Source organism: Dermacentor variabilis, chromosome 2 (assembly GCF_050947875.1).
Source record: "Dermacentor variabilis isolate Ectoservices chromosome 2, ASM5094787v1, whole genome shotgun sequence".
Taxonomy (NCBI): domain Eukaryota; kingdom Metazoa; phylum Arthropoda; class Arachnida; order Ixodida; family Ixodidae; genus Dermacentor; species Dermacentor variabilis.
The window spans coordinates 65,896,334-65,968,422 of record NC_134569.1 but is presented as its reverse complement, the minus strand read 5'-3'; the positions used below and the strand labels follow the sequence as shown (position 1 = coordinate 65,968,422).

The 72,089-nt window shown below is 46.6% G+C and overlaps 1 protein-coding gene across 1 annotated transcript; it reads right to left on the bottom strand.

Annotated features, from left to right (window-relative positions):
- Positions 1-25,865: 25,865 nt before the first annotated feature.
- LOC142572019 (uncharacterized) lies at positions 25,866-57,842 on the bottom strand. Its single transcript, XM_075680812.1, has 2 exons — positions 55,446-57,842; positions 25,866-26,177 (listed from the first exon to the last, which is right to left on the bottom strand). The coding sequence occupies exon 1, from the start codon at positions 57,835-57,837 to the stop codon at positions 56,260-56,262; it is 1,578 nt and encodes a 525-aa protein (XP_075536927.1). The 5' UTR covers positions 57,838-57,842; the 3' UTR covers positions 25,866-26,177; positions 55,446-56,259.
- Between the last annotated feature and the right edge of the window lie 14,247 nt (positions 57,843-72,089).

The following is a 72,089-nucleotide window of genomic DNA, read 5'->3' as shown; positions in this document are numbered from 1 at the left end:
TTCTGTTTTTTATATAATCCTTGACTCACACACAAGGATACTTTTGCGATTATAACACACGGACACTATTTTTAGGGCTGAATATTATGCAGCTTTATATTAAATTGCATTGCAGATTTGGCCACTTCTTCAAGGAACATTAACGTTTGCTGGCGTCAATTACAATTAGCCGTCTTAGTCTAGATCACTAACGAGTGAAGGGAGCGGGGAACACCAGCTGTTGTCCTCCAGATGTTGTTGGACAAGTTGGAACGGCGCTTGTATGGCTCGATAGCGACGGCCGCATCAGTTTTCAATGCCAGTGAATCACCTATGGTTCATCTTATGTAAACGTAAGTAATAAAATGTTTACATTCTAACCAATGGGACAGCTAGAAGCAGCCTAGGCTATTGTACTTTAGTTGGTTCGTTTTCCGGGAAGGCATATTCAAGACATTTCCATCAGCATCATCCCTAGGGTTCTACATGAATGTAGAGAACTCACGCCGTGAAAAGTTTTCTTTTTTTCAGTGAAGCAATCGTTTTTTTCCGGCTTTTTCTTTTCTATAAGTTAGTAACAAGTTAGCTACATTCTAACTTTATTGATGTTAACACGTTCAAAAACAATATTCCTACGCGATAGGCAATGAACAATTTTTCCTCCCCAGAGATTACACTAATTATGGCCAAAGTACTTCATCATTCACAGCAGTAGAACAATGAAATAATTTGCCTAACTCTTTAAAACGAGTTTTATAATACATTATTTGTAGTAAGTGTACTGTTATAAGTGGCCTTTTTGTTGCTTGTGACTTTACCTACCAAATTACCATCTATGTTTGTTTGAATTCTTAATTCTATCTGGGTTGATTCTGTTGTACACTCATCGCGATCAATACCTGTTATGCTGCATATAATGTATTAATTCTTTGTGTTGCCGGTTGAAGGTCCCAATGCAATCTTTGATTTTGGGACCCTCTCTTGTATAGTGTACTGCCTGAATGTTCCGTTTTTCTAACTAACAAAAATTCTTTATAAAGAAATGCTGCTCACTGGCATCGAAAAGCACTTGCCTGAAATTCCTGGCTAAGGACAGGTTCAGCGTTGCTTTTTTAGAGAATTAAATTTCTCATCTCTGCTCATGTTTATTCAGTGTTTGACTGTGCTTCTAGATTGTGCTTTACCGCTTCCAAAAGAAATTTTCCCTCTCGAGAACATTAGGATATTACCATGTGCCAAATGACTTCATCAGTCAACCTGCCGATAGCTCGCACCTTGCCCTAATGCTAGAAAAAAAAACAGTTTGCTCATTTCGTCTTCTCTCTTCTTCAACGTCAGGTTAATGTAAACGCAGCCGTTTATTTTTCCCACCCAGATTAAGGAGGCTGTCGTGAGCGCTTTTGCGATGTTTTAATTCGGCTTTCTCTCTTCGTAAACATGTCCACGTTATCGCCGTTCGAGATCTAAACGGACTTCGTCACTTCACTTCCTGCTCCAGCAACCGGAGATCGAGCAGGGCCTCGTTAAAAGCAAAAAGTGAGCGCCCTCGTAATGCCCTCCATGCGCCGGCCTGCTGTTGAGCGCTAACAAATTTTGTAAATTGATGTATTAACTGGAATGTGAAAGCACTTTCTCCACTTTGAACCGGATTTGGACCAAGCCTCTAATGCTGTTTTCTTTTCGGTAATATTGAAACTCTGCAGAGGGAGCTGCTTGGTGGCTGGCACGGCTTGTCACCATATTAAATTAGTCTTCTTGGTGGAAAAGGGGCAGGGAAGTGAGGCAGAAAAGCATGATTCAAAATTAAAGTTAATAACAAAATAATATATAGCATCGTGTTTTGAGGAAAGCTGCTGACACTTGAGGACACGTCAGTGAAGTTACCTGCAGCAATCTGTGAGAGCAGTGTCTATGGGTAATTTTCTCCATCTTGCTGAGCCCAAGCCTTGCAACCCCTCCCCCCCCCCCCCCCCGTCCCCCTTCACAGAAGAAAACACGGCCCAGTTATTAACAATACGTGTCATTCTCGCATACTGAAGTAGGAAGCGCTAGGCAAGATGATGACGAGAAGGAGCTATAAAGAAAAGTACTTGTGCTGTGCTTCAGGTTGGTGTCACGCAACCTTTACCACGCTTGCACCAAATGACGGTACCGATATCCTTTCGTATTCCATGTGCAAGCGAACCTTCGGTGTACAAAGAAGCCTCAGAAAGCATGCGTTCAGTTGTACATAGTCACACGGGGGGACGTGACGCATTTATCCACGGTTACCCCACATCTCATTTTGCCGTTGAAGTTCCTCCTAAACACGGGCTTTAGCCGAGATCTCTGCTTTATTCATTTATTTTTATTTAGAAAGCACTGCAAGCCTTGTAGTGGCCCTTGCAGGAGGGGCAGAAGTGCAGGAAAAAGTAACAACAACAAGGAAATGCAAGAGTACGGGAGTAGCAAAACAAAAATAACAAGAATTAATTACAATAGAATGATTGCAGGTAAATAAAAAATTACAATTTCAGAAACACTGCACCAAAACAAGACAAAAAAGAAGCAAACAACGTTTTTGAACTGTCGCCTGTTCAGCTGTCAGTGCATTCAATGTTTTTACTGTTAATAGGAAGCGATATGGACAAGTTATTCCATTCGGTTATTGTGCGAGGAAACAAGGAATACTTAAAGGTGTTGGTCCTGGCAAAATACGGAGGTAATGACTTGGCATGACTTGTTAATCGCCCGGTTAGCGGTTGTATGTATTGCTGCGGATTAAGAGATAGCTGATTATTCTGAAGCAGATAGAGGAACTTAATCCTTCGAATTTTCCTTCACAATTTTAGTGTTTGTATATTATTCATTTTCATTAAGTTTGAGGCAGAGAGTCAGTTGGACGGTATTTAAAAAATATAAGGCGTACAGCTTTGCGCTGAATTTTTTCTAATGCATCGATGTTGCGTTTCGTGTACGGGTCCCAAAATATTGCCGCATATTCTAGTGTAGGCCTTAGAATACAGTTTTAAGCCAACAGCTTGGTTTCCGGAGGTGCCATGTTTAATTTATGCCTGGGCAGACCAAGTTTTCTTAAAGCAGACGCACATGTAGTAGAGATATGCTTGTTCCAGGAAAGATCATGCGTTATGATAACCCCCAGGTACCTATATTACTCGACTTCGGATAAGGGTTGAGATGCAAGATCATAAGGAAACGGTAAAGAGTGCTGTCCTTTAGTAATTATCATAGAAACTGTTTTATTAGTGTTGAGCTCCATGTTTCACTGCTGGCACCAGGAATGAATGTTCTGAAGGGTAAAATTTAGAAGGACTTGATCTTCGTGGCATTTAATTTCACCAAATAAAGCACAATCATCAGCAAACAATCTTATTTGAATGGAGTGAGCGATTACTGCTGTGGATGACTGAAGCCAACTGAGTGACGGTGGAAAACCCTTTTCTAAAGCCATGCTGTGCCGGTGTGAGGATGCTGTTGTCACTTAAGAATTCTTTTATCTGGTTAGCTATAATATGTTCCAATAGTTTGCAGCAAAATTAAGTAAGGGAAATCGGTCGATAGTTCGTTATTAATGTCACTTCACCATTCTTAAGCACTGGTACAACCCGAGCCGATCGCCAATCTTTGGGAATGGTGGCGTAAGATAAAAATACGCTAGGAATGCGCACTAGAAAACGTGCAATCATCTCTGCACAGCGGCGCAAAAAGGCATAGGGGATGTTATCGGGTCCTGGTGATGATTTCGTTTTTAAATTTAGCAGCATATAAATTACACCAGGCATCGATATAACAGCAGGGTCAACATAACAAGGGGTACGGCTGAAGGGTACATGGTTCGAGACACTTGCAGATACACTGTAAAAAAACTGATTAAAATGTTCCGCTATACATCGCTTCTCAGTAACAGTCACGCCGTTGTGCACGATGCAATCAATGGGTCTCTTTGTGCTAGCTAGATGGTTCCAGAATTTTTCTGGTGCACTGCGCATAAAGCTAGGCAGGGTATATTGAAAATACCGTTGCTTAGCCTTGAATACAGCCTGATTCAAGGCCTCTTTAATGTTCTGGAGTTCAGTGCATAGAGTGCATCCTTGCATCCTTCAGTGCATCCTTGGAGCCACGGTGCTCTTCTGAGACGACCTGCCGCAATTACGTAGGTGAACTAAAGCCTTTTCAATTTTTAATGGCTGGAGCAACGTTCTGAAGCCCTGCGAACATCTAGGGACTAACTCCCTGCAGAATTTCATGAACCTAGCTCATAACGTTTTACTACTTCAACTCTTCAATATTTCCGAGCGTGCTCTATATGGCACTATTGCTCTCTTCTCAATTTTAGGAGCTCTTCGGTACTTTTGAAGTTTACCAGGGCACTTTTACAATTTGCACAGAACCCTACGCATACTCTTCTTGTACTCCAACAAAGCTCACCTTCAAAAAATCTTCTTTTCCCCGCGTGTAATTACTGTTTGAAACGCCTTGAATCTTTCAATGATGGCTGACACGCGCACGTGCGTGACTTCGAATCGTCGATTTACACCTGTAACTACAAAGTCAAAACTCATTTCTTTACACTGTTCAAAAATCAGAGAGGGCACATGTGTTGGAAGAGGAGGCGATACGTAATAATTCCGACAGCAACGGCACACAGAAAGTAAACATTCCCAAGCCTACTTCGTCTACTACGCGAGTCAACTACATGCTGCTACATGCTCCCGACTAGCGTACAACCATAAAGCGTTACTTCCTACATCCCTTATTTTACTCTCCAGTCAGGTTCGCGCAGAGCCTGTCGCGATCTCGCCGCCTCCTCTCGCAAGTGTCAAGCGACGCCATGTAGCAGGCTGGCATTGTTCCAGAGGATACGAGCGGCAGAGAGAGGGAAGAGGAGGAAGAATGAGGTGCTACGTTAAACGTGCTCGCGTGCAGCTGTAGTGTCTTTAAAGCGCTCCAGAAAGGACCCAGAGCTCGAGAGAAAGAGAGAGAGAGAGAGCGAGAGACGTTGCAGAGACGTGGTGACGATGAAGGCGGACGAGGGCACGCCTTGGCGCGCCCAGCCCCCCGCCGTGTTTCACGTTTAATTAAACGGCCCTCGAGGTTTTTTTGGGGACGGCGATGGCCGAGGCAGATAAGAGGCGCGATTAATCACCGCTGGTCCCTGAGCCCACCACCGCGGGGGCCCCGTAATCAGAGCAGCCTTTGACTCGACGGCGACGACGCTGCCGCCACCTTCGCCAAGGGTTATTTATCCTCCGCAAAAAAGTCTAGTCAACTCGCACCGACCGTGCGAAGAGAAGTTCACCCGGCTTTCCGGGCGCTTGGCGCAAGTTTCCTATCACGCAAATCTGTGCAGTGCTACAAAGATAAAGGGCTTCGAAGAACAGTTCTACTAAAGCTTCTATTTAGTTTTTGTTGTGGAGAAAGTTTAGCAACTACGATCAGCAAACGATTTTTGAGCCTTGGTGCGAACCTCGCGTCTACTAAAGGGCTAAATTTACGAAAGTACGTTGTTTGGCAACAGAGAACGCGCCGAACGTGTGGACCTGCATGCGAACGGGAAGCGCAGCCGTTCGAGGGCTGCGCACCGTTCTTGAGTTTGTATTGTCTATACTTTAACGCTTAAAGAACACTTACAGGTAGTTCGTGGTGCTGCAACATACCTCCGCAGAAAGCTGCCTAACTTCTTTCATTTTTTTATATAAGCCCCAGTGTTAACTGCTAGCTGAGCTTTATAGTGACAGAGTGGCCGATTTACTCTTCGCGTGGGCCTGCTGCTAGAGGTAACGTTATCTCATAGCATTGGTTGCGTTTGCGATTAATAAGAAGGTGCAAGAAGTAAACGCATAAACTCTTTAGCACGCAAAATTTTGAGCATGTACGAAAACAAACCGTTTCAATGCGTGAATCCCAAACCCTACATTTAGTTGTTTCAAAGGCATTACGTGTACCTCGGAAACGAAAACTCCCCGGATGGTTTCTGTCTGGTCTGCTTTTCCCGGCTTGGATGTGGTGTACGACACAACTACACGTTGTGTCGTACACGACGCATTAACTTTTTAGCAACCTCTTCATAGCAACCTCTTCGCTGTTTAGCGCCATACACTGTGGGCAGGCTTGCTGTCATAGGCTCGCTCTTTAATCTCAGAGTGCAGTGTACATCGGAACAACCACTGCATGTGGCTATCGTCGCGTACGCACCCCTCGGTTCCCGCACGTGGAACACGCACAGCGTCCTCGTTTCGCGCAGAACGCGAGCTCGAGAAAGCGTGGCATTATTGTGCAGTCACTACTATTTCTCTCTCTCTCTCTCTCTCTCTCTCTCTCTCTCTCTCTCTCTCTCGCTCGCTCGCGCGCTCTTCAGCGGCTCGTCCCTACCGAAAAGAGTCCTAAGTACTGTCCAAACGCCTTCTCCCTCTCTTACTTCGCAGTTGCCCTTAGCGGGCGCAATAAATTCTGCTCCACCGCCCGCTCGCATCGAGGTGGTGAGCTGCTCGCTCTCTAGGAAGATGCACGATGCGCTACCAACCTCGCGAATTTGCGCGTGCCGGCGTGCGCCACTGTCGCCGGCAATTGCGAACGCCGCTGGAGTTCGTTCATTACGTCCGTTCGAAAAAGCACCGCTGTCGAGCGCGCAATACGTTTTCGCCTTTCGAGCAACTCTGCCGCACATTCGCTCCGCTGACTGTTCACGCGAGGAGATTCATAGCAGCGAATGCTTAGATTTCATTCGGTTTGTCGAGCATTCTTCGCAGTTGCATTAAACTCGGGCGCGGAGGAACAAATGACTCGTGTCGAATTTGTTTGCTTGATAATTGCGGGGTTGATCGCGCATCTAAGGTACTGTAGCGTTAAATAGATTGCTTGACATGCGCGCCGCGATAACTTAGTGTCTATGGCGTTGCGTTGCCGAGCCCGAAGGTGCGGGCTAAATCGCGGCCGCAGCGGTCACATTTCGATGGAAGCGAAATGCTAAAACACTCGAGTACGTACATACAGGTGCACGTTAAAGAACTCGAGATGGTCAAAATTAATTGGGATTCCGCACAACGGCGTGCACCAAAACGAGATCGATGTTTTAGGCACGTAATATGCCAGACTCTATTTATGAATAAAAATTTTAGGTTGCTTAACTTTTGACGGGCTGTTAAGTTGGCTCAACAAATTTAATACCAACGAGCCAACCAATTTCTCAAATCAGTTTTTTAATCGTAACACAGAGCCAACCATTAACTGAATTTGAAGCTTTAACCTCTATATTTTAGTGACAGTTGTCGCCTACAAGGTAGTCTACCCCTACCTCTAAGATAGGGTTACCGATGTCACTGCAGACTTTTTATGGTGAGTGACAAAATAGCTCTGAAATAATAGTACAGTGGTGGTTATATGATGTCGGTTAAGAACGAGCGTAGTTTGGCTACCAAGTTTTTAAAGTATGGTAGCTAGCTGGGCGTGTCAGTACAACTCCATCATTACTCACATCGCGAACGAACCAACGGGGCCAAAGGAGAAAGGCGTAACACGAGTGCTGACTCACGACTGAGAGTTTATTTTTTACAAACACCACATAAATAAGAAAACTGACCCATGCGTGCACCCACACACCAGCCACCAGCGTCAACCAAAGCGCGGAACATGATAGAAGTCAGGTATGCACAACATAGTGATGTTTAACGATTGCATACTTCCAGAAAGACGATTTCCTTTGGTGTGTAGCTCAAGTGACACCTGGCTGACCCACCTGACAGCACATTTACTGATGAGGCATGCCTCGGAAGTGAAGCAGGCCCTTTCATCTTTATTTCTCCAGAGCACCCGTGGACATTCATATGTGCGCATGCAGCCACAATCTCCGCAATGGGTTGCGAAATGAGACGGACGTGCGTTTTTCATTCTGGAATAACGTTCCTGCCACCTTCTGTTTATACATCGGCCCCTTTGGTGTGCTACACCGGCACGGGCCGGATGGCTGGTGTAACACAATCCGCACGACAAGGAAATTTCGTATACGACGCTGTCGCGGCACGGCACGAATTTAGACCTATGCTTTATCTTGCATGAATTGTGTGCAACAGAATCTCATTTTTGTATGCGTGACTGCACATTTGTCAAATTGGTGGTTTGATGATCCTTTCATATTTCCTAACACTGAATGCATAGGTCAGTTCCGGAGAGACCATAATCCTGCAGATAGGAAGGCCTTTGGCATAGATATTATGGGCTTCTACTACTCGCTGCCACGTAATGAATTGATAAAAAGCGTGTAAGCCTGTATTTGTTATTTGAATAATGAGATATGATTTATTCATCAGTGTAGCATTAGCGTGGAATCATTCCTTGCATTACTTTCTATGTACTTGAATTATACAGTGGTGTGGTCGGATAATGCCTTGTATTTACAATAATCTGGCGTTCGCATTGGGGCTAAAGTGGCCACTGCTTTTAGCAACCTATCTTTAAGCTTCTTGGACAGAAACATTCAAGAGTTGCTATGCAAATTCACCATTAATATTTCCGTTTTGGGGATTATTATTTAGTGTTGTGAATAATCTTGAGTTTAGCCAAGTGTGTATTAATATGCTGAAGATTTTTCGCGAAAGTAAAACTGGACTGAGCTTTACAATCGAATAACCACTAGATAACATGCTGAAATTTCTGGATCTGACGCTAAGTGTTCTGAAAAATCATTTTTATTGTGTATATAAGCCCTGTTCTGTGAAACCTAAGCTGCCGTACAATTCGGTACACAGCAAGTTCGTCAAAAATGTTATTGCTTTTTGTTGCCTCTATTCCTAGATAAAACTCTGGTCAGCACCACTTGGTGGAAGGGGCTAACGATCAGGTCAGCAGGCTAAGCATGGCTGATTACCCCGAGCACACAATCAGCGCGGCCGCCAAAAAATTGAGTCGGCAAATGGTTAAAAAAGCAGATAAAGGGCAGGTGGTAGAAACGAAAATAGTGGTCGCCAAAGGCCAGAATTTTTTCCATATGTGCATAAGCTTGCACATGCAATCAAAAATATGGCGAACCGATATGGGATTCCAGTTCTTTTTTATTATACGAAAAAGTTATCTAGTGTGTGCAAGACTGTGCGGTCACGCATACAAATGCCAGATTTTGTTCCGCACAATTTGGGCCAGATAAAGCATAGGCCCGTAGCGACACGCTGCGGGCTAACGCGTGCTCTAAAGGACCACAATAAAGTTCATCCATCCATCCATCCATCCATCCATCCATCCATCCATCCATCCATCCATCCATCCATCCATCCATCCATCCGTCCATCCATCCATCCATCCGTCCGTCCGTCCGTCCGTCCGTCCGTCCGTCCGTCCGTCCGTCCGTCCGTCCGTCCGTCCGTTCGTCCGTCCATCCATCCATCCATCCATCCGTCCATCCGTCCATCCGTCTGTCTGCATTGGTGCCCTGCCGCAACAATGCCGCATACTAAATTCCTCTGTCATGACGATCTTGTTATATCTGACAAACGGGCCAGTGTATGAAAAGAAGGTTGCAGGAACATTCTTCCAGATCAAACAACGCAGGTCTGTCTCATTTTCCAACCCATTGCACATCTTGTGGTTGCAAGCCCACATTTGATTTCGCCCGCGTACTCTGGAGAAATAAAGATGAAAGGCGCGCCTCATTTCAGAGCCCTACCAGATCAGTAAATGTGGTGGCAAGTGCGTCAGCCAGGCGTCACTTGCGCTACTCAGCGAAGAAAATAATATTTGTGGATGTATCCTGTTACCTTGTGTATACCAGTCTTCTGTCACGTTTCGCGCTTTGGTGGATGCTAATGGCTGGCGTGCGGCTGTACGCATGCGCGAATTTTGATATTTGTCTAGTGTTTGCAAGAAATAAACTTTCAGTCGTGTATCTGCGCTCGTGTTACGTCTTTGTTCTTTGTCCCTGTTGGTTTTTCGCGCTGTGAGTAAAGAGGCCAAGTGTTTTGCTGGCTAAATATCATCGCTATGTTAAAAATTGGTTTTTCATTCCTGTAAAGCGTGCTTTGCCTGTAGGACAGAAATGTAGCGCTAAAAAGCCTAACAAGGAGGGCAAAGCAGAAGTTTAAGTAGCTCAAACAACAGCTTTTATTTCATATTGTGATTGCAGTGACATGGACGCTCGAAACGCATTCCTGCCTTCGAGGCCGCCATCGCGCTATCCTGCTATCGACGGCGCATGCGCGTCCCGAACGTGGGCGTTGTGAGGGTGTCCAGAGACGAGGTGCACGTTTGGCTGCAAGAACCGTCGAAGCGAAGAGGACGCACTGTCAACGCCCGCTCAACGGGCTCAGTGTTTAAGCCCGGCCAGCATTCTACCTTCCGCTACCAACACGAACATATTGCGCACGTATACTGTAAGCACACTACCGTTCCTGCTGAGCCACTGTGTGTGCGAATTGGTCTGCGCGGAACACTTATCAAATGTATTTCACTGGGCGCCGATTGACGCCGGCGGCTTCCCGTCACTCTTACCTCGTGCACCACCGAGATGCGACGCCTACAGGGTCCCTGGCGGCGCTCCTCATCCCGCAAGCGTTGTGAGACATGGAGTTTCCTACTACAATAGTACACTAGAGGGAACTCTAGCGCTGCGATGGTTCAGCTATCATGGGAATGATGGTTAGTACACGGATTTGTCTTATCTTCGTGCTTGCAGCTTCAGGCGTCCTTGTGGCTTGGTTTATTGCCCTTTATATGCCTTTGCTGGCAGTAAATACATCTACTGACCATCATTCCCATGCCGGCTGAACCGCCCTGCTTGTCGCGCCCGTAGACGCTAGCGCCCACAGTTCCCTCTAGTAATTGCATGAAACTATACGTTGTAAGACGCCTGGTAGGCGGCCGTGGTGCTGTTCCTTCTCCCCAGAACCAGTTGCTTTGCATCCTGCGTTTGCGCCAACATGTCATGCCTGCGTTTACCTGGAACACTGTCCGATCAGTTCAACCTATTGCTTTTTTGGCGAACTTTTCTTCTTCTGCCACGTCTTCTGTTCTAGACATGAGCGAGCTGTGGGGTACGGCTTAGAAAACGAGGAATAGGAGCTAGAAGATTGAGTAGATTTAGTCGCGGGATCGAAAAATAAGAAACCCCTTTGATCTCAACTGTGCTTGGTGGTTCCAGAGTTACTGGTGCCCCGGACGTGATGACTGCGGAACTTGTTCTCAGCTTGTATGAACCATAACGTGTGATCGGAGAGCCATACTGTCAAGGTTTCGCCCTTCAGCCGAAACTGACAATTTTTTAAATTCGATTAAATAAGTCTTAACTTGACGTAAATTCACTAAGTCTAGGGTCTGCCGTATTTCCCTTGAAGCTGTTGTTCTTTATTGGTTCTGCTGAACAAACTGTAGCAGTTTTTAGGCAATATTAGTGGGAATCTCAATAAGATCGACAGAACGAGAAAAGTTAGAAGACATCAGCAGGAAGTGCTTGTGTTGGTTGCAATTCCTTTCATTGTTACCTCAATGTTTTTTGTCGTCAACGACTTAAAGAAAAGAACAGCTTGTTGCGACGTATAGCAAAGAAAGAGCGATATAATTATTCCACAGGAACGTATTTACCTATAAAATACAACTAAAATTAGGGGACTCTTCCAAGTCTACTATTTTCGTCTCGTGTGTTGCGACACCACGTACCCGAGCACACGAGGGGTGGACCTTCCCGCGTGTAACCATGCGCGGCTTAGCTGTGTCCGCGGAAAAGGGGATCCTGGATGTTGAGCCAATGCCGGGTGTTTGGGCCTTGACGGGCCCTTGGTGGCGGCAACACACCTCTTTGGCCTCCGCTTCACGTAGACGGCACCCCCGGACTGACCCATCCGGGGGAAATCAGTAATTGCCTCTTCCTATCCCCCTCTCCACTCTTCGTCTTTCTCTCTCACTTTGAATCTTTCCTGTCTTCTACTCACTTCATTTTACTTCTCATTTTCCAGGCAGGAAGGGTTAACCGTGTGTATCTACCCAGCCTTGGGTACATATATTAGGTTATAGCAGCGTTGTATAGCTGACGTCTACAGGTATGTTCCTAACCTCGTAGCGTACCCTTGTTGGGCTCGGTGGTAGGTGGCTACCATCGCCGCTCAATATTCTAGGAATTACATGGCAAATGCATTCCCCCCCTTCCAGATCGTCCTAACAAAAGAGGGCGCACCGAAACAATTTTCGATTGCACTCTAAAAAGCAACGTAGAAACATTCCCATGCTACCATGTGATGTACAGTGAAGGATCTATGCCAATGAGAAAATTATCCCCATTCCTAATAGCAAAATGCCTAGTAGAAAAAATCGGAAAACAATATAAGGATTCAAAGATGCCAAGTGGGGACCTCCTCCTTGAACTCAAAACCAAAGACCAAGTAGAAAAGCTCACTGATCTCGCCAGTGTCGGTGACATCAAAGTCACAATCTCAGCACACCGTTCTCTCAACACAAGCAGGGGCGTAATATCAGAAGAAGATTTCTTAAATCTGAGCGATGAAGAACTCCTGGAAGGTTTCCAAGAACACAATGTAATCAAAGTTCAAAGAATAACTCTCCGAAGAAATGACGAACAAATCCCGACCAAACAGGTTATACTTACCTTTGGTACAAGTATTGTACCTACTACACTTCATGCAGGCTATCTGAAGATCAACGTAAGACCGTATATCCCAAACCCAAGGCGTTGTTTGAAGTGCCAGAGGTTCTGATATGCATCGCAATCATGCAGAGGTGAATCGACATGTGCAAAGTGTAGTGCCAATGACCATCAGTCGGAGAACTGCAATGCTGCTCCACACTGTACAAAGTGCAAAGGAGATACTCCAGCGTATTCGCCATCTTGCCCTTGCTGGAAGAAAGAAAAAGAGATAATTGCACTTACGGTGAAAGAGAAGATTTCCTTCTATGAAGCAAGAAAGAAATTAGAACACTTACCTCAAAGAACCTACGCCAGTGCGGTGCGGCAGGGGATAGCACCGCAGTGGTCTCGGGAGTGTACAGGGATCGCTGTCAGTGGCCCAGTAGTAACTCCATCCGGCCCCTTGGTGGCAGCAGCCAGTGCTGCTCCATCATCATCATCAAAGACGGGCCTGCAGACCCCGGTTTCACAGGGCTCCAGGCTAAATCGGACTCCCAGGCCTGAGACGCGCATCTCAGCGCCTCGTTCTCGACCATCCAGCGCCTCGGGGAGGGCTATGTAGGTTGACACAAAAACTCCGGCGTCATCGACGCCATAAGATCAGCGCTCTCTGGAGCGCACTAAGAATGACAAGCTCACAATAACTACGCGAACAAAGGGACTGGTAACCTGAACGGTTACCGTTGTTCCAACAGTACATTTCCGCTAACAAATGTCATCTACAGTTGCTTAGTACATTTATAAAAATTAACATTCTCAATTCTGCCACTACGGCTTTTGTCATGCATTGGAATGGCAGAGGACGGATTCGTAATTTAGGTGACATTGAAGACATAATAAATAAGTTTTCGCCAGTCACAATCAATTCCTTAGAGGCTTCACCGTTTTCCGAAGGGACCGCGAATGTTCCAGCCGTTTGTCAGGTGGAGCGGCTATAGTCGTGCAGGGCGGCACTCCTACCCGAAATGCCCAATTAAATATATCTTTAGAGGCCGTAGCTGTCACCATTCTATCCTACAAAACCATCACCATTTGCTCACTATATATTCCACCCACACACATTTTACTATTAAAGACTTAGAAAATCTAACAGATCAATTACCGGAGTCATTTGTTTTAGTAGGATATTTTAATTATCATTGTACTCTTTGGAGCAGTATCACAACTGACCAAAGAGGGCAACTCGCTGAAGATTTTATTTTGTCAAATGACATCTGTCTTTTAAACTGAGGTGCGCCAGCTTATTTCTCACCGACTTTCCGCACTTTTAGTTGTTTAGATTTAGCTTTTTGTTCACCCTCTATTTTTACTGATCTTAAATGGGAAGCTCTCGACACGTCATATGGTAGCGATCACTTACCCGCACTCATCAAACTCCTATCATCACCACGAACCTTAGTAACTAGACCATGCCGATGGAAATTACAGCTCGCTGACTGGCAGGTTTTTATGGAGAACACGAAACTGGAAAATGTCTTTTCGCCAGAGCTTAGGATTGATGAACTTAATAAAAAAATCACTGAAGTTATAATCTCAGCGGTAGAAAAGACAATACCCCAGTTATCCGGTATTGTGCGCAGAAAGCTAAATCCTTGGTGGACAAACGAATGTACTGAAGCCAAAAAAGGACAAAATAAGGCCTGGGGAATCCTACGCAGGTACCCCACTTATAACAATCTTTTAAATTTCAAACAGGCCAAAGCCAAGCACGATTTATTCGAAGAAATGCGGAGAAATTGTCATGGCAAAAATACATATCTTCAATCAATAGTACAGTTACATCAAAACGAATGTGAGACCAGGTGAGGAAATTTAGAGGAGAGTACCCATCATACACAATACCAGTACTTACATGTCCAGGCACATAAACAACACTACAGGACCAGGCCAACTCATTGGCTGAACACTTTTACATCTCCAGCTCAGCACACTATTGAAATTCATTCTTAAAATATAAAGAATCGGCTGAGAAAGAGAGACTGCCCACCTCTGGGGCTTCAGCTGAAATGCAGAATAACCCCCTCACTATACATGAATTGAACAGAGTTCTCTCTGCCGGTAAAAAAAACGGCAACAGGTCTTGACCGTGTCCACTACACAATGCTGGCACACCTATCTCAAGCATCGGTATGGGCAATGAGATATGGGAGTCTGGGGCCCACAGATTTAAAAAATGCGATAGTAGTGCCTTTTCTAAAATCTGGTAAACCTGCAACCTCCCCTAGCAGCTACAGACCCATTGCATTAACAAGCTGTCTAGCCAAATCCTATGAAAGCATCATAAACATCAGATTCACATTCATCCTTGAAACAAGACACCTAATAGACATGCACCAGTGTGGATACAAAAAGGGCTGCTCCACCACTGACCATCTCGTGCGACTAGAACAGGAAATACGTGACGCGTTTCTGCACAAACAATACTATCTCACGGTTTTCTTCGATTTAGAAAAGGCGTATGATACGACGTGGCGATATAGAATCTTGAGGGACCTGGCTGACCTGGGGATTCGCAGAAGAATGCTAAATTGTCTATGTGATTTGATATCAAATAGAACACTTCAAGTACATCTCGGCACAATACTTTCACGCACATATATACAAGAAAATGGCGTCCCACAAGGTTGCACACTAAGCTCGACACTTTTCATAGTCAAAATAAACTGTTAATAAGATCGTCCCATACTCTGTTATGCACTCATTATATGTCGACGATTTGCAAGTGGCTTGCCGCACTTCAAATCTACCCATCGCGAAAGACAACTACAAATAACTATAAATAATCTCACACAATTGGCTGACAAAAATGGGTTCCGTTTTTCAACACACAAAACTGTTACAGTTCTCTTTTCCTAGAAGCGAGGGTTACACTGCACTCGAGTTCTCACCTTGTATGGTACAACACTGCCGGTCAAAGAAGACTACAAATTTTTAGGCGTAACGTTTGACACAAAACTGAATTTCCTTGCCCACATTAACGCAACTAAAATAAAAGCAAATAAATCACTAAATATCCTCAAGGTTTTATCGCACAAGCACTGGGGATCTGACCGAACATGCCTATTACGTATATACCGGTCTCTTGTGCGTAGCATACTCGACCACGGTAGTGTAGTTTATGGTGCAGCTAGGCAATCCTACATTAAGCGACTTGATCCAGTTCGCAATCTTGGCCTACGACTGGTGAGCGGTGGCTACAGAAAATCACCTTTCCAAATTTTATACGTTGACTGCAATGAGCCGTCCTTACAGCACCGCAGAGCACTACTTACACTTTCCTACATACTGAGAATTCGGTTATCACCACAACATATATGCTACAGCATCGTAACACAGTGCAAATCACGGATACACTATACAAACAAACCGAACATGATTCGGTCACTGGTCTTAAGACACGAAGAATACTGTCAGACTTGTGAAGTCCCTCATGAGGTCCTGCAGGTTGCTATAAGGCCGCCAAGATTGCCCCCATGGTACAACTTTTCACAGCTATGTGACTGGACACTAACATATCTAAAGAAAAAAAGACATTCCACAAGAACACATAATACAAGAGTTCCGAGCTATTCAAGAAAAAATATAAAAATTGCACGATATTTTAGACTGACGGCTCCAAAACACAAGGATATGTAGTGTCCGAATAATAACAAAAAACTGGCAAAATATCATTCGGATAAATAATTTTTCTTCAGTGTTCACCCCCGAAGTTTCTGCGATATGGACGGCAGTAAAAAAAAATTACCAGCGATAAGCAGATAAATGCTATCATATATACCGATTCGTTAAGCGCACTCAAAGCTCTAAACTTTAACTCCGCGTCTGAACCCCTACTTAGCGACATCCTAAACATGTTGGCCTATAACAAATACGGAAGAACGTTACGATTCTGCTGGGTCCCAAGCCATGTTGGGATACCAGGGAATGAAGCAGCAGATAGATGCGCGTTCATGGCACGGCACAAAGTTATAACGCAAACAACACTTCCCTACAAAGACAGTATCCGGGCGATTCATAAGGCCCTGCCATAAAAGTGGCAACTAGAATGGGACACTTGCATAAATAACAAGTTACACACAATAAAACCCCTGTTGGTGAGTGGAAGTCGTGCAGTCATTAGCAACGCTTCTATGAGGTGATCCTTTGTCGACTTCGAATAGAGCATACACACCTGACACGCAGTTTTCTACTTCAAAACCGAACATGATTCGGCCACTGATCTTAAGACACGAAGAATACTGTCAGACTTATGAAGTCCCTCATGAGGTCCTGCAGGTTGCTGAAAGGCCACTAAGATTGCCCCCATGGTAGAACTTTTCACAGCCATATGACTGGACACTAACACATCTAAAGAAAAAAGACATTCCACAAGACCACCAACCAACCCGCCAACTTGCGAGGAATGCCATGAGCCACTCACAGTAATGCACATTACTATGACATGTCCAAACACTGAAACACGGAGACGGAAGCTTTTACACAATCTATACAACTTGCACATACCTTTACACCCCGCCTTATTACTCGGAGATGAACCGCTACTGCCCTTCACTGACTTATTGAGCTTTTTAGAAGAAAGAGGTTTTTTGTGCACACTATAAATAAAGCAGCTTTCGATGCTTTAACATTTGATTTCTTAATATCTTGTGGCTTGCGCAGCATGGCTTTAGTCGCTTTTGCGCCATTAAACCCAAATTAACTAAATATTTTCGTCTCGATCGCATGTCATAAGGTTGCAGAACTGATATTTGCCAGCGCGATACAGTTAGGTGAACGTGAAAACACAGTAGTTTTATTAATGGTAGAATAAACGCACGAATTTATTTTTTTTATAAACCTGAAATTGAGATAGTGAACATCAAAAGAAACATTACCGATTTGACTAAAACGAGAATGCGTAGCTTTGTAATTAGAGCATGCGCCTCTTCTCGATGCTTAGACTTTCTAGACTAATTTATAGTATTGCATGGTATTTGGTCTTCCTTATGATGAGAGTTTGTTGATATTTTAATGACAGGACTTTTCTGTAGTTCTGCAGGAAGAACGTTAAAATAAAAGCTTATTTTTCTGCAATCAATTCCATTGTTTTGCTCATTATTTGTTTTATATTAAAAATATTGTCTCATCCGGTTTTCCTTTCTTGATGCACACGTTGGTTATAGAAGGGCACAGATATTTATAAAAATAGTTATCCTCTTTAAAATGGTATAGGAACAAATGCTGATAATCTGACAGCAATTTTTGACTGTTTGATAAAGGAGCTAACGAAAAAACAAGGTTGCGCAGCCTAAATGCCACAAAATTATAAATTTATACCACGGACATAAGCTTGCGGTCTTTTGGTATACAACTTTATTGCAAACACAAGTTGTCTCAGCAAGAAAAAAGAGAGGAAGTCGAATAAGGATTGTTAGCACTCGATCCCAAATCAAACGCAAACATGCTCTAGTGGCTGCGCCTACACTTCGATTCTTTTTGGCCTCCAAAAACGCAAAGCCACAGCTCCCAATATAAACTCAAATTTAGTCTTGTACTCAACTTTCCACATCCTGAAGCCTACCTCGGCTCACCAGCGACTGGCTTCGTTGCTTTGAAGTCCTCCGCGATGTTACTACACTGTACATATTTAAATGAGGCGAGCAGGGAGACTGTATTTGCTCCGCAAATATGCAGCCACCGAGAACCGGACGAGATGGTCTGTTTTCACAGACGGAAGCCGAAGATCACACACATAGACACGCGATCGCCCGACCCAGAAAATAAATAAAACAATGACAGAAAAGATTCATCGCGGAAGTTTGCGTGCTTCTGCTCGCTGGCGTTCGGCAACTCAAGCTGAAGAAAGAAGCCTTTGCCAGTGAGTTCTAACGACGAGCTTATCCACAACTTTAGTTCGAGCACACGGTCATCTTCTTTAAAGTAAAATATAAAAATGAAAAGAAAATAATTGCTCTAGTAGGGTGGGCTGGTGAATCTATAGTCGCCTATGAGAACTCGGAGGTACGTAGCATCTCTCGTTTATCTAATAGAGTTCTAAAGGCATAAGATTCGTGCTTGAGAGCTGTAGAACAGTACGTGGACGACTCCACTGTATCACCTTGCTTTTACATTGCTTATATAGAAATACGCATAAGGGCCACAATGTGCTTTCCTGCAATATTATAGTAGGCAACAGCAATCTGGACCAGTATATTTTAACGATTCATTTCGCTCAAATCGGTACCTCTTCAGGTCGCGTCTTGTTATCGCCGTGCCTCCGGTCAAATCCGACCAAAGGACGCTGCACACCTTTCCTATACTCAGTTGCAGAAAACCAAGCTTCTCTAGACACAATGTACACGTGAGAGCAGCACTTACAGGTGTTATGGTTGAGATAGATGTACGTGACCGGAGTTTTCCCTTGACGTTCTCTTTGAATTATCCCGATATGGCTGCGAGCAGGAGCATCGCTTGTGACGCTGAATTAAATCGTCGCTCACAGCTGGCCCCATAAAAAAATTTATCCATCCCTCTGATTCGACCATCGTTTCACGGCTCCCACTTCTGCTCCAGGAGACCGCCACATTTTTCTTGGGACATGCTGAGGGCAATTGTTGGAAAACCAGACTTCAAAGGGAATTCAGGTGATGTGAAATGACTGAAGACGATGACCATGAAAAGTATTCACATTTATGTTTCTTCATTCATTCATTCATATTCTCATTAATCAACAGCTTACAGCAGATTACCTTCAGCGCATATTGCTCCTTCTCCCTCATTACACTTTGAAAACAGACAGTCACGAGAAGGTATATTCGGAGCGACTTCACCGCTTTGTGTGCTCATGTACTTATTAATTTAGGGTCCGTCTCGTATCGCTCACATCGCGTTTGGCGGCGTGGGCGGAGGAGACTTGGCTGCGGCGGCTGCTTGACGTGAGTGGACAGTGACGGACATCCGCGTAGCGTGTCCCTTCCTCGGTATCGTCGTCCTGGGTCAGAGCACAGCGTGGGCGTTCTTATCTTCAGTCAGGGGGAACGTAGCGTGACTCACGTTTTGAGTCGACGGGCGTGCTTGACGTGAAGAGGCTAGGCAGCGGTGCAACGACTCCCACCACCCTTCTCGGACGCCGCCCGATTTCATTCTGCCCCGCGAAGATGCTGAACTTGATTGATGCTCACCAAACAAAGGGAGTTATTACCGCACAGTAAACGAAAATGAGTGCCCCGATGATGAGTGCCCATGACTTCAGCCCGAAACATCTAGGTACAGAGAGAACGCGGAGGGTCACCCACCTCTCGTCGGTGGCTTGTGTCGAGTGAGACCATTGCTCTTTTCATAGACGGGCAGGGCACAATTTAAGCTCTCTTTCACTACACTGAAACTATTCCTTGTGTTGTCCAACAATTCCATATAGTGTCAGTACCCTCCATATAGTTATTACGGTATATATGCAAATATACGTGAATTACGTGGAATTTGTGTTTGGTTTGGGCAGAAAACATACCGAATCAGTGTACTGCATACGAAAGTCTCCATAAAAAAACGCAGCTCAAAAAAGAAAGAATCGCGGATCAGAATAGTTTGTAGTCCTGTTCCTTGTTATTGTTAATCAACTAAAGCGGACGTTTATTTCCATCCGAATAGAAAGAAGCGGTTTTCTATGTGAATGCGCCGTTAACTGCAGGAGCACAGTCCACAATCGATGACATAGTAATATTGCTAAAACATTAGTGCGCATTCACCAGACCTCTTTTACGCCAGTGCCATCCGTGGTTCTCCATTACCACGGCGGTCTTGACATCATGTCATCACTGCCACGAATACCGGGCAACCACAACGCCGGCCACCTAATTAATGAAACACTCTAATGTAAGGCTAGCTTTTTGAACACGGTACTAGATTTTCTTGTAAGGCACTAAATGGTGATTATATTTCTGGCTGAAATGTTCCCATTCACCACTATAACTCACCATTCGATCCCCATGTCCTGGCCAATGTTGATGGTAGCATCATCGCATCGCACTAGCAAATGACTAGCACTTGCCAGAGAGGCTACAATGGTTCAGGAAGCTCTCCGACAGCTAACTGATTTCTTCACGTGACCGGAAACTCAACCAAGATTTCCCTTCCATGATGTGAGTGACTGACGCTTGTGCACGAAATAAAGTCAGATCTTTGTAGGAAACATGGAGATATGCATTGCGCGTGAGCACATGGGATTGCGGAGAGATGTCGTAGATGGCATACACTGAATGAGACAAGTTCCCCCTAGCTCGGCAATCATGCCTATAGCATGAAATGGCGTGTGAGGAGCTACTTTAGCGAAAATATACTTCCGACCATTCAAGGGTTGCGTAGGGCTGTCAAGCCTGATCGATTTAACGAAGTCGCCACGCTGTTGTTCCTGTTGATATTATAGCGGCACTGACTACACACATAAAATTCCTGCTGGCAATTGCTTTGAAGAAAAGCCATTAAGGAGAGCTGCGTAGTCTTTTTCGTGCGGCGAAGACCGGCGTGCGGCGGCGGGATCGATATCATTCAGCAACACAACCTGTGTGGCAGTCCTAAATATTTTACAACGAAGCTGTTGACCTCTAGTTGGACGAGATTTCTGGCGTCCGCGCCCCTTCCGATCGGCCCACAAAAATGTTGGCCGATTGCGGAGACCGTGAGAAGCGGGAAGCGCACATTATGCTGCTTCTCCAAGAGGCCTCACATGATGTCATCAGAAGACATCATAACTTGACAGAGACGTAGTCGCGTGACGTCACGTTTGACAAGATGACGTCATCAGGTGGTATCGTCACATGACGTTGCCGTTATTCTCGCATATTCAAATTACAATCGCAATCTATCACGTATGCAGCATTTATGTTATTCATACTTTACGAATGTTCTGGCGCAATTTACTTTCACTGACTGACTGACTGAATAAACTTTATTGAAACCAGCAAGAGATGGTGGCTGGGCCTAGGCCTCCCACGTGGGGACGTCGAGGTGTTGCCTCTTCGCCGCCTCGCAGGCCTGCTGGGTCGCCCAGAGTTGGTCGTCAAGGTTGGGGCTACGCAGGGCAGCGTGCCATCTCGACGAGAGGGTCGTGGGGTTAGTGTCGGGGTATTGGTGTGTACAGTCCCAAAGCATGTGTGGAAGTGTGGCTGGCTGTGCCTTGCAGATATGGCACGTGGGATTGGGGTAAATGTCTGGGTAGATCTTGTTATAAAGTTGTAACGATGGGTAAGTATTGGTTTGTAGCAGGCGGAAAGTTGTAGCCTGCGCTCGGGATAGTTTGTTGTGTGGGCCGGGGAAGGTTCTACGCATTAAATTAATTCAACAACGCACTTGCACTTGGCGTAGGGCCTAGGAAAATGAGGATATATGCTGAACTTCCACATACGTGCGTGCGCACGTGACCTACGTGTGTGCACAGTGTACCTGTCCCTGATGCGCGGGCGCTTCGAGCGTTGCATCTGTCGCACAGCGTGTGCTGCGACCCCAATCAACGTTATGGAAAACACTGTCCAAAAACCGTACCTCCACCTAGCGGCCGAGGCCCCTAAGACAGACCTCAAACGGCACCTGGAAAAGGGCTCCCTCGTAACCGAAAAATTACAAGCCGAAGCTTTCACGTCGGCAGCTTGTGTGTAAGTCGTACTTCTCGAATTCTGTGACGCAATTTACTCACAATTTAATCGAATTAGTTCAATAAGGCGCTTGCGCTCGCCTAAGCCCTAGAGGAATGAGCATGTATGCTGCACTTCCGCACACATGCGTGACCGCGTGACATACGTGCCTTGTTGTGGTGGCGCTTGTTTAAAATCGTCTAACGTCGGTCGTGCTTGTCTAACGTCGGCAACAGCTTCGCTAGACATCCACTTTCAAAGCATGGACTGGCGGCCTATTTTCTGTCCTGAATTGCAATTATCATCGATTTAAAAAAAGAAAAGCGTGTCAACGACTTCTGACCCGAAAGAAGGCAAGGTTGCAATGACGTACGTGGCATATGTATATGTGTGAACTAAAATTAGGGAATTAAAAATGATGCAATGTTGCATAATTTGCATGCTATTTTTGCATTATTTGAATTATTTTCTTCGTTTCACAGTCACACGTACCTTATATTTCTTTCCCGGGCCTTCTTTTTATTTTCTTCGTGTCGAGTTGTTTCATTCCCTTCTCTTTTTCCTTTTTTTTAACGTTGCGCTCTTTCGCATCGACATTGGTTGACGCGTCCTGTTTTTATTTATTTTCTTATATTGCGATAGCAATTGCATGAACACCTCAGGCGCAGTTCTTCAGTAATCGCCGCCGTTGGCGTCGCCGTGATGTTCCGTATAAAATCCAAGGGTGATAATGTCATCGCCGCGCGCCGTGTGCTGTATTTATGAGTGAAAACATGCGAGACGTAGCCGACGATGGCGGCTCAATCTCATTCTGCTCCGGCGTCTGCTTCGTATGACGCGGCCCCGCGCGTCCCTTATCTTGAAAGCGACCTGCCATGACTACGCAGTGCGCCGAGTGCTGATAGCTTCGTATGCGCTGTGTTTTCCCGTTGAAGTGAGAGGCAGCACGGACATCAATTCACTCGCTGCTGCTGCCGCGCTGCCTCGCTCCAGCGTTTTGACCGCGAGTTTCCAAGGTCATCTAGTGAGATGTGTTCCTGTTTGCTCGTGCGCGTGCGACACTATGCTTGTCAATTTAGTTAGCGAGGGAATGTTTACAACTTCATATGGCCGATAAAACTATGCTCCTTATTTTGTATAGCTGTCCACTAATTTGCTATCGCAATTGATATTCCGCCTTTCGGTCGAAATTGCGAATTTTTTTTTGTTGTTGTTGACCAGGGTACCGGGTGGGCCGATACCAGAGAAAGTGCCGCTTATTGTGAAATGAAGTTAACTTACGACTATATTGCTGACTGTTACGAGCGCAACGCTATTTTACCTACTCGGCGATTGATGCTCGCTTCTTATATCGTTGAGACCTACTTTTCGACAACTTTTACGACTCTACGACGCTCTAGAAATGTGAAATAGCCCTGCACCCCTCCCTTTTTTTTATCACCAGGCCAGATAAGTACCCGGATCCCGCGTACGCCGAATCCACGTGAAGTTGTCAATCAAGACATAGCTTCAAAAAAAGTTACCTTGCGTGCACATTACACAGATAGATAACTACTTCCTTGTGCGATATTTTTTTTTCAGTAGTCCGTAATGTTTGTTTCTGACGTCATGTTTCAGCGGCTCCACATTAGGAGTCAGCTACGAGCATGTATAGTTGCGGTGGTGACGGCGTCGGTGATGAATCATCACTAAAAGCATCGAGCACACAGGCTCCCAGTACGTTCCGAAAGGTGTCATAACTCAGATTGCATCGCATCCATGGTACAGCTTCGTTGTATTTGATTATAATTTTCTCACATTGGTAAACACCTACGGTGGATTTTTTTTCCATATATACAGAGAATACGGTGACCGATAGTTGCTATTCTTTCAATGTAGGAGCAACACGGTTACGAAGTTGTTTGGGTGAATCATAAAAACAAGTTTAACAGCAAGTGATCGCGATACACCTGCCTTGCACGCACACAGACGTAACGCAAGCTTCTTCCAGCCTTGCGCGCTATGTCTACGGGTGGTGGATGTTGCTTCGCTCTTTCAAAAAAATTTCGTCTCTGTTCACGTTTTTTCAAAATAGCTTTCCCAGTCATGTCATGAAGAGCGAAAACTGCGCACTGAAAGTTCCATTTTTGTTCCTTGCCTATTAAACGTCAAATATGAGACTACCATTTCTTATTAGTGCAGCATTATGGTTCTTGTCTTTGCCGTCAGCTTTTGCTCAACATCATCAAAATGTCAAGCTTCGTTTGACCCTCCCGATATTGACAGCTGACCCTATGATTCACGGTTTAAGAAAAGGGAACATTGCTGCTCTTACCACAGGTGCCTTCAAGAACGTGTAGTGCTTCCTGTTGTGGTTTATCTGTTTAGAACACTGAGACCGTGGCACACATGCGCAGGTGGAGGATTAGTAATTGGCCTGTTTGTTCTTAAAACGCTCTCTTATATCCCTGTCACACTGGACGTTTTAATGTCATTCGAATAGAATGGCTTCCGCAATCAAAGGAGTTTGAGAAACTCATTTGGCTTCGCACTCGAAGAGAATGTACACCCTCTGACGCAGAGACAAGGCTAAATATGGCATTGAGCATTCATAATTTCCGAAGCAGTCATGTAACGAGATAATTAATTTTGCGTGATTTAAGGCATCTGTTATATTAAATAGAGAAAAGCTCTACGGCAGGCTTTCACAAAATGTTTGTACTCTCCACTTCAGTGGCGTATGGCGGCCGTTGCTTTACTACTGGCCATATTGTACACAATCGGGCGCCTGTATGCACGTTTTTTGGGGCGACTCGAATGGCATCTGCATCTATTTGGCAAATCGAGCCTCTTCCTCTGATTATTATGCTTTGCTCGCAATGCAACGCACACATCAACTAACCGCTTCACCTACTGCAACTGAGCGTCGTCGTCCAGCGCTGGCATGTCCGTCACATTGTTTGTCTTCAATTTATTGGCTATGGCTAATAAGCTTGCCAAACCTTGTTCTGTCTTATAGTGGCCAGAAATTCTGGAATTAGGAGCTTTATATGCGTGCTATTTCAGCGAAGCGACGCCCCATATTTATATTAAAGTAAATAGATTGACTTTTCAGACATTCTACACATTTCTCACCATTTTTTTTTTTTGCAATCGTCGCCATTGATATCATGACCGAATGACATCAATTTTTCCTGTGTCGCACCACTAGGGGTCGAATGGCATTCGTTGCACGGAATACAACTTGGATCTAATGACATTAAAATGTCCAATGTGACAGGGGTATGCGTGTCGAGTGTGACGTGCGCCGAACAGAGTACCGTTTATTTTGGTGCTGTTATTGTCAGCTCCGGTTACCATGGCTATTATCAGCGAGTAGTGCTCTTAAATGGGCTAGTTCGTTTCGAGATTCTTGATTCTTATTACCGCTGCAATAGAAACGTGTCTTAGCCTGAGGATTGGTGGCACGCATTCCAGGTATTAATGTCGATGTTTCATGGTTCTTGCTTGTGTAACCTTGGGGTAGGTAAATGCCAGCTGTAACCCTGCGTTTGTGGGGTCTTCGTCTCCTCTTTGAGTCCTGTTTTTAACGCGCGGGTATCAATAATAAAGAACAGTCACAGAGAACTATGATTCAATGAAATTACACGGTTGCGCGTCAAGAAAGGCGACAACATCCCTGAAAATCACTCAAGTTTATTTATTTTCTGCAAAGAACCAAACCTTATCAAGGGCCTTCACACGACCTTCTCTCGATTTGCAGAAGCAAAAAAAAACAGAATAAAATGAAAAAAAGACTAGCTCCAGTGAAAGTGGGTAAACTAATACTTTCTATTTACTTTAAATGAAAGCGCACACGCACACAAGCTATTTATTCTCTGTGCACCGTTAAAAATATCAACTTTTCTTGTTTTTGCATAATGGGTGACTTGTAGAGAAGGCCTGGTCGAGATCTTCTTGCCTGGGTCTGCATCACTTGGGATTCTGGATACCTGAAATGGAGAAAGTGAAAAGAGAACGAAACGTTTTTATCTCTGTTCGTAGCATTTCAAAAGTCATTGTTGACATTCATGAAGCATCACACCCAATTTTCCAAGTGACGACTGTTTCCTCAAGTTATGATAACGAATCATGCGTATAAAATGGTCTACTTTAGATGGCATAAGTTTTGTGCGCAAACTTCATAAATGTATACTTGTAAACGAAGACACCTTGAGAAGTTCTGTTGAAAAGCGTGCTCGTATGGTCCAGCTGTGCCCTGTTTGATACTTTGTGAGTGCATCTCCTCGATGTTTGCAGTTTTCAGTCTAATGTTTCTTTTCTGGGTTGTCTAATCGCGAATTGATTTGCAGTTTGTTGATTTTATTTTACGATATATTTATATTTCTTGCGGTGTCTCTCAGTACTTACGAACAGTCTATGTGAGGATCACATTCGTCGTGCAAATGAACACGATCTCATCACCAGTCTACAGACACGGTGGTGTACTCTATCATCGCCGAAGCGAACTCACCTATATATGTACTAACACGGAGAATCTTTCACACTGGCGAACGCACGCGTAAGATTCGGTTATTATCGTCGTGCCCAAGCTCATCCTGTTAAAATAAGTTATGCATTGTAATTTGAACGCACATGGTAATGTTGCTTAGCCTAAAGGCACGAACGCGGTAAACCTAAGGAAGAAGTTGCCAAGAGACTACATTTGGAAGTGAATTCAGGCAAGTGGCAAAATAAACACGGCAGAAAAAAAAACTAATAACCCGAAACGCGAACACTAAACAACAAGTAAACCGAATAAAGAAAACACGAAATTTGGATTGAAGCAGTGCACCCTGACAGATTACATCATGCAGGTAATAAAATAATTTTCAGAAATTATGGCACTGAATCGTTTCAAGGGGGACCCACATGTTAATGCAAGCATAAAACATAGAGAAAATCTGACAAACAAGCATTTTAGTTATCATTATTATCCTAATTACTACTTGCTAACATGTGACGTACTCATAATATAAAATTAAGCAGTGGGAACGCACGTTTATATGCATAGAAAGAGTAGTGAATAAGTTTAATGGTGTAAAAATTTTGCCTGCTGCACTGATCTTAAAGACAGGCATGACCATAAACGCCCAATGTGTTACTCGCAATAATGGGTGCGAAAAGCCGGGAATCGTGACCTATCGCAGGTGCATGCTACTGACTTAGCCCAATCGCGTGAGAACTTTCGCCCACTATGACCGATGGAGGGAAAGGTTGAACGTAGCTTTAAAAAAAACGAAAAAAAAAAAGAAACGATGGAAGCAAACTTGAAGGTTTCGTTTCAAACTCTTACTTTCAGGTTGGCCAGCAATCTGGGAAATGAATTTGAGAGGGTGACCATAATTCAAATAAGTAAGAAGGAGGGGAGGGAGGGGGGGGGGCATAATAATGTGCGCGCCTGCAAATCTCAGGCCAATATAGGAGGCGAGCGCTAAATCCAAGCTCAAATACGGCGAATGTTTGTTCATCCGGAAACTGTAATGAAAGATTCACAGAAAGGTCACAAATGAAAAGAAAGAGGAGGGAGTATCTTAAGAATCCAGGCGTGAACCAGGGAGTTGTTTTCGGAAAGTACGACGCTCCTGAGGAGAAATCTATTGTCCTGGAAAACCTTAAGCAACCCGACCGCGTCAACACAAATCACCTTAGGAACAAAAACCCCGTTGTCATACCAAGTAGAGGCAAAGAGTGGGGCGAGGGCGGAGAGCTTAGAGCAACAAAATGTATAACAAACATCTGAGAGTTCACTAATCCGAGCACATAAATCCCGCTTCAAATGGAACTCAAACACAGGCACACCAGGCCGCCAAAGGAGCAAGCGAGATAACGACAAGGAGAGATCACGCAGCGGCAACACGAGGCGGAGTTTTCGGCGAACCCGGTTTCTCTGTTCAAACAATGAGACCCGTAGATGACACACGTTTGCCTTTACAAGACAATGCACCGCCGTCGCGAAACGACAATGGAGGCGTTTGTCAAAGTGTGTGAGGGAACGTTCGATGTATATGTATGGCGCCGTTCAAGCTTGGTTCCGAATCCTGAAATGTATTCTACGTACAAAACGCCGAGAACAAATGGGAACGTACTACTATATACATACGCCGTACATCTACTGTCTTCTGCAGTGAGACCCTCGCTTCAAATGGTTGATGTGTCTCTCTATGAAACGCAGCCAAAACTGTAAAAACATGCAGCACTGCGAAAGCTACAACACCAACCAGTGACAGTAGGTTTTGCAAAAGGATCTATTTAGATGATCTTCAGAACGATTAAGTGGTTGTACGTATGCTTACCTTTAAAGAATACAGCCGTGTACAGGTAATGTCTCATTGCTTATGCGCGCAAACACCTTAACAATGCACCGCCGTCGCGAAACGACAATGGAGGCGTTTGTCAAAGTGTGTGAGGGAACGTTCGATGTATATGTATGGCGCCGTTCGAGCTTGGTTCTGGATCCTGAAATGTATTCTACGTACAAAACGCCGAGAACAAATGGGAACGTAATGCTATATACATACGCCGTAAATCTGCTGTCTTCTGCAGTGACACCCTCGCTTCAAATGGTTGACGTGTCTCTCTATGAAACGCAGCCAAAACTTTAAAAGCATGCAGCACTGCGAAAGCTACAACACCAACCAGTGACAGTAGGTTTTGCAAAAGGATCTATTTAGATGAGAGAGAGCAAATGATAACTGAAAGGTAGGGAGGTTAACCAGGACTGAGCCCGGTTGGCTACCCTACACTGGGGAAAGGGAAACGGGGACGGAAAGATTAAAGAAACAAGAGAAAGTCCACCGGGGATATCGTTCAGTCACTACAGCCGTCTACAGGTAATGTCTCATTGCTTATGCGCGCAAACACCTTAGAGACGGTAGAGTGATAGCCTTATAGCACTTGAAAACGCTACTGGCTAAATGACCTCTACAAATTATTTGCCGCTAAAAAATAAAACGAGAGGGAGCAAATACAGTCTGGTAGAAGATATTTATGGACGTCATGGCGCTTAGTGTCTGACTGTTGCCCTTGTATTCTCCAATCACGCTAGCCAAGGAAACCACGTTACAGACGAAAAATTTTGACTCGAATGCCTCGTAAACGTCGTTCTTGAGCGGCTGCTGCAAGTGTTGCTATACCAGGTCGCTGTAGGAATTTGAAGTGCGACAGTGCCAGGTTACAGTGTGTGTATGTGTGTGTGCTTTTTTTTTTTTTTTTTTTTACGAAGCGCGTGGCCAATGCCGAAGGGATTCCGAGGAATTCAGTGTTCCCTTCATTCTCGGCCCAGCGATATATAGGCGAAAAGACTCACGCGTCAAAGCGGAGCGTGACAGCACACGACGCGACGCATATCTGAACGGCGATTTATCGAGCGTGCGTCCCCGCACTGTCCTCTTCAGTAAAGGCGCGTTAGATCCTCGCAGTCTGCAGCATCTCAGGAATTTGTTTCGGTGCGGCGCGTTCGGAGTAAGATATGGCGCGTTCAGAGGGAAGCATCGGAGGCGGCGGCAACGGCGACGGGTCCTTTCTCATACATAACGGAACGCCAGCCAACGCGCCGGTTGCGTGTATCGGGGCAGCAGTGGGGAAGCGCGCCGCATCTATCAAAGTTCGCGGATATACCCCGCTGCAAGTCGCGCAGGGAAAACAGTCAGGCTAGCCAGAGCCACGGCGGCATGCGGAGGCTCTGGCGCTCACCGCGTGCATGCGAGGGCTGGCTCGTCCGTCGTCGGTCGTGCAAAATGCGAACGAGCATTCGTTCGACGGGGCGACTGCGAGCGCACGTCACATGTCGTGCGCGGCGTAGAGCCTTCTTTCCTGCACTCGGGCGACGGCAAGGCCTTTGTTTACGCTTCCGCTCACCGAGGGATTCGGGGGGCACCGTTGCCAGTGCCGCCAATGATATGCGCGGGCATTCACCGTTAAGGATGTTATGTTATTGATTTGCTCGTGCTGGTTCTGGCGCAAGAGCAGGGCGTCAGTTGGTTGTTGGTCAAAAACCAATGTGCCTTTCTTTCTCTTTTTCTTCTTGCAGTTTCGGAACGAAGGCTCGGCATCCGCATAAAGTCCGCGAAAATCAATACCTAGGACGCCGTTTTCAATAGCAACAAGGCAATGAATATATTCGATTACTTCTTGCAGGAAGCTATTTGTTTATTGGCGTGCAGGATTTCAATACTTCGCCACTTATCAAGTTCTCAGTGCACGCGGAGGCGATGCACGCTGCAGATGCACGCGAACAGAACTATTCGTTCGCGTGCATTCAAAGTATAGCGAATGATGACGAGGCAGACTGTCTTTCGTGTATGTCCGCATTCGCACTACCGTATTGGGTCGAGGAGCTGAGCGTTTATAAGAGAAAGACATCTGCTCTCCCTCTGTAGCGCTATCACTGAATATTAAGAGGTATATGAAGCAAGATACTCTACAAAAAAATATGAAAGGCCACAACCCCTTCAGATAAAAGCAAAAAGAAAAAAGAAACGTGTGTGTGTTTCATAGTAGTGTAGTTCCTATAAATACAGAAGCTCCAGTCGACGAGACAAAGACTGCGATAAGTCCAGAAGAACATTATACTAGCCGAAAACGGGCGGGCATGCTTCAAAGCGCACAAAAGCCAAATTCTCACAGTCATGCGGTTCTGCAAGATTGAAAAGACAGAAAATGGAGAATAACCAGCTCGGAAATCTCGAAAGACGGTAGGAATCATATACTCGCGCGCTTCCCCTGATTACTGCCATTTGATTTCCCCTTCATTTTTGGCGGTTCTTTCATATTTGGTGTCTGCTTCTGGGCACGTACGCTGGTAACCAAGGTAATCGCAGCACAGCGCATGACGCTTTGTTTTCAGATCCACGCAGTTTCGCAACTAGTCCATCTTGGATTCTGCGGCTCCTTTGTAGCCCCCGGCTGTCTCAATGCTGTTTCCCCTTGCTGAAACCCGCTCCTAGTTATTCGTTTTCCTTTCTGTCTCCGCCACCGATTTCTTGATCATCTCTGGCCCGTCTGTGCACGCGCGCACACACACGGACCGTTGTGCGTGCGCGCGCGCGCGTGTGTGTGTGTGTGTGTGTGTGTGTGTGTGTGTGTGTGTGTGTGTGTGTGTGTGCGTGTGTGTGTGTGTGTGTGTGTGTGTGTGTGTGTGTGTGTGTGTGTGTGTGTGTGTGTGTGTGTGTGTGTGTGTGTGTGTGTGTGTGTGTGTGTGTGTGTGTGTGTGTGTGTGTGTGTGTGTGTGTGTGTGTGTGTGTGTGTGTGTGTGTGTGTGTGTGTGTGTGTGTGTGTGTGTGTGTGTGTGTGTGTGTGTGTGTGTGTGTGTGTGTGTGTGTGTGTGTGTGTGTGTGTGTGTGTGTGTGTGTGTGTGTGTGTGTGTGTGTGTGTGTGTGTGTGTGTGTGTGTGTGTGTGTGTGTGTGTGTGTGTGTGTGTGTGTGTGTGTGTGTGTGTGTGTGTGTGTGTGTGTGTGTGTGTGTGTGTGTGTGTGTGTGTGTGTGTGTGTGTGTGTGTGTGTGTGTGTGTGTGTGTGTGTGTGTGTGTGTGTGTGTGTGTGTGTGTGTGTGTGTGTGTGTGTGTGTGTGTGTGTGTGTGTGTGTGTGTGTGTGTGTGTGTGTGTGTGTGTGTGTGTGTGTGTGTGTGTGTGTGTGTGTGTGTGTGTGTGTGTGTGTGTGTGTGTGTGTTTGCGCGCGTGCTTGTGAGTGCACTGCAGCCCTGCCGGGAGAGATTGGAGCCTGCCGTGCTACGGCTGTTCGTTTTAGTCGGTTGCAACAAGGGGCGAAAGGCGGGATAGGGAGGTGGGGGGGGAGGTCATGACAGAGCGTCTCCGCGCGTGCCGAGGCTGGAGCAGTTTCTCACCGCTTTTGACGGGACCTCGTGCGTCTACAGAGAAGCGCTCCCTGGATTCACCCTCCATACCCCTCACCCTCATTTTGCTTCTATCGGCGAGTAATAACTCTCGTCTTCATCTTGAAACCTTACCTTTCTTTTATTTATTTTTTGTCGCTTTGAGCCTGAAAAGGCCTTTCATTATTACGAGCTATACTGCATTGCTTCATTCCCCGTTACCTTTGCATGGTTGCACAGAAGCCTGTTTATACTCTTACACTCGTCAGTTTCACTAAGTAGAGCATTTTCATAAAAAAGAAATCGCAGTTTCACCCGTAACGCGAAGCACCAATTGCGATAGCAAATTATTAGATACTTATGCGAAGTTTTATCGACAGTGCAAACTTGTAAGTACTTGCTTACTTACTATACTAACAAGCATGGTGTCACGCGCGCACAAGCGAAAATGAACACATCTCCCTCGATGATTGCGGAAACTCGCTGTCAAAACACGCGAGGAAGCGCGGTACAGCAGCGAGCGAATTAACCTTTGTGCTGCCACTCGCTTCAACGCGAACTAAAGAGCAAAAACACAGCGCACGCAAAGCCATCAGCCCTCGGCGCACTGTGTCCTGTGCGAAGAGGAAGTGTGACAAAAGACGGCGCGCTTCCTCCCGGCTTTCCTACCTTGCTCGCGCGAGATTGAAGTGCCATTGTCGGCTCCCCCTCGCAAGTTTTTACTCCGCGGTGACGATGTTATCGCCCTTGGACTTTATACGGAATATCATGGCGAAGACGGTAGAAATGCGCCTCCTGGAGTGTCCATATAGTTGCTTTCGCAATAAAATGTTCGTAAGTGGAACCTTACGAATAAGTTCGAAACGCAAATGGGCCTGTAGAAGCGCGCGGTGTGTATGGCGGACTGTTTTATGTAGTAAGTGTTCGCGCTCCACGCTGTGGTGGATGTGAAAAATAACTAAAGAAAAGACATGCGCGAATAATTCTTAAGATGTTTGTTTAACACGTGTGTCTTTGTGCCGAAAATAGTCGTAGCTTTGTCATTAATCTCGAGCCGCACATTCCAGCTAATTCAATTAGTCCGATTAATCCTGAGCTGTCGAGTCAGGTCGATTGGGTCGGTCATCCACTCAAAGGCAATACTCCTCTTTTCATCGATCTTCTCGCACTTTCTCGTCAGCGTTAATGGTTTAAACACACAACGCAACAGGACCAGAATTGTATAAAATATTTGTGCGCACTATTTGTCTGAAGTGAACGCGTCTCCCTCCGTACAGATGTTCGATAGAGTGCTATAATAATATGATGTTGGAACAAGTACACTTCAAACAAAGAAGTTAGAAGCATGACGCACAACGAATCCCCGTTCAGACTGAGAGGCATAGTGCAAAATGAAAGCGGTGTAATGCTTTTTGTGACAAAGTTTCTTCGTTCCTTTATTCTAAAGGTAAAAAAAAGTACGGATCCGTATCAACAGAGGAAGCACGCTTTTTTATTACTTATGTTATATACACTGATGGCTGATTTCTATTTGCTTAGTACCGGCACGGGGCCTGACTTTTTTAATGAAACCATCTTAGCAACTTATTCTGAACTACTGCGATAGGAATCGACACTGCGAAATGAAGAAGTTATTTTGTACCAACAAAATAACTTCTTCATTTAGTTGGCAAGAAAGCGCTTTGTAAGGGAATGTATTTTTTATGGGTACATGAAAAAAACATAGTTACTTTCCGCCTTATCATTTACTAGAAAACATTGAAACGCCATGAAACGCTTTTGACAGAATCATCTGATATTTTACGATGCTTCCGGCTCTGCTAAATCTGTAGTATCGGTTTGGTGAGATGTTTTTTTTTTTTTTACGTAAGCTAAGCCCCCGCGAATTTTTCGAGGTAGTCAGGCCACACCGCGCATGTAGTCTCTATGTAATTAAGGTTTGCGGGAAGCTCAGATTAACGAGAAGATTGCCAGAGAGAATGTGTCTTCGAGAAAGAGCGTCTCTTCCAAACCATCAAATCTCAATGCAGTCTCACGTCTATGGGAAAGGCTCGACGAACCTTTTCGTCAGACTACTGTGTTTGTTTCCTTGTGTGTGCACTTTCGAGGAGATAACAAGCCACGGCATGTTTGCGGACATGCAGTTCGTATTATCGAGGGTGCACTCTGTACCGAAGACCGCACAGTGAAGGCTTGAGCAACTAGGGCTGGGCTTCAGTTTCTGTAACTAACGTTATCTCGACAGTAGCTTTCGCTCTAAATTGTAAATCGCGTGAAGCACAGAAAACTGCAAAATAGAAGAAAAGACACGACCGAATGAGACGAATGAATCATTCAGCCAGCGCAACGAGGGAACGGCGTATAAAAGATTAACTACATGTTGTCCTGTTAAACGAGAATGCATCGGCTCTCGTTAAAAATTTGTATACCGTGTGGCAGAGAGGGGTTTCAATACTTGATGAGCTGCACAGAACAGCACGCGCGAGCTCAGACGCAAAAAAAAAAAGCCCTGACGACGAGACGCGCCCATGTAGGAGTGAATGGCGTGACTCCGTTCATGTGCCTCCTTTTAAGTGTCTTGTTTTAAATTATCGCCTCACGTTCTATAGTGTATACATACATAGCAGAAGCTCCACGTTGTGCATAATTTGGTGATTACTACAGCGAGGTGGTTCGTGCTTTTCTGTGCCTCTTTTTTCGATCCCCTACGGCTTTTCCTCTTAACTATACCATTGTCTTCGCGCGGGAACAATTTGTTTCGGAGCGCGCGGGAGGCAATTTACATATCATAAGTCTACAGGGACGTGCAGCAAGCGTTAAGAAAAAAAAAAAGAAAACGTGACACTCCGGCCTGTCAGGCCTTGAGGCAGTTGCTCGTAGCGCGTTTACTTGTTACCGTTTGGTTGATTACGCTAAGCTCCCCTTGTTACCAAAAGGCTAAGTTTTTTTTTTCTTTATTTGCTCTTTGCTTCTGGTTCCCGGCAGTTCGTCATTTTTCAGCGGCTTAGAGCTCGCACGGAAATTTTTCGACTACGAAGCAGTGATAACGAAACTTAGCCTTTTTTATTTTTTGCTTCTTTTAATTTGTGTTACGATTATTAGTTTTTTGTTAAGAACAGCTGGCTTGGCTTAGTATTAGACACGTTTTCGTGCTGTAGCTAAAAAAAGGAAGACGCACAAGGAAACGTTTCAAGATAATCGATAAAAAATTTCGTGCAACACGGTTGCCGATTTCACTAGAGACCCTTCAGCAGGGGCTGTTGTTAAGACAAAGCATTCGTTTTAGCTCTCGATAAAAGAAAGTGTCAAAGCAAATTAAATTTAATTACTCGTTGGCCCAATGACGTTAATGGAAAGGTGCTTTGATGTTTTTTTTTTCATTAAGTACACTTATTCAACTTGCAGACCACGTATGGGAACCATTTTGACAGCGTGCGACACTTCGGCAAGTCATTCAAGGATAAGAGATACTAATTTGCGGCATTTTCATGTGCCAGTAAACATATCTCGCTCGTGTCTAAAAAGTAAATGAACCTCTCTATCATTGTCGTGCCTGATTTTGTACAACAGATTGAGAATGCTTTAGATTACCTAATCTGATAATTACTCTAGATAGCAGGCAGTCTTTATTTATTTACTTATTTTTGATTGTCACTTTCTATCATCTCATAAGCCGAATGCACTTAAAATTTTGAGAAGCAGGTCATAGGACATGTCTGACGCACATTAATTTGCACATTGCTATAATAGGCAACTTCTGGCTCGATCAACCTCGTGGCGAAGACGGGCACCAGTGAAGTATGATTGATTGCTCTGCAATCGCTCCCTCCAAGTAAACGGGAAGGTCAATTTAAAACGCAAACTTGAAATGTGCTTCAAACATGCAAGCAAGCGAATAGTCAGTGAAGAAATATTTATATGCGAAATACAAACATAACATTCGCTATTACTTTGAGCTTTAAGATAGAGAAGTGTTTATTGCGTTCAAAAGATGCCAACAGTTCCATCTTGCCTTCAACAGCGTTATAAACAATCCATCTTACCGTAATGCTTATCCTAAAATAATATATATATATAAGTAGTAGAGAGCTCCCTTTCTGAGATTAAATAAGAGATTTACAAAAAATAATATTGAGCAGGAAGGAGGCAAGAACAAATACTTTCTTCTTCTAAGAAACACAAGCAACTGACGCAGTGCGTCACAGCATAGCGTAGTATCTGGAGAGCGCATAATGGAACGACGGCTCTATCAAGAGTCATGAGCACTGATGCTTTAAAAACTTGTGAACTTTCTCATGAGGCTCTACAGTAACTTTGCTCGAAGAATAATATACTTAAGAAGACCAACATAAGAACAGTGGTACAATGGAAGAATAACGCCCGAAACCAATAAGAAGCCGAATAGAGAGAGATAGAGGAAAAGCAGGGCCAGCGAGAGCGGCGCTTCTTGTTCTCTACTAGGTGGCGCCAACATCGGGCTCTCTCTCATCGAGATGAGGAGCGCGGCTCGACTGCAGCCAGAAACGGCACGGAGCCAGAAGCGAGCCAGAGAGAAGCAGCTTCCAATTCGTTCGCCTTTCAGCGCCGTAATCTCTGGAGAACACGGCCGGGGACTTCCAAACCCGAATTACTGTCAGTCCCTAATCCTCGCCTCTTCTAGCGTTTTTTTTTTTTCTTCCTTCTGTCAGCACGTTTCTCTCTGCCTGTTTCTTATTTTGCCTATCTCCTTCCCTGCGTTCTTCTGCTTACGAAATGTCGCCGTTCAATTCCTCACCGATCTTTCCGTGTGATGTGTTCGGTTTCTCGCGTTCAGAGCCCTTTTTCTTTCTTTTTGCACCAGGTCTGATCGAACGAGCGCTTCTTTTGCATCTGTGTCATGTCAATCTGATTATTCTCGAGCCTGCTCTTTCATTTTCCTTGCATTCTTTCTTTTCTTCAGCCGCGTGTGTCCGTTTTCCTGGCATTTGTTTTCCTCGCGCGGTACTTGGTAAGTTCATTATTCCTGGATACTTATTGGTGGTGAAAAGTAGCGTTGTTTCGTACACTAAGGTTTATTGTTGGTTCTTCTGCTTTGAAAACAGTAACCACCGGAAAGTGTAGACAGCGCTAGCTTGAGGTTTATTAAGTCCGGCCGAGCTACGGATAAAATTCTCTGCGTGGTGCGCTTGTTATGCCTCCTCCGTTATTTACTAGAAGGTGTACCTCTTCCGATACTATTCCTCCTTCACTTTTTCAGCGTCCTGATCCCTATAAAATGTCTTCAATGCTGATATTTATATTTACTGCCCTTAGTAGGTGTGAATACGTAGCATTGTTTCATTGCTGGCACTTTTAGTAGTAGCAGCTCTCATAGTAGCTACGCAAAGAGCATGTTAGATGCACGACAAAAAAAAAAATCAGGACGCTGAACTATGACAACGCCATCGTTTGCACCGCAGCGAACGAAAGACTTGCTGTCTAGCCATCAATAAGATGACACAAGTACACCTGAGAAAGGTGCAAAATGTTGCTTGTTATCAAGCAGTTCAATGATACGTCCAGAAATTGTCAGCATTCAGCCGTTCCACCTTGTCCCAACGTGTTAGTGTTTTAGTACACACCAGCAAAAACAAGAAACTTATGGAATAACAATGTGACATGGCTGAAAGTTTCTAAAAATTATCTTCAAAAGCTGAACGCCTTGTTTAAATTGTCTGATATTAATAGTCCATTCACGCTATTTGCTGCGCAAGTTGTTATTTCTGAGAACTTTTTGACTTGAAAAACAAACGAATTCGCATTAAAAGGCGACAGTTTTATTGCTCAACTCGAGAATAACTTGTTAAACTGTGTCTCACGGGAAGCCGGAAACCTCGGCTAATTCCGTCAAACACTGACCGCAAGCACTTCACAGGTAGAGCTTCAGCTCCGAGCTAAATGGAGAGAGTCACCGGTTCTTTCGAAGAAAGGGCGAGCGAACGCCTGTCACTGGCAAGCACCGGACCCGTCTCACAGCGCGGGGTCACGGCGGTGGCAATACCTCGACTCATATCATTACCGGGGAGAACAGATCGCGTCGAGCGCGGAGAACATGTCGCTGACGCCTGCGACTGGCACGTGACGCGACAACGTGAGAACATCATTTGCATAATTTGAAACGGGGCCCTGAAAAAGGGCGACGGTGGTAGAGGTGGCATTGAGCAGCGAGGCAGGCAACAATGACCCAAGCCTGGTAGCAGCCTCGAAAGCAGCCGCGGCTTCGGCGCCGTCTGCTGCTCCCTTGTTAGCAGACGACGACGAGGACGACGACGACAGCGGTGGTGCAACGAGGGACGCCGAGATTTTCATCTGCATTGCTCAGCGCGGAAAGAGGTTAAGGCTGTGCGGAGAACGGCGTCTTTAGATGAGGTTCCTACGCGTATATAGATGAGAGTGATGAGCCCGCCTTTTTGCCGTTTAACCGTGTCCTTCCGCGCTCCACTTTTATTCCTTTATTCGCTTATTTTTCTTTGTACCTTTTTAATTTTAATTATTTTATTTTTTTGCGTTGCGGATGTAGGTCTCCATGGGGTTGGCTGGGGGTGATTGGATTTTCCTTCGCTAAACGCGACGAGCGCATTTAAGGGTGTCCTCAAAGAAAAATGAAAACACGGAAACACACACACACAAAAACCGGCTCTACCAGTCGTGTTCCTCTGTCGATATCTACTGTATTCTGTCCACCTAGAATCTTCAGATATTTCTTTCGCGAAGAGAAGGCTATACACGTATTTATTCTTGTGCCTCTTCCTTTGCTCGGAGCAAATGAAACCGCCAATCCGAGAAGAGCACGTTTTCGTGACGAAGAACATGCCCACGTCGTTTCTTTAATGGGATAGACTCCGGAAGACGTGGGAGTCTTGCAGGTTCAAACGCTCAGCGTTTTCTTCTGTTCGTGGAGTGAAGCGAGCTCGCAGGCGCAAAGCTAAGAAGCGACGGCAGAAAAACAGGAAGAAAAATCGAGACAAACGCCTGCCTGCTTTACCAAAAGAAATATATATAGATATACATATATAGGTGAAAGCCGCGAAAGTTAAGAACAGTCGAGAAAAGAAGTTGATCGCCCTGCCAGCCATGTCCAAAATCTTTTCTCCATATCTAGGCGGCCTCACCCGCGGGATAAAAGGGAAACGCTCCGGGCCTCGCCCTAAAAACACAAGAAAATTGCAGGTTTCTGCTTTGTTATCGGGTCGGTTCCGCTGCAGCGCCCTTGATCCCTGTGGCACAGGGTGCATGCGTAGAATTTCAAGCCCACGTGATTGATCGAGAATGGGAGCCTGAAACTCGTGCTTTCTCTATAACGGTCTTAAGAGCGCGCCGCGGGTAAAGGTTGACTGCTGACGTTTCTGTGCTGCTGGTTCGCTTTCATTGTTCTCTTCTTTGCGCCACCCGTTCCTCAACCTCCTCGTGGTTTTCTCTTGGACCTGTCGTTTTTGGCGCACTCCCTTCGAAAAGCGATGCCGTTCACACCCATCCTTTCAGGCATAGCACTAACTATACAGAGCTGAAGCTCGGCGCCTTACACCTCTAAGACGCAGTTAAGAAAACGTAGCCGTGTAAAAGTGCCGAGACAACGCGCATAGCTAGGTTTTGTCAAGCCTACGAAAACACCCATCTAATGCCTGTTTTGCCTTCATAAATTGTGCTAGACGCTCTGTCCAAGGTCAAATTCAAATATGGAACAACACTTGATGCGCCCGCGCGAAGCAATCTGCAAACACCATTACTTTTGTGAGAAGCCCCAAAGATGGATAACGCATTAGCTTATACTGAAATTTGAAGCTTGGCCGCCAGCTTACGTCACCAAACCAACTTCTCCAACCATCCACAGCGGTAAGGAGTCAAGACCACATTTTCTTTTGGAAAAGCGCTAGCAAAGGACTAGGAATAGAATAAAAAGAAGACGAAAACAAGAACGACAGTCCGCAAGCTAACAAACACCACTCGAAGAAGGTCAAACAAACACTGTAACGGGACCAACGCGCAGGCTTGTTTACATTCGAGTTTTCGCTAAAGCGCGACCAAGCGGCGTTCGGCTTGAAGCGGAATGGGCTCGCGCTATCATAAAACGGGATCTCCTCGATGCGCCCGGAAAGCCTGTCCCAGAAAGCGCCAGCGAGGACAGCTCTGAGTCATCCTCTCCCCAGCCTTGGCTGGAAAGCCCTCGGGCGTTTTAGTGGCCGGTCGGATCAGAGGTGCTAATCCGGCACCAGGGCGCAGTCATCTTGGCGTGCCCAGATGCTCTGGCGCGGGGCTTTGCTTGGCCAGTAAGCTCGGACGCTGCTGGTCGCTGCCGGTCGCTGCCTGCGCCGCCGCTTTGTCCAGGTCTCTTCGCGGACATTTTCAATTTGGATGCACTCGGATCTCGTTCCTGCCTCAGAAGGGCTGCGGATCCCTGAAGGGTTTCGTAAGAGCTTTTGCGAAACGCCGTTGGAATCGGATGTCACCCATCTGCAGGCACACTATAGAAAATTGCACCACGAGGGGAGGGCTTCTTGCGATCCGCGCGTTTGACTCGGCTTCCACCGAGTATGTTATTCAGAAAACTACCCGAAGGAATTGAACGCAACGTCAGTCGCAGGTAACAATAGTTTACATCCGCTTGCTTTAATATTCTGTCATTTTCCATATGTATGCGTAAGCACTCAGTACAATTTTGTTTAGGTGCGTCTGTCATACCTGGATCAAATACTCACGCAGGTTTTTTCTTTCCTTTTTATCTCCACGTACCTTTTCGTACATGGCACTAACAGAAGAGAGAGAGAGAGAAATTTATTTACAGAAAGGCAGAGAGGTCGGCCTGAGCTACAACTTGCTCTGGCCTGCTACTCTACAATGGGGAAAAGAGACGGGGAGGGAAAGGGCTGATGAATGATGATGATGGTATAAGGAAGAGATGCGTATATACAAATTCAGAGAGTTGTAACATCTCTAAAGTCGTGCGTCCAGCGCAGTGGCTTGGAGAAAAGCTATATAGCGGCACTCGTTACCAGGGCTGCGCTGTTTGCATTAGGGCAAGGACCTATAAACGAAACTCGGCTTATAGCGGCCTCTTATGGATCTTTGCAATGGAAGCGACCAGTTGATGTCGTTCTTGCGCGTACGTGGGACACACGCAAAATACGTGTTCAAGTGTTTCTGGCACCTCACAGTATTCACAGTTTGGGCTAGTATCACTGGCACCTATCATATGTGTATAACGGTTGGTGAATGCGACACCAAGGCGAATCCGGTGCACCATGCTCGTGTGACTTCTTTTAAACTTGTGAGGCATACGGAATTTCATTTCTTGGTCTCATTTGTGTACTCGCTTGTGTCGTCGATCTGGTTGGGTCCAGTGTTCCAACGTAGAGCTGCGTTTTACGCGACGAAGTAGGACGTCTGCGTCTATTCGTGAGAACGGATTGCGTACTTCAGAAGCATTATCTAAAGCAGTTTTCGTTTCAGCGTCTGCCTGTTCGTGCTCGATCATGCCACAGCGGGAAGGTATCCACTGAAAGGTAACATTGTGGCCATTTCTAGTTGCGTGGTTGAGATGCTCTGTAATTTCTATAGCCACGTAATAATATGGGCCCCGTCTGAGGACACAGTCTATTGTTTGAAGAGCTGGCTTGCAATCGCAGAATATCGTCCACGCGTGAGCAGGCTCCTCGGAGAGAAATCGAAGTGCCTCCCGGATAGAAACAAGTTCTGCTGCAGTTGATGTTGAGCTATGGTCTAGTTTAAAGCGCCGAGCGATTATCATATGTGGAATTACGAAGGCTGCAGTGGAGGCGTATGGTGTGACAGAGCCATCGGTATACACGTGTACAGTATCTCCGTACTCTGCAGAAATGTGCAGCAGGATTTGACTGAGGCCAATAGATGCAATGGGTGACTTTTTAGTAATTTCAGGGTTCTGCAATGTACCGAAAGGTTTAGGCAGACCCCACGGGGGTATGCTCGGAATGCAGGCGGGAGAAAATATTGGCGGCAGAACACTCTGATGACGCGATATAGTTCTTGAAAAGCTAGAACCTGGTTAGGTGGCAGGGAGCGATGATAGAGGATGGTGCCTGTGTCGGGTCAACACGCAAAGGTACATTCTAAGAGGCTCGCAGAGCAAGTATACCCCAATAGGACAAGGACGAGCTTCCGCTATTGTTCCAATGGCTCACGTGCATCGTGGGAGGGCCAAACATGTGCGCAATGCTTGAGCTTCAATGCTCTCCAGCGCGGGCACACAGCAAAGTCCCATGCTTAAAAGCGCCGGCATGCTGTACCGTATATATCCTACGATTAGTGCTTGGTACAATTGGAGTAATGACGACTCCGAGGATTGCATAATGGAGTACATTGTCGCATGCACCCTTAATGTCCAGATAAACAGTTCCAACCTCCCTGCCTTTCTCTCATTTGCATCTCTCTCTCTCCCAACTAACCTACAGCGACTTATTTCCTGTTCAACAGTGTAGACCAAGTCAACAACACCGTCAATGGAAGAACGGCCTCTTCAAAATCCGTCCATAAAATCAGGAAAGCAATTATTTCTCTCTAGAAACCATTCCAGCCTTGACAAGGCCGTTCTTTTCATTACTTTGCCGATGCGGCTGGCTGTGGCGATCTGTCTGTAAGATGAAAGCTCGTTAGGGCCCTTCCCCAGTTTAAGCAGCTCTACAACCCGTCTGCGTTACCGACTATCTGGAATATATCCCGTCTCCCACGTCCTATTACAAAAAGATAGAAGAAGACGTTGTGATTCTGTGCCGAGGTGGCAGAGTGCAGCTTACGTGATTCCGTCTGGTTCTGGTTTCGATGAGCGTCGAGAAACCGAAATTGCAACGTCAAGCTGTTGCATCGTAAAAGGTACTTCGAGTCGCTCATCAGTTGACGGGGCGCAATGGTGACAAGGGATGAAGGCACTGCATTAGATGCATCCACAATGAGTTTACCGTAGTCCTCTGCTACCTCCAATTCGGTCCGGCCTTGATGTAGAGCTACCGCACGGAATGGGTGTCTCTCGAACAGTCGCTGAACTCAACGACATGTTCTTCGACATCTGGAAAAGCTTGACAGACAGCGCTGGAGGAGATTCTGTGGATCCCTATATCCAAGACAGCCTCTATTGAAGATCTGGCGGGTCATACGAAGTCTCCAGGCAACTCTGCGACTCTAACAGAAGCAATTGATCAGCCGCTGTTCGCCGTACGTCCAATCCGCCTACTTCTAGCTTTCTCAGTATTAGGCAGTCATCTGCGTGTGGTTGCATTGACACTGCTGCTTCCTTTACCTTTTAATGCCCCCTTTTCTCCCGTTTCCTGTGCAGAGCGGCAAACCGGATATTACCGTCTAGTTAACGTCCATCTCTGGCATCGCTGGCATTAAGATGTCGCAACATTATGCATTGACCGGATTCATCATCTGTTTTCTTGCTAGTGGAAGAAATGTGTTCACGTATTCACCACTGTACTACCACTCGTTTTGTATGGCTTGACTGGCACGGACCAAGTCAATCTTTCTTGGGCTCGTTTTTCCGCGCTTCAAACTTCTGAGAGATGTTAAAGCATAATAGAATTGAATCTCTTAGATGTCAATCAGCGATTCTTTTCCGTAATTTGTCAATAACCTCAGCAATCTTTAAATAATCTACCTTCTCTCTCGAGACCGATATATTAGCATGCACAGGGTGTTTCAGCTAGCTTTAGCTTGAGTTAAAAAATATACCGATGCACTCTAAGAAGACGCGACTAAATGCAGGTTGCTCACTTTTGTAGATAGTGCGTTATACTATCTTTTTTCATTTTGCTTAATTAGATAATTAGTCAAAATTGATTAACCAACTTCTGAAACAACGAAGTTAGGCAAAAAGTTTCAATAAGATGTAGAGCGCTTGGCAAAACGTCCGATTAGACAGTTTCTAACTCTCTATCTGTTAAGTATTAGTGCTTTTTAGCTCACTGTGGATGTCCGCGAAATATTAAAAAAAATGCCACGTGACATACCCGCTTGCGCGCCGTGATTGCAGCGCCCCCAAACTGTCCTCGTACAAACGAACATAGCATCTAGCAGGGCGTGCTGCCGCTTAAAAGACGACGGGGCAGTGACGAAGGCGTTGGCGGTGCGATTGACGCCAGCGATGTGCTTCCCTCACGGCGGTTCATAATAGCGATGAGCAGACGTAGCGGCAGCGCACCCAGCTAAATGGTATGTACGTTCGTGCGCGGAATGCTTAGGAGCAGTGCAATCACTACGCGCATACGGGCATATCACGTGATGTTCTTCTTCTTTTTTTTTTGTATTTCGCGGGCATCCGCAGTAAGCTAAAAAACAGTAATACTTAATAGATAGAAAGACGGAAATTGTTTAGTCGGACGTTACACAAGCCGCTCTGCAACTTTCGCATTGGAATTCATTTCCCTAGCATCGTTGGACGGAAGTTGGTTAATTAATATTGACTTATTATCTAATTAGACAATATACAAAAAATAGCGTGACAAACTACATATAAAAGTGAGCAACATGCATTTGGTCTGTCGTCTTAGAGTGCATTGGCATATTTTTAAACTCTGGCTAAAGTTAGCTGAAACACGCTAGAATATTTCGCCTGACAGTTGACCAAAATTTCGCTGTCTTTCTCCGATGACAACGATTGCTAAAAAATGCCAGTTTCACCTAGAGGCATGTAGTGACAGCGACAACAAAGTATAGAGTTACGCTTGGTTTCCTAGGATGGTGTTTCAACTATTCGCCTAGCGCTATAAGTTAGCGCGACGCAGCAAGCAAGGTAATTCTGGGTAGTAGAAACAACGCCCAGGCATACCAGGCGCCTCACAATGCTAGCGCGAAAAGGAGCGTAGCATCTGGATGGTGCACGAAAGGAGGCCGACAGGAAACAGTAGGCGTTAATCAGCGCCTAGTGAAATATTAGATAACGTTAGCTTGGCGTTTACTGTCCATTCCACTCAGAGAAGTACATACACAGTGAAGCTCCAGAGGAACGCTAGTGGGTTTATAGCGGCGCGCGCACAGCACATGCCAGCAGTAGACAGCAGAATGAGGCCCTGGCTCCGGAAGCACCGCCAGCGAGGCGATTGAGCGAATCGTTCAAGGTGCGTCAACTTTGATTGGTCGTTGTTGCAGCCAAACACACTCCGCGTCTCTGGAAGCCCTCTATCCCTCCGCGCTCGTGAAGCGCATGCGTCGTCGAGCGCAGCAGCGCGACAACGGCGGCGGTGGGGATGGCGTTTTAGTACCCAGAGAGTCCGTATAGTTACTATTTAGAGATTTAGAAGTTTAGAGATCTAAATATAGACATAGAGATATAGTGCCCAGAGACAAGTGCTGTGCAGAGTACTGGACCAGTTAGAAAATCGTCCACTATCAGAACTCGAAGCTTTAGGTCAATACTCCCACAGAACATCCGCGCTGAAGGCCTTACTCGCGTTATTAAGGTTCCTGCGGTCTACGGGGCTTCACGATAGACTTTAAGAACACCACCCCCTACCGCTCTGTAGTGTACGCGTTTTTGTTCGTGCTCGTCTCTATTTCTCTCTACCTCCCCGTTCCGCTCTCTTTCTCTTTTTATCCCCTTTCACCCTTCCTCCCATGCAGGGGAGCCAACCGCAACTGACTCTGGTTAACCTCCCTGCCTTTCTATGCATCCTTTTCTCTCTCTCTAGAGATCTAAATAACGCCAACTTGCTCACGTCATATGGTTGGGAGTTTGATAGATTGTAGTTAAGGCGTACGACAGAAGTAAGCGCGTTGGACCTTCAAGCTTCTGCTAACATAATACACATGCTGAGCCACGGCCGCGCTTAAACGCAGCAGTGCGAGCCCGGCCGTGGCTCAGCATGCAAGCAAATCAAGGCAAGATAGTAGTAGACGGTGCCCGGTCTTTCGTCGCACATTTCGCAGTGCACCTTCGCGAAGAGTGCGCCCCGAGACCGTCCTCAGCCACGGCGATGTTCATGGGGAACGCTTCAAGGGAAACAAGTCGTGGTGCCTGCTTTTGTTCAAACGCAGTCTTTCAGATCCCACAGGGAAAATGGAGCGATTGTCCAAGCGTCGCGAATATCAGGGTGGCGACCTATCTCGACCTAACTAACCCTAACAAAAGCAACCGATCTTGATCAGTTGCCAAGGTACTTCGTAGTAGGTGTTGCTCTGAATACGTCACAACTTCAGAGTCCTGTTTCACTCCGCTTGCGTGTTCGAGCAGCGAATATCCATGTAGCTTTGGCAGCACAGAGCCATGCGCGTACGGCGCGGATGGACGCGCCACTGATGGCCTCCTTGCGCAGAACACTCGTGAAAGGAGCCAGCCGCGCGCCGTAGTTTGCTGCGTCGTTGACCATGCTTCTCTGTCTTATTCACGTTTTCAGAGCAAAATGAGCAACATCCTTCGCATGTGTGAAGACGAAGGTGGCCACAGCTTCAAACAATGTCTAAGAAGAATTATTTCACGGTGGGGGGGGGGCTCAAATACCGGCGAAAGCGCGCCGGCGATACCGTTCTAACAATTCCCCGCGAAGTCTCATCAGCGGGAGCAACGGTAGCAATGGACCACCGCCGTTCGATGGGAAATATCTTGTTCTCATCCTTTCCTTTGTCGTGTCGGTATTTTTTGCACTCGATCATATTTAGACAGGTCAGCAGCGAAGTTCGTCTGTAGTGCAGCATGCGGTTTAAGGGCCTTTCGCTAAAGTTCTGAATGCCGTTTGCAGCTTCTACTGTTTGCCGCTTCTTTACCGCGTTGCGCAAGCTAGGCAGCAGGAATGCACGAGCGCATTGTGTCGTATGTTAAAGCTAATCTAGCTTGCAAGAACTGAAATTGTTGGTTTTATGCGGCCCGGTAAGTCCTCGCACCAGCTGTCACGCACTTCATGTTTTTACACATATCTTATGCGTGGCTTCGTGCATGTTGAACTGTTGCTAGTTGCCTCATGCACAACTCTTGCTGATTTTTTCGAGGCGCGTGGTTTTCACCCTACGTCGTTTGTAGAGGGTCTAAATCACGTTGTGTCTTGTCGGAATGATACCAAGCAAGTGCTTCTTTAACAGCTTTATTCTTTTTGCCCGAGGGAATTTTAGATATTGTTGTTTTTGGGAAATATGTTTAGAAGACAGGGCGAGAATTGCTGTTGCTGCATATAGTATTTTTGTTCCATTTTCGCTGAAAAGTTCGCGTCACGTTTGGGAAGTCATCATACCTCAATGCTGTCTGAGCAGACTTACCACGCCGAATGATTTGTTTGTTTCGTAACGTACTCCCTGTTTTTATGTGAATTTTATACTCAACTGAATTCCTTCTTAATGTGCTTACGCCGCAGAGGACTAAACCCGGCCTTGCCGCCAGCACTCATCTACTTTCACTGGCATTGCTCTGCCTTTAAATATATCATGTCGCATCTCTCTCTTGTAACATTAAAGAAAGTACTGAAATTCTGGTCAGACTTTAGCTTTCTACGTTTCCAAACAGCTCCCTTGGGGAACCTAAAATTGCAAAAACTGCAGCGGGAATGGCAGTTAATCGGCGTGTGCAGCAGAATTGCAACGGCGGTACAGCGCTAACTCGCGCTCTTATTAACACGCGCGTTTGGTGACTTCGTTGACTAGTAAACGGGTTTCCATATAAATTCACGATTACTCTTCTTGAGGCGACTTTGACAGAACTAATTCGGCGACATCACATGTATTCATCGGCAGAACGATCACAACGGCATACGCAGACATCACACCATGCGGATTTGCCTGAGATAAAGGTCTGCATTAACGACGGGTGATTATTATTGATGTACAGAAGCAGCGTCACGGCAAGGGTAGAATTCAAAAGAAGAACGATCTAGGCATCGCATTACTCAACAAAATTTTGCGGGTAGTTAACATCAGCTCCATTTCATGTAAATGGGGTTCATGGTGTTTGTCTGCGGGAAGCACCTGGCACGTATGTGGACCGGGTTGTCCCAAACACCGGTAACATCGTCTTCATACCCACTCCCACAGAGGCCAGCGCCTTTCCTACAGCTGTCACCGCAGAAGAAGCAGTCTGGCACCCGAACAAAGGAGAAACCATAGCCGCGAACTTCAGCCATCCATGCTGCGTAGCGTTGTCGTCTGCTACTGTTCCCGTGCGTACTGTTGGAAGCGCCCGCTAGGTGGCTATCAGTGGCGCCTCTATAGGCGGTGAATTACGCGCATACTAACCAGTGGTTATTGCTTATTACTGCGTAGCATTATATGGTTAGGCGGTCGAAAATTTCATGTGAAGCCATAAAACGGCTTTCCTAATACAGGACGAGGATTTGCAGTTTAAGCCATAGCCCATTGTGGGCTCTGTTGAGTGACAAACGACCCATTGTCCGCGATAAGAGGCGTGCCGGCGCAGAACATTCTAAGAGACCGTCCAATTTCGCCATACAGAGAGGCTAATTGCACCCTTATACGTAATTAACAGAGAGGCTAATTGCACCCCTATACGTAATTAACTTACTAAATTGCTTCGATTTTTCGTAGTAAATTTGGACCCACCATGAAAGTAGTGTCATGATTCGGTTACATCAGAAACTATAGAAAAAGTCTTTCTGTGCTCATTGTGCAAGTGATCGTCTTCTGTACTCTTGCACACGTGTGCGCAATGCACCTTGCATAGCGTGCAAGCTCACAAGCTCATTGCTCTGGCATACATGGTTGCAAACGTGAGTTCCATATTAGGGACAAATCCTTCTGATGACCGCACTATTCTTACAGCTCACCAACAATTAATTGTACAGATAAATATATCGCTTTGTCTCACCTGAACTACTGTGAGCGATAGGCCTGCACACTTTTAACGATTTTAACAGTGCATTAGCCTAACTCGTACTAGAAAAATCTTGACCTAACTTCAAGTACAGGCAAGGGCTTATGAACTGCTTAGATTTCAGGTTAGCTAACAAAAGCGATCAATGTCTTCTGCACTGCCCCAAATTCGAAGCCTCTCTCATCGTGCTCTCGGTGTGATTAGGTGAGCCCTTTGTTTATAAAACGACCTCCGTCTAAGCCCCAGCAAATGTTGTTCGGGGTAGTGTAGGTGGGGATGACAGCCTCAACTACCACGCATCCTTACTGTCTTAAATTACAATGACAGATAGGCTAATGCTTGGCATGTTGTGACTTGTTTAACGACAGAAATTGATTTTCTTTATCCTGTGCTTATACCGCTCGCGTTATTATTACGCTTCGATTCACTATCATTAAACTAATGATCGCGCACCGCGTAGTGTCCCACGCAGAGCTCTGGTAACGTTCTCTACACTCCATTAAAGCACTTTAAGCCTGATGAGATCCTTCCTTGTGACAGGAATTCCTCCATTTATGTCTATACGACAGGAATATATGCGTGCAGAGCTATACATGCTTGCTTGGTAACTGACACAAACACCTACGGTTCGCTGTATCGATTTGAAAACATTCCGTAAGTATTGAAGGTCACCTAGAGTAAACGCTCAAGCGCTCAGTAACGTTCACGCTGTTATCTATAAGATTTTCATTATATATAGCTAGTTGCTTTTCATCTCCTCTAACTGCCTTCAACATCCCGATATCTTATTTCTTCTTTGTGTGTGTGTGTGTGTGTGGATTCACTTGGTTGCACTTTTCTTGAAAACCGGCAGTAAAAGAACTGAACCGTAGGAGGAGATACATCATGAAACAGCGTTGGTTGGAACGCTCAAAGCCGGAAGGTGAAGTTTCTCGGCGCACCTTTCCTGCGGGAAGAATAAGTGCGTGTCAGAGTAGTGAGCATCGGCGATCCCCCGACGCTCGTCAAATGCGAGCGCGCCGCTCTTATCCTTCATAAGACGCCAGGTGCTGCCGCCGAATTTGCGCTGTCACGTCAAAGCCAACCGGGGGCCTCCTCTCGCATCCACGGCCTGCGTGAACCTTGCCGCGATGACAGACAGAGTTGTCGTCGGGGACGTAGCGTGTTCCATCGAGCGAGCACAAACACACAGGTTTGATGCCGATCCAGTCCGCGGTATAGGTCGATCGAAGCAGGGAGAAGAGATTGGCCTGGCTTTGTCCTGTCCAGAGGGCTACGCCGCGCCACCGCGCTCTCTGCTATGGTAATCCGGAGACCCAGTCGCGTCCGCGACTAAGCTTCCCGATCGTCTAGCCAGCTAGCGCGCCTCCGCTTTCTCCTCAGCCTCTCTCTCTCTCTCTAGCGTGCTCGGCCGTTCATTGCGAGCGAAGCGCGCGTCCCTCCCGATGTGAAAGTGACAGGTGGTGACAGGAGACATCTTATTGCTGGGCAGCATCCCCTCGAGCTGCTTGCGCCTCCCGGCTGGTGAGGCGTGGGCGACACAAGCACTCCCCGTTTCCTTTGCGTTCTAGATTCTTCTTGCCATTGTGTGGGAGCTTACGTAGGGATACACTGTATAAATTTATACAGGAACAGCTGCTCTCTTCCCCGGAAAGCGATACAATTGACTGTCGCAATAATGACGCGGCGGGGACCTGCTGATTACCAAGTCAGGCGAGCACACCGGCTTTCCGCCTCGGGCTCCTTTGTTAGCCGCTATCTGGTATCGCGCGCTTTGTTTCCTTGTCTAGCGGGGTGAATATAGAGGTCTGGCACCCGCCGTGCATTCGAGCAGCTTATCTTTTGATCTCGCGGTGCCTGCGGTCCGCGTGTGGTGACGAAGTATTTGTAGACTCGGTACACTCAGAGATCGAAGACAAACAAAATACACGAGCTTTGTTTCTGGAAGCTGTTTCTTACTGCTCTCTCAAATTGATAAAGCCTTCCCTTGACCCTCGATTGAAACGCCTGTCGCCTCAAACGAAAATTGTGGGTAGTCACGCTGTTGTCGTAGTGTTCGCAGGTGATTCCAATCAAACATTCATTTTTAACTGCGCGACGTGGTAATGATCAAGGTAAATGGATTTGAGCTTCTGTAGTATCGCACTGTAGTGTGACTCGCAAATTGCAAAATTTGCGTAGTTTTCATAGGCAGGATATAGTAAGCCCGAAGCCAACAGTCGGCATAGTGAGAATCAATGCACTAGAAAAGGTATCTGAAAATGTTCGTGCTTGTAGTGTAATTAACAAAGTCGTAATTAATTGATAAAATGGGCTAATTATACGACAAATGAAGCGCGGTGATTCGCAGCATGGCTTTGAGCGCCGCTGTCGTTCTCAGAGCTTCGCCCTCCCATTCGCAGTCTTAGATGTTACTCACTTAAATGCCGTCGCAACGCGATCATCACTACCGTGCAACCGCCTTTGTAGGTGTCATTTCGTTAATATGCCGCAGTATTCATTGTTATCGTGCCGTCGTCGTCATACAGCCCTCATTACGCTAGTACCTGTCGTGCCGTCGTCATCAAGTTGCGCCTTCTTCGTCGTTATTATGGTGGCGTCAAGAGCAAATAATTATATCTGCCTAACTAATTTGCGCAGTAAGTGCACAAACGATGCCGAAGGTGTCATCGTGAGCGTGTTTGTTTAATATTCTTTATGCATGCTACGAGAAACACAATCGAATAGGTGTACATAACCAAGTATGTTTTTCTTTTTTTACACAGCGAGGTAACTTTTATGATTGACTCAAACGCTTATTCTGGGTGTACAGCAGTCGACGACACCCTGCGGATTCCGCCTCTTGATGAAGTGAGTGGTTGTTTCTCTGGACCCCCGTTTCGTCGACAGCGTGGTGTTGAAGAGTGCATCTCCAGTACAGTTGGCGAGCTCGCGATCAGGCTAGGCGAAAGGAGGGAGGAGAGCCGAACCACGTGGCAGGTGTCCTCTTCCTAGTCGCAAAGTGGGATCGCTTAGCAGTCGTCTCGAGCCGCCGAGCGCATTACGCTGAAATCGAACTGCGCGCCCTCTCCGTATCGCTTTGCTTCTTTTTCCCGAGCAGTGTGGCGCGAGCTACACGGCTGCACGAGTCTAGCCTCCGCTGGGCTTCTATAGCACGCGAGCAGAAGGCGCGCGGCGGTGCTTCTACTGCGGCTGCGCTTTCCCCACGAATCCCTAATCTGTGCGAAAACAGGGCTGCAGCTTGCGACTCCCCATCCCAGCAGCGCGGGCGGGCCTCGGCCGAAGGCTCGTTTCCTGCACCCGTCATCACGACGCTCTGCCCTAATCTTGCGCCGCCCGCCAAACGCCAGCTCTCTCGCTCTGGCGGCCTGCGACTTCGACGCTCGTCCAGAAAAATCGGCGCTTTGACGGAAACAATTCGGTGCAGTAGAGGTTGCAAGGTTGCTGCCGTAACACACTCCTGAGTGAGTTAGTGCATATATATATATATATATATATATATATATATATATATATATATATATATATATATATATATAAACTGAAACAACCAAATCTGTAGTTCGACGCGTACAGGGGTCCGGCCTTTATCGAGGGCGACACTGAAAGCAGCGAACTGAATTTTCCTTATCAACCGTGATAACGGCCAGACTCTAGTGGAAACATCAAATTAAATGCTTGTTTCGGTATTGCTACGTTAGCCTGACACTTCTTACAATATATATATATATATATATATAATAGGTAGTTAGTTCTTTCGCGACATTCAGGGTGGTATTTCGGGCACTGCGTATTATCTCGTGTAGTGAAACGCATTCGAGTACTCGATCAAAGCCGAATATTACGATAAAAACTAGTAAGTGGCTTCAGTACTACTAAACGCTGCTTTCTTGTCGAGTATAACCAACGGCCGAAGTAGCCACAGCTCTTTCCATGTTTGCGAGTGATCAGTTTTGTTCCTCCAAATCAGTGCACGTTCAGGTCATCGTTACATCGCCTAAATTTACGTATTTATTTAGCGTTCTGACACTTCAATTGAAAACGTCCTCGAAATGAGCGCACATTTTGCCATTCCGGAAAGACGACACTGTCAACAAAACGCGCGCCTTCCTCGCAACCCGTGTGGCCCACTAGGCTCGACGTGCAATGCAGTCTGGCTAAGGACAACCCTTCGATCCGCTCTCGCCGGGCGATGTCGATGCACCGAAACATTTAGGGAAAGCTGCGTCGTTTACATAACAAGATGCGACGCGACGAATCGATTATGCACGCCTCTGTCGCATTTGCGTAGACGTAACGTACCGATATTGCCGGATCGTTTCGCCCTGTCTTGCTGTACCGAATTATCGCGAAGTTCGGAGCTGCGCTTTGGCCATTAACTTGGTCACGTTAAGGAATTATTCCGTAGGTAGCCACGCCTCCGGTTTTGCGGAGGTAGCGCAAAGTCGTAGAAGCGGTATGGCTCGCGCACGTAAGTGGATCGCGGCTGTCATTTTGCGCCGAACGCTCGTCTGTATATACTTGGCAGAATAAACAAAAATGTGTAACTGTGTGAAGCGCACTCGTAACGCACCGCGTATAGACAGCTAAGCCAGAAGTGCACCGAACTGAGTGCGCAAGGTGGGCGTAGTCTTCGGGCCTGTTCGAGTTGGGGGCTCGCGAAGAGGAAGGCAAGCTTCAGCATTTACATGAGGCCGCCATGCTCTCCCGCCAAGCGGTGTTTTCCCCAATTTTCCTCGTGCTGTTCGCGCGTAAGCAGATTGCTGGAGGACTTGTTTCTAGCTAGGACCTGTACACCCTCCTCCCCCCGTCTCTCCCAATTCTTGTGCCTGCATCGTGGAGTGACCAAGGCCACGAAAGTATGGGGAGGGGGGGGGGGGAGCAACAAAGGACCGGGCTTTAGAGAGAAACATGGGCCATTATACTTTTCCTTACGTCTTGGCGCTTCCGAATGGCGACGTCGTTAAATGGGCTGTTTTATGTGGCCCGTGGCTTCCGCCCTCCGTCGGTCTCTTTTCTTTGTTTGTTTATTTTGTCTTAAAGCGACGGGGGTGCTCCTCTCTATCTCTCTCTCGCTTTCTTCACCGCGAGTAACGTTGTTGCAGATGGAGAGGCAAATGTAGCAGTTCCGGCCATTTTACGAAGTAACAAAGCCCGAGCTTTCATACGCACTTAACGAAAAAGGGGGATTACCCTGCGAGGTTCGCGATATTGATAAAGCGGTATAAATTTCACACATGGTTGAACTTACACCATCGCGAAAAAAAGTACAATACATAATTTTGTTTTGTTTTTCATGCGTTTGAAAGCGCTTGTGTGCTTTCTAGAAGGGCTCTTGTTGGAAAATAGCATTTTTCCTAAACAACGGACTGAAGGGAAGGCGAGTACGTCACATTTTGTAGACGGCGTGAAAACGGCGCTCTAAACCCGATCAAAGCCTTACTCGCTCCTCTTTCGATTAACTACCGCGGTAACTGCATCGACATATAGGTTGAATGAATATATACATTAGTTAGTGTCTAGCCACACCATTCAGAAATAGTACTGAAACACGGACAACAACAACACCGAAACACAGGGTACGACGCTTGCAACGAACTCAAATGCATGAAGCGGCAGCCACTTTACGCAAACCGGGACTGTAAATGTAATCACTACTGAAGGTTGAGTATGTGTATGACAAAGTGCGTGTAAGAATTCCCCCTGAGTCACTTTTCTGGTCATCTCATTCGGTCTTCCTCACTTCACGTCAGTATGGCAAAAAGAATTATAAGCCATTATTCATTCATGATAAATTAATTCATGATAAATGAATGGAAATGAAAGTGGATGAAAAAACAACTTACCGCAGGTGGGGAACGATCCGACGTCTTTGCATTACGCATGCGGCGCTCTACCAGTTGAGCTACCACGGCGCCGTTCTCCCATCTAGTTTCTTGGGTATTTATGTTTTACTACTAAAAGTAGCCCTGGAAATCCTTGATGTCCTTGTTTTTTGGCTTCTTATGATATGAGTAATAAAAATCGGGCCCCTCGGTTAACCCCCTTACTTCTCGTTTATCACAAAACGAGGGTCTCACATCCGGCAACATTGATGCCTTCACGCAGAATGTGTGGGTTTATTGACCAGTTGCCTCTACCCAAAAAGATCACGTACTCGTGACGCCTCCGGCAGAGAGGATGTTCCACATCCGCCGCCAACGTTTGTGAGTGGTGGCGCTGGCTAACACTCCCAGGGTCAGTTCTAGTAGCAACACATAAATACCTCAGAAAGTGGGTGGGAGAACGGCGCCGGCGGTAGCTCAATTGGTAGAGCATCGATCGCGTAATGCGAAGACGTGGGATCGTTTCCCACCTGCGGCAAGTTGTTTTTTTCATCCACTTTCATTTTCATCCATTTATCGTTTCTGTAATTCAATTAGTAAGTACAAGTAATTTCCCCTGTGTTGTCCTTGGTGTGTTTGTTTGTTGGCTTCTTATGCTATGACTAATAAATATCGGATCCCTTGGTTCTTATCGTCCATTCTTCCTGTATGATACGATGCGTATTGAAAACAAGGTATACTATAGTACAAGACGATAGATACTTACCATACAAAAACGTGTTGATCGGTCTCGGGGGCTTCCCTGCACATGCCACCTTGCGTTCACCGTGTGTCCCCGCTTCCCTTTTATGTACGTCCACATCTATGCTGCACGATTATACAAACACAGAGTTGCCACAGCGGCAAAAACTGCTGGATATGTCGAGGCCAGCGAAGCCACGGTGACGCTCACCGTGAATCCAAGTCACTTCGCTTTTTTTTTTTTTGTCTTTCACTCCTTCAAGCCGCAACGTTCCCGAACGCGGCAAAGTACGAAAAGAAAGAGACAGCACGACACGTCTTTCACAAAAGCGTTGCGCGCGCCGTCGCGTTTGCATAAAATACCGCTCTCAGGGATGGGCGTTGGCACCGCACACACTGGCGTTTCGGGAGAAAAAAAAAAAGGGGGGGGGGACAAGAAAGCGCAACTAAAGCGCTGTTCCTTGAGAGATATGTTGTGTACTGCATCCCGCTGCGTATACGCATCTTCCTATCTTCGCTCTCTTTCCCACTTTTTTTTTCTTCTGTTTACTCTAGGCTATCTGTGATCGTCTTCCGTCAACGTATAGAAAGAGCCTACGGACCGTGCTAGTCACGTATGTAAAAGAAGGAAGCGTTCCTGCTCGCCAAAGCCATCGCATAAGCGCGTCACGACAGCTGTTGCTGCTCCTCTTGTTGCTGCTGCGGCACTGCTGCTGCGAAAGAAAGACGACAGTCGTGATTCGGAGAGCGTCCGCAGACCGACGCGAGGGTGGATATGGACGTGTTGCTGCGGTTGCTGCGTCTGCTTGCACGCGTCATGACCGCCGACCGTCGCCGTCCTAGATGTACGCCAAGGGCGTCGGCTTGAATTTCCCGTTGTAGGTGACGTGCGCCGCAGGCGGCAGAGCCATGGAGCTCTCAGACTTGTGAAACTGCCCCAGGTGCGGGTCGTGAAGGCTAGCGTTGTCTAGCTGCTTCTTGAGGACGCTGGACACTTTTCGCCGGTACCACAGCACTAGAGCCAGGACCACGATGGCGAAGATCGCCGTGGTCGAGAGTCCCACGATGAGGATGTTCCGCCTCGTGCGACCGTCGCAGTCCAGGTCATAGTGCGACAAGCTGCGCAGCAGTTCGCGGCTCAAGTGAGTCGGGCTGTGGCAGCGGACATTGGTCCAGTTGCCCGTCTGGTCGAGCGAGCGCAGCAGGTCCCACAGCCAGATGACGCTGCAGTTGCACACTATAGGGTTGTCTCGGAGATCGAATGAGGACAGCTGGTTCCAGGGAAGCAGATCCGGGTGGAAAGACTCGAAGCCATTGGCCCGGAGGCTAACTCTGGTGAGCTGGCGCAAGTTTGTGAATGTTCCCGGAGACAGGTAGCGCAGTCGTCTGTTCTCTTCGAGCACGACCTGTTCGAGTTGCAAACACTGGCTGAAGGTGCGCTCGTTGATGTTGTCCAGATACTCGGACCGTACGATGAAGAGACGCTTGAGGTTTTCGAGCGCCCTGAAGTTGTCCTCAGTGAGGCTCCTCACGCTGTTACGGCCAAAGTGCAGCTCTTCGAGTCTATGCAGATCGGAAAGCGCGTCCGTCGGAAAGGCAACGAAGGCGTTGTCTTGGAGCCTCAAAGTGGCGAGTGAAACGAGGCTGGAGAAGGCGCCCGGTTCCAAGATAGCCGTGGAACAGCGGTCCATGTTAAGCTCTCGCAGCCTGACCAGATGGCTGAAGGCGTTGTCGACAACGGTGGGGATGCTGTTCATTCCGAGGTCGAACGCTAGCAAGTGCGGTATGTGGTGGAAAGCGGGCGTCGGCACGTGACTGAGCTTGTTGTCCCTCAGGATGAGCGATTTGAGCCTGTGGAGGCCGACGAAGGCGTCCGGGTCTATCCTGGTGACCTGGTTGTGCGATATGTCGAGCCGCTCTAGGCTTCGCATGTCGTGAAATGCTCTGGACGGCACGTAAGTCAGCGCGTTGCGTCTCATTTGCAGCTCTAGGAGGGTGCGAAGACCTCGGAAAGTGTTGGCTTCTAGCTCGGCCACCGAGTTGCTGTCTAGTACAAGCACTTTGAGTTCGGGCAATGGGAAGTTGTCTGCTCCCAGAGTCCGCAGCTGGTTGTAGGACACGTCGAGGAACTTGAGTTGCTGGTACACGCTGAAAGCGGACATGATGTTGCGGATGTTGTTGCGCGTCAGGTGCAGTTCGCGAATCTCGGGATTCAGCGTGATGGGGATGACGTCGAGCGCGGCGCCTGCGCACTGCACCGTGAGCTTGTCGTCATTGCAGACGCACCGCATGGGGCAGAACGCGTTCGCCACGGCGCCCAGCGACAGCAGAAGCAACAGCGGCAGCTCGGCCACCGTCTCAGCCGGCCGTCTCCACCTCCTCGCTCTAGGATGGCTCGGACTCATGGTAGTGCTCATTGGTGGGACCTGCGAGAGTAAAGTAGGCCATTGAACACACATGCTAAGAACCAGGATCTAGGAGATAAATGCAGATATACAGGTATCTTAGAGAGTAGAAAGCAACAAAATTTACTGAAAGGCAAGGCTCTTAGCCATACCAGCGTCTGGTTTCCTACCCTACAATGTGAGGTGAATAGATAGAGTAAAATAGGGAGGGAGGGAGGGAGGGAGGAGCGCGGGCAACACGGAAGATGGACTGGAGGACTTTAAACTGTCGCTCAGGCCGGTGCACCTGAAGTGCACTAGCGCGTCAATAGCTTTTGCGCCAGCGACCATTGTCAAGAGGAAAAGTAGCGATGACATCAAGACGAGTTTCTGGTTTGCTATGCTACAAGGGGCCTAACAGAAAGGGGGATAAATAATGGAGAAGGAAGGAAAACTGAACATGCACGCATAGACGAAGATTCAGAGTACGACTCACGATTACCAGTTAAGCCGGCGCATTAACAAAAGTTCAGTAGTGCGCCACTTGCTCCTTGCGCCAGTGACGGATCTGGCGAAGTTCCCCAATCTTTACCTTTGAATACGTTCTGTCGTTCAAGTAATTTAACGCTACTCGGACAATGCGGTCCTCAATGTGAAACTGGGGATAAATGCTTAGTAGTTGATTCATGATCTCCTGGCGAGAGTCACAAGTTGGTCTATCGCCATTATAATATTGAAGAAATAGGCATTCGTTAACGGAGTTGCCAGATAGGCCGTGCGACAATGTTCCGTCACAGTGGAAGAAACTATTTTGCTCCTGTAAAGGTAAAAACGAAGGTTACGCAAATGATAATACAATACAGTCGGAGGCCTACAAACATCTTACTTAGTGATGCGAGCAAGCAAACAAATTGTGCTTGCGACATATGCGCTCTCGCTAAAGGAATGGGAAGCGTCTGGGAGCTTTCGTGGGCAGACAGGAAAGGCCTCGTCAGCGAAGTCATTGGCGACGAACATGCAATGGCGAGGAAGCCTCCGAAATATGATATCTTGCCCTTTTGCCGGAGCATGGTGCGACATTCTTCTTATTTAGGGTACCAAATGTTCGTATGTTTAATGTTGTAAAACCGATTGTATGCTCCGCCAAACTGATTTCGAGTCGCAAGGTATGACCCATTACCTAGCTGCTTTATTGCGACACAGTTCAAAGCGGCACGGAGAGCTGCAAGTTGCGTCATGCGTGACGCCTATAAGTTAATAGAGGCCTGCTTCACTGAGATGAAAAACAGCTGCTGTGGTGGCACACGTTGTCTAGCCGTCGGCATGAATGTGCAGGCGGTTTCCTTACGTATGGTGCTATATCAGCTGGGCCATCTGAGTGAGAGCCGACTACTACTACTAGACGCCTGGTGATTTCGGAAATGGTAATGTGGCTCTGAGCTTGCTAGGATTCGCAATCAAACAGCGTCTTGAAATAGATAAGATCACTCTCCCTTTCTCCACCCCATATTTTAGTGGGGTAGGTGTATGTTTATAATAAGAGCCACTCAATACTAAATATTGAGCGTATAATGCGTCTGCTGGTTTGTATAGCTCAATTTTTATAGCGTTACAAACGCAAACTTACAGCTTCCTTGGTGGCTTACTCGAAAGAGATGAAGAAAAGGAGCTAACAAATGAAGAAACAAACCAGAAAGCCAAAACTCATAATGTATCGTGGATACGTAAGCCGATGTCAGCAAGGAATTGCGAGATGTGTAAATACAGCACGAGAGTGGAGGTCAGAAAGAAAGAAAAAAAGCAAAAGCGCTCACGAGACTCGGACGGACTGCCGTTGCTCCGAGTGTTCGTTTGTTTCGTAGCATAGGTCTCGGAACAAGTCAGCAAGAGCCAGAAGGAAAGAAAAGCGGGAGAAACAGAGCTGCAGACGTGCATCGTTGCAACACGGCAGGCCCACCGCCGGCCGGTAAAGAGCCCGCGAGCGGCGAGGGAGCAGTCTGACGCCAAAGACGAATCGGATCACGGCAAAAGGAGGGCGGCGCGCCGAATAACCGACAAGAACGAAAGAAAGGAAGAACAAAAACCGGCGCCGGAGGTGATTCTGGTGGTGCTCCCGGCGCAAGATTGAAGATGACGGATTGGCGCGGCGACCACGGGTGCGAGCACCTTCCAAAGGGCAGCGCCGCATAGCTCGTCCACCACGCCGAGAAGGCTCGCTCGGTCCACAGAAGCTGGGCTGGCGCTCTTCCCCTTATTCGGAAATCCTGGCGCAAGGAGTTTCGCGTAGCCGCTGCGGCCAATCTCGCGCGCCGCCGCTGCCTACATTCGCTCATTTGTTGCCCTCACGCATCGCCGCACTGGCCAGGAAGCGCCCGCAGCAGGCGCTGATTGCGTCTGCGGACGCGCGCACTGCCACACATCCCCGGGCTCGGGGCGCCGCTTATTCGGCGTTTGCGCCACCGGAACTCCATTGGAAAGCAGAGATAATGTCCTTTATTTTCTTTCTCCCTTCTCGCATCGCGCGCTTCGCGCCGGAAGCTGTGGTAGCCATACACGCGGCTCCGTCTCACTCACATATGGGGCCAAACGGGAAATCGGCGAGCACTCGAACGATCCTTTCGGAAACCAACGTTGTCTAGTGGAACCGTCTGGTCAATGTCCGGAATATCGGCGGCGAGTTTGTTTAGTTAATTTTCTTCGCTTCCGATTCGTGGGTTATGGAAAACTCTAGCGAAGTTACTGCTTAGTCTAGTCGGTTGTAATCAGGTGGTTTCCTGTTGCAGCATAAAACTACACAAGAGAAAAGACAAACACTGACTTACAACTGATGCAACAAAGCATATGTGCCTGAAAAGAAACAGAATTACAAAGCAATATACTACGTAACGAGAGAATACAATCTCACCATGGCCTACAAAGTGTAGCCACGCTCTCTGAAAATATAATTTCTTTGTCATTCCTTCGTAACGAGAGGCTTATTGGCACAGAAACTTCACAGGCCACGCGCATTGGCATCGACATTGCACATGCGGTCATCATGGTGTCTTTCGATAACATTCGAGCGCTGAAACCACAGTATGCAGCCGCGTGAACAACGCCAGTTTGAGCTCCTTCTTGTTCGTTGTTCTGTTTCTCTCTATGGTGCACACCAAGCAGCCAGACCAACCAAAGCAATCGTCAATATGACTTGCCCTCTTTGATGCATCTCTTTATGCCAACTGGACTCAGCCGAAGTGAGGCCACTCTGCTTTATCGCTTATGGCTAGGGGTGGCCTTCACGAAATCTTACTCATTTCGCATTGAAATGGCCGACAACGCTCTCTGCAGTGCCTGTCTTTGCGAGGAGACGCTAGAACACATTCTGTGCGGCTGTCCTGAATATAATGTTCAGAGACAGGCGTCCGTTCTAGCGCACCTTGAGAACAGACCATTGTCAGTTACAACTATTTTCACATATCGCCGACAGAAGACATCGCAGCTGAAGGCGACAAAGGGACTACTTCGGTTTATGAAAGAGACGGGCTTGGACAAGCAGCTGTGACAGTGATGTCACGGGCCACGCAAGAGGGATGGACTGTAACTGACGATGTGTGTGCTGTGTTATGTGCTCTCTCTCTCTGCCCTCCCCATCTTTCATCCCCCCCCCATTCCGCTCCCATGTGTAGGGTAGCAAACCGGTTAAGCTAAACTGGTAAACCTCCCTGCCTTTCCTTCTCTACTTTTTTCTTCCTTCCTTGTTTGTTTGTTTCGAGGTAGTCTTCATTGCAGGGACACTCCAATATAAGGAGTTCAGTCACGCAACGTGCACTGCTAATTAAGGACTATGGACTGATTTGACACCAGTGAACGACCCTTGACGATTGCCTGTGCCCGAAAGGGAGTGCTGCTCAACGCGACCAGGCCCATAGAGCTTTGCTAACTTTCATGCAGAAAACTGATTTGGCCTCCCGTTCATAGACATTTTTTCCGTGCTCCTACTTTCTTTTGTTCGTGTCTCTGTCACTTGTTTATTTCCTATTTTCTTTTCTATTTCTTTGTTTCCTACCTTCTTCTCTTATCATTCTCCCCTCCCGAAACAGTAGACAGGTGTTGTGCCCCTCTCGGTGGCAGTTGTCAGCTTGCTCCCTCCCTGTTCCCGTTGTGTGCTTGTATGCTTCCAAATAATAATAATAATAATAATAATAATAATAATAATAATAATAATAATAATAATAATAATAATAATAATAATAATAATAATAATAATAATAATAATAATTGCAGGTGTAAATCAGCAATTCTCATTTTTTTCTTTCCATTGCTTACTTTTGCCCCGCAATGTTAGCGTGAAAATAAGTAAATAAAAGCAGTACAACGAACAATTTTGTGGGTCGCACTTGACGGAACAACGTGACTTTACGTAAACTTGCACAGTGATAAAACGGCACAATTACGATCTTCCTACCGAGAAAAAGGAAAGAAACATAAAAATAAACAAACATGTACGCAAATATTGCGCATTAGGCGACTTGAACTCGAAAAAAAAAAAAAACTCGTACACAAAGTACAACGGCTCTTAAAAAAATCTTTAATGTTTCGCTCCCTTTCACAGTACCCCAAGGATAGCTTCGGCCTTTTAGGTCACAAAAGCAATTAAGCGTTTGCCAATGGTGCTGCAGCTTCTGAAAACGAATGGTGAGGCGTGCGGCCACAACGTGCTACGGCATCTACCCTTTCACGAACTTTTGGTAAATGCACTCGGTCACAGAATATTGCCATTAGACTCCAATGACAACAAATAAAAAATTGCGAGGAGAGAGAGCAAGGGAACGAGAGAGAGTGAGAGAGAGAAGCGGCGGGGGAGAGAGGACTGGAGGTTGCAGAAAGCACGCGCTATATACGGTCCCGCACGCACGAACTAAGCGGCCCGCACCGGAAATAGCGAGAGGGCCCGACGCGACGGCGAGCGCACACCTATAGACCAACGACATAACAACACGACAGAAGAACCAACACGACGGCAGAGAGGAGACAGCGGCGTCGGGCAGCACTTGACCCAGATAGAGCGGGCCAACTTCGGCAACCTCGGGCGCGGGATGCACGCCTCGTCGATTTTGGGGTTGGGTGCTGGCGGCCATCGGCACGCGAAAAGCAGTGCCACGAATTAAGAGAATAGACGATCAGCGCGGCTAAAAGGAAAAAAAAGAGAGACGCTGCAGGGAAATGAGCGAGGAAAACACGGCTTGAAAGATGGTGCAAAAGGAGACGAGCCGGCCGGCACGATTGCGCACTAAAACGAGGGACGCAGCATGCCTGCGCTTGTAGAGAGGAGCCGCTAGAGAAAGAGAGAGAGAGAGGAAGCTGCAGAGGAGGATGCTGAGGTGAGCGTTATTATTGCGGCAGTTTCGCCGTGCGGCTCGTGCTTGAGAAGCAAATCGCCTCGACGCGATAAAGAGCCCCTCCTTCTTTTGCTTTTTTTTTTCTTCGACCGCCGCGTACTTCGCGGGCTTCAAGGTTCCTCGTGCGCAGCAGCGCAATGCAGCTGTGTGTATACGGCGGCCCGAACGTGTTTTCTCGCGGGCGCCGTAGCTAGACGCAGGCTCGGTTGCGGAAGCGACGGGACGGGGCTTCGGCATCATTGCTTCCCGTTTGCGGATATAGAACGACGGCCTGTTAAAAAAAACACAGCGGGAGAGAACGAGAGCGAGAGAGAGACGGAAGGAAAGAAAATAAAGAAAAATATACTAAATTACGCAACGAAGAGGAAACAACGACAGAACGGACGTGGTTGGGCATTACGCGTTAATGACATCGGCCCGTCGCTCTAACGCCTGGGCGCCTCTCGTTCTCTCTCTCTGCTCACTATACGGCGCACGCAGAGAGACGGACGAACGCACATGTTTGCGAACTCGAGCGCACAAACGCACGCACCATGTCGTTCACTTATTTAAAGACGAGGTTCCACAGCGCCGAAAACTGCCGCAAACGTGGTTGTTTGTGCGTGCGATGGCCGCGCTTGCACTTGCCGCGGCATCGCTTCCGATGCTTTCCCCGAAAACGCAGCGATGCTTGGGGGATACTTCCTCCCTCTCTGGAGCCAGAGGAAAGGGGGCGACGCGATTTCGGCGTCTCGACGGCGTCGGAATACGGTGCGCACGGGTACATGTATTTACGCCTGCCTCAAGCCTGCTGCGGCTTAGATTTTGTAACGTCACGCATTTCAGTTTCTGCATTTTTTGTTTCGCTTCGCCGATCCGCTGGCTGTATAAGTGCACGGGCTTCACTTGCGGCGGGGAAGAAGGGAAGCGCAGTGGCGGGTTGTCGCTTCCTGTCGACGCCAGCCGATCGGCGTTCCTCGGCAAAACTGCACGATGCACCCGAGCACGCGGCGTGGTTTAGTTAGTTAACGTGATGTGCTTGTCTATCGCGCCAGGGCTTTCCGCTGGTTTCTGGTTTGCGCATCGACGTGGAAGAGATTTTTTCTTCGCTCGCTAGGATGGAGTATATAAATAAATGAAGTGATTTGTCTTGTGGCTCATCAGTCTTCACAGTATAAGGTCGAAAATGGTGCATTTGACATTCGCTTTCTGCAAAGATAATAAAAAGTTGCGCTGGAAACTGAAACATTTATTTATTTATTTATTTATTTATTTATTTATTTATTTGACTAATTGTCACAAGTCAACACAATCTATGTCAGACGCCGTAGTGGATTGTCCCGGACTAGCTTCAACACGTACGTGCGTACATACACCCAAATCGCTAAACTAGACATTACGGGTGCCGGTATTTTCAATCTACTGCTTAAGCTTGACCCCAAGAAAGGTAGTGGCCCCGACGACGTACCTAATACTTTCCTCAAAAGATATGCATAGTGATGTAGTAAATATCTTGGCCTAGTTTTCCGGAAATCATTTAAGACTTCACAACTACCTCATGATTGGAAAATTGCAAAGGTAATCTCGATCCACAAGGGTGGTGACACAACATTACCTTCAAATTTCATACCCATTTCACAAACTAGCACGTCATGTAAACTTCTAGAACACATAATCTTAAAGCACATGACCGTATTCCTAGAGCGCATTGATTTTTTCTCACCCAACCAACACGGTTTTCGCAGTGGTCTATCGACAGTAACCCAACTAACAGAACTAGTCCACGATCTTGCTGTTACAGTTAATAACCGCGGTCAAACTGATTTGATTCTACTCGATTTGTCCAAGGCTTTCGACTGTGTATGTCACAGCAAATTAATAGCTAAAGTTGAAAATGTTTTTGGTATAGGAGAACTTTCTGCTTGGATAAAAGGTTTCTTAAGTAACCGCTCGCAATTTGTGGTTTACGAAAAAACACTTTCTAACACAGTCGCAGTAACATCCGGAGTCCCCCAAGGGTCTGTGCTCGGACCATTGCTTTTCTTACTCTATATTAACGATATCACAGCTAACCATCAATTGCAATATAAAACTATTCGCAGACGACTGCGGCATATACAGAAAAATTAACAATTACAAGGATCATATTAAATTAAATGATTCTCTAGCTGACATAGCTGATTGGTGCTCCAAATCGCAGAAGCAAATAAACATACAAAAGTCCGCGATCATGACTGTAACGAGGCAAACGGTATCATCAATCTTTATTTACGCAATTAACGGCACTCCACTTAACAAAGTTGAAGAACACAAATATCTAGGCATTATATTAACCTCGTAGCTCAAATGGAACCAACATATCAGTAATATAATCTCAAAGGCTCTGCGCAAACAATTTTTTTTAAAAAGAAGCCTGGCGCTCGCAACCAAGTCAACGAAGCTGCTAGCCTACACATCATTTGTAAGGCCTGTTCTCGAATACGCTAACACAGTCTGGTTTCCGCATACACTGACTAACGTAAGTAAGCTAGAATCAATACAAAGGAAAGCTGTGAGGTGCATTCAAAACAAATATAGACGTACAGATTCGCCAACACATCGTTTAACCCAGTCCGGTTTGCGAACGCTATCCACAAGAGCGAAACACGATCTCTTAAAATTCTTGTTTCAACGACTAAAAAATAACTATAGGATAGATACCTCCCAATACATTTCACTCTCTGAGGCTCGACGTACACGTAACAAGCATGCGCACACATTGACAGAATACGCATGTAAAAATGACACATTTCAGCATTCTTTCTTCCCGCTCGCAATAGCAGAACGGAACCAACTTGATCCTACTATCACCAACATTGAATCATTATCCGAATTTATCTCGCGAATAGAAAAGACTGTGTGTGAATAACAGTACCTATTATGCATGCAGGGACACCGGCACAGATTGCTTTATTCGTTAGGAAATTTTAATAAACATTATAATTTTCGACAGCTTATTCGTTTGCCATAATGATTCCCAAACACTCATAGTTTATTTTAGTTACTTTTGTTTTATTACTTGCCCTGTGCTATTGTTATAAAGCATCTTGCTCTTTTACATTTTTTTAAATTTTATTATTTACTATTTCGTTAATTCTTAACATGGTTTACTTGTATAGTACTATGTATAACTTGCACTGCTTATGTCGTTTTTTACTTGTTTTATAATCTATACTTTGATGTCCTTTCATTGTACAGCTGCATTATTGTACTGCCCAACTGCCACGCTCTCGAAGGAGAGCAGCAGTATTGAAAATAAAAGAAGTCTGTTTGCAGACATCACACAAGTGGGCCTGTATAGGAAATTAACCAGCCATGACATACCTCAACAGCACCATGCTCGTGGTTAAAGCATCTACCTCTGAAGCTAAAGGCTGGTTTAGCCAACAGGAGACACTGTCATAGAAGCGCGCTCTAAGGCACTGGATAGGGCCCTTTAGTTACTTTCAGTCCGATAAGTGTGCGGGGCGGACGTTCTGCCTCAACGTCGTTGTCAAGGCGTCGCTTGGGCTCTGTGCTAAACTCGTTTACAACTTCATTCAAACGTCGACGTGGTCGCCGCGTTTAGGGTGTGGGATCTAGCTGCTGCGCTGCCTTCTGCGAGGCAGTGCTCGACATGTAAGCCCGGAAGCGGAGAGTAAACATCGCTTTTCACTAAGCATCTGTCGCTCGTTTCTCTGTAGCAACTACACACACCATGGCGGATCCAGAAAGGCAGAAATTTAAAAAGGGAGATGAGGGGGAGAGAGGGTCAGGGAGCCCAGACTTCTCATCTCCTAACCCCATTCTCGATCTGCCTCTGCGTCCAACAAACCCATAACTGCACTAACTGCACAGGATCGTATCGCCAAAGATGAAAATCAGAAACATGATTCGAAATGTTATTTCGTGACGATAATACTGCTGGATCAGAATTGAGTGTCTTAAGCTCGCTCAGATGGCAGTGGCGTCGTGCTCAGGGCGCAAGCAGACAAATGTCTCCTGCGAAAGCCATACTCTCATCATTGGCGGAAGCAAGGACACTAAACGAAGCACAGAAGGCGAGAAAGGATTGACGCGAACGAAATAAAGCGTCAGAAATCAGTAAAAGGAAGGAAGAAACGAGGAGGTGACTCCGGTATATCGCATTATTTCCAGGCACGATCCTTTTTCTTCTCTCTGTTCTCCAGAGCCCCAGTTTCATTTCAGTTCACATTGGCGGCAGCCGACAGGCCAGCCAGATATCGGGCTTCATTCGCCAAGAAGAGAGGGCTTGTTCCGCGATAGGTTCACCAGCCGTCTCGAGAGAGGTCGCAAAACCTCGGCACGACAGGTTTATCCCGGCTTTATTTCTCTGCTCCGAGGGGGGCGGGCCCAAGCGCGCTGCCCGAATCCAGGGGTCCGCAGGCGTACGAAGAAGAGGCGGAAGCAGCGCGGTGATTTGGCTCTCGGAGTCGGCGAGGTGAGTGGACTGACCCCAAAGTAAGCGAGCTCGCGGGAAGCGAGATTGGGCGCGTCTCGGCTCGAGTCGACTTCGCTCGGCTCGGGGCCTGGCTTCACTAGGCTCAAACAATGCGCGTGGAGCCTTTTGCGTGGATGAGATATACACCGCGAGAAATTGTGGCAGCGAAGAACGGCAACTGAGATATATGCTTGGAGCGAGAAAAAGAGAAACTTCCCTATAGTAGATGCGTGGTGCATCTACGGGGAGAAAAAAATTGCGGGTCAGGCCAAACGCCAAGCGTATTGTGCTATCGTCTATCCCCAGCGCGAAATCCCCTTTGCGTCATCAACAAGGCTGGTCACCGTCTTTTGGAGATTTATTTTTGCGAGTTGCGACGGCAGCTTTATTTCAGGTGGGCAGATTTGAGTGCATAGCAGCACAAGCCGCAGCTAAAGATTGTGCTACCCGCCGCGGTGGCTTAGCGGCTATGGCGTTGCGCTGCTAAGCACGAGGTCGCGGGATCAAATCCCGGCCGCGGCGGCCGCATTTCGATAGGGGCGACATGCAAAAACGCCGGTGGTTCCGTCCACTGGGGACATGTTAAATATCCCCTGGTGGTTAAAATTATTCTTCAGTCACCCCACTACGGCGTGCCTCATATTCGAATCATGGTTTTGGGCCATAAAACCCCAGAATTAAAAATTCAAAGATTGTTCTAAGTTTGTGTTCCTGTGCTATTTTCACTGTATTCGGCGTGTTCTTCACCTCGTGCAAATAACTCGCGATGTAAGTTAACGGGAGGGTTAATGTTTGTCTCTTACCGTCAAATCCATATGTCATAGCCTATGCAAAGCTGACCCTCCATTCCCCTAGTTCTGGTGAAAGGTGGCAAACCGGACACAGATATTCGGATCACCTCTCTACATTTTCGCTTGTCTCGCTCTATCGGTGCAAGGGCCCCTCACCAGGTCTGGCCAGTTTGCGTTGACAAACACAGCGCATACAATGCGCGCTCACGATCGTGTCTGCTATGTATTACATCCTTACGCACCACGGAAAGAGTTTAAATTTCAAACCAAACGCCGTTTGCTCTTCTTTCGGGTACCGCGCTCCCAGCCGGAAAGTCGACGTACATCGCGTACGTGCGCCTACGTACTTGGCAGTGCCGTGACGTCGCTCATAGTGACACGTGACTTTGAGAATTATGCAAGGCAAGAGCAGTTATTTATTTCATCTGTTGCTTAAATAGATGAATTAAACTTTAGAGGAATAATCAAACCGACAAGCAGGAGTTCAGAATGTCTTTCTTTTACTTCGTACCGTAGAAACAAAGTTGTACTTCCGTTTCATCTCCTTATGCCCACGTCGTGCCGGCGCTCGCGCAGAGAACGAAATTGTCATTTTTGTACGTGTACCAGGGCACGATCATGCTCTTTGATCCGCTTGCGTCTTTCTCAGTGTTCGTGTAGCACAGACTTATATTGCTAGTCAAGTGTTCTCGTGCACCGTGCGCCAAATCGGGCGCTGCGTGAAACGAGACAAACGAAACAGCTCGCGCGCGAAACCGTCGGCGGAAATATGCCACGCAGCAATAAAGTGAGAAAAAAAAGGGGGCTCCCGTGACGCATGCGTCACGGTATCCTCCAGATCCGGTATCAGAGACCGCAGGGAAGGAATTTAGCTTGCGGTGACTCCACGGGGCAAGTGGAAAGAGTGGCTATGTTTCCGGTGGCTCTCGCCTTCTGAAATCATGTGTTCGCGGCACTGAAATATTTTTATCTCGGCTATTAATGAACCACTTTTAAAAATTCTTGCGGTAGCACGCTCTCTAGAGGGCACTAGCAACTTCGAGCGCATAACCAAAATTTCCTATGCGGACTGATGAGGGTCCCCTTAAGTCATGTTGTGGCAAGCCATTTCGTGTTCTTTCTTTTTCCCTTTGGATTCAGTGACGTCAACAAGTGTAAAAGCGGCTGCTTTTCAGAGCAACGTGGATATGCTCCTCTAGAGATACCAGAAGAAGTTCTTGATTACCGTTTCAAGAGCACTGGCACTTTGATTAGCGTCGACAGACCGCTGCCGCTCAAAACTACAGCTTAAAATGCTCTTTACGTGGCGCACTAGTGTGGACCTTGCAAGATTATCTGTGTAAACTGCCTTTTAGGAAGATTAGATCGATGATTGTCTGGAGAACAGAAAACATTGGCTTCAAAACCATACGAAACCGCATACTGTCTTACAATGAGTGAGGCCTCAGAACGAAATTAAAGGTATACCCGACATTGTTCACTTGTGGAAGGCCGTGGTTTCACCTAAACATGCGAGCAAAACTAAATGGAGCAAGAGAAGGAGGAGTCAAGTTTAAAAAAGAAGAATAAATTGCAGATCTTTTTGAACTCTTCCATCAACAAAGTCTGAAGGTAAGTGCATACGGTACTACGTCAACAATTTGGAGGAAAAGGAGGAGGATCTTGGCTGCAGGTGGTCGTAGCCTTGATGGAATTGCCAGCATTGCTTCGTCCCAGCGCCACCTCTCAGAGATTCACGAAATGTAAAATCTATAGGCCTGCCGTTCAGTGCGTCTTCATCCAAAACGCCGCCTTGTTTTAAGTCCCAAATTGACGCCGTGTTCGAAAATTTGCGGAAGTATGATAAGTGTTGATAATCTTGCCTAGTTCAACAGGAACGTTTTTAACTGGCCTGACCATGCCGCACTGTCATACCTGATGGATGGGTTGATGCACCAGACTGTGAAATCGCCTTCTTTTTTACCATGTGAGTATTTGTCATTGCGTAGTCCTTGAATTCCATGCACTGGCGGGCTGATCGTAGGTTACTGTTTTCGCCCTGTGAATGGTTACCTCGAAGAGGTTGAGTAAACCCACTAACGACTACCAGTAAGAAAAAAAAAGAAAGGAAATAGTGCATAGGAAGAGAGAAACAAAATGTGTGGGGATCAACCAGAAGTATGTCCGGTCTGTTACCCCACGCAGGAGGAAGGGGTTAAGGGAAAAAAAAAAGGGAGACGAGTGGGGGGGGGGGGGGAGGCTTTAGCAGGCAATACGCGAGACTGCTCATCGCGCCTGAAATCGCTCACTGAGGCATATCTATATGCTATACTGTATGCTACGTGAATGATAATAGGAGGATTCGAAAATGTAAAGCTTGTTTGCACGCTTTTCTCGCCACGCGGTCTCACAAATCTATATAAGTTCCGTCGAACAAATAAACAAAAAGAAGAGGAGGACGAACAACCCTCGCAAGTCGCCGCGAAGGCTACAGGGGATCCTTTCCGAGTCGCTGCGCTCGCTCAGCGGTGCCAGCAAATCCACCTCGTCCCTTCGAAGCCGCTCAGAGCGAGCCGCGTTTCGCGCTGTCTCCAATTACGGCCGTTAGCCGGCGCTTCCCCGGCGGCCGCAATTAGCGGGGTTTCCGCAGACGTAAGCCGCTGCGAGCGAGGAACGCACACGTGTTTCTCTCATTGTCATTCGCCGAGAGCTGAGCGCGAGCCTCTTTCTGCGGCCGGAGAGGCAATCTGCATACCCACGTGGTCGTGGCGCGTTGTGCTATCGCTCGGGCGGGTTCGCTTTGCATACGCACTGCGTAAGTACATGCGGAAGAAAACGAATTGAAACGGCAAACCTTTTGTGCAGTGTCGGTTGCGTACTGTTGAAATGTTCTTACACCTTCGCGCGTAAGGCGACTGTTTAAAAGTGCGAAAGGCGAGATAAATTGGGGAGTTCGGTAGAGTGCGGGTCCTTCCTTGCAATTTGGGAACAGTGGAGCTGATCTACAGCTGACAATCGATCATTTTTTTTTTCTTTTTCGTTTTCTTTTTCCTCCCGCTTCTTCGGCCGCCAGTACAGGGTAGCAAAACAGGTGCAACCTGGTTACTCCTCCTGCCACCGCCCCCATCGTTCGCTGGCCTACAAAGAAGTGGAAATTTCTGTGCTTCTCGAGAGCAACTGGCCTGTGTGAATGCCTTTGACTGCCTAATGCCGTGTGCGCGCATTCTGTCATTCACCGCGTCTTTCTTGAACGTCATCATACATTTATTATCAAATTTTCTTTTCTTGGAAGCCAGTGACAAGATAGTTGCCATGATTTCCTGCGTCATTCAAATAAATGAATAAATGAATGAACGAATGAATGAATGAATGAATGAATGAATGAATGAATGAATGAATGAATGAATGAATGAATGAATGAATGAAACCACTTTATGCAGACACTTCTCAGACTATGTTGGGGAGGGTTTACAGAGAGGTAGTGAGACACGAAGAGGGAGTGGCAGGGAAGTTAACCAAGAGCGTGTCTGGTTGGTTACCATGCACTTGGGAATGGGAAAGAGGAAAATACCGATAAAAAGAATGAATGATCGGGAAACTAACAATGAAGTGGTACACAGACAACTAAGCGCGATAGTGATTGCTGCGAGAAACTTTTTCAGTGACTGTGCTTTAGAT

What these genes read in the sequence shown, in the direction of transcription:
- LOC142572019 (XM_075680812.1), bottom strand. Translation starts at nt 57,837, where the DNA reads ATGAGCACTACCATGAGTCCGAGCCATCCTAGAGCGAGGAGGTGGAGA.